The sequence below is a fragment of the Megalobrama amblycephala genome, linkage group LG6 (assembly GCF_018812025.1).
Source record: "Megalobrama amblycephala isolate DHTTF-2021 linkage group LG6, ASM1881202v1, whole genome shotgun sequence".
Classification (NCBI taxonomy): Eukaryota; Metazoa; Chordata; class Actinopteri; order Cypriniformes; family Xenocyprididae; genus Megalobrama; species Megalobrama amblycephala.
In genome coordinates this window covers 14,143,681-14,215,769 of record NC_063049.1, presented here as the reverse complement: position 1 = coordinate 14,215,769, position 72,089 = coordinate 14,143,681, and the positions used below count along the sequence as shown (strand labels likewise).

The 72,089-nt window shown below is 39.2% G+C and overlaps 2 protein-coding genes across 2 annotated transcripts; one reads left to right on the top strand and one right to left on the bottom strand.

Annotated features, from left to right (window-relative positions):
- Positions 1-33,107: 33,107 nt before the first annotated feature.
- LOC125269943 lies at positions 33,108-37,318 on the top strand. Its single transcript, XM_048193049.1, has 6 exons — positions 33,108-33,528; positions 33,624-33,724; positions 34,003-34,129; positions 34,977-35,113; positions 35,806-35,989; positions 36,868-37,318. Exons 1-6 carry the CDS (start codon positions 33,190-33,192, stop codon positions 37,126-37,128), a joined length of 1,149 nt encoding a protein of 382 aa, XP_048049006.1. The 5' UTR covers positions 33,108-33,189; the 3' UTR covers positions 37,129-37,318.
- Positions 37,313-39,757, bottom strand: LOC125269942. Its single transcript, XM_048193048.1, has 3 exons — positions 39,458-39,757; positions 39,043-39,333; positions 37,313-38,558 (listed from the first exon to the last, which is right to left on the bottom strand). The coding sequence occupies exons 1-3, from the start codon at positions 39,672-39,674 to the stop codon at positions 37,528-37,530; spliced, it is 1,539 nt and encodes a 512-aa protein (XP_048049005.1). The 5' UTR covers positions 39,675-39,757; the 3' UTR covers positions 37,313-37,527.
- Between the last annotated feature and the right edge of the window lie 32,332 nt (positions 39,758-72,089).

Genomic DNA, 72,089 nt, shown 5'->3' with positions numbered 1-72,089 from the left:
TGCTCAGACCACATATCCCATTTAAGCTTATTATCCAATACTTTACCAAGGTATTTGTAACTAATTATATTGGCTCCCTATTAATTAATGTGGGGTGAAATGTATTTCTCTCTCTAAAATCAATAACCATCTCTTTTGTTTTTGAAGTATTCAATAGGAGATTTGATTTTTCACACCAATTTAAAAAGTCCAAAACAGACCCAGGCCCTCCCTCTCTCCATGTAAAAGACTCACTAAAGTAGTATCGTCTGCATATTTAATAATATATCTAATCTTAAAGGAACTTAAACAAGAATTAGTATATAAAATAAAAAGTAAAGGAGATAAAACATGCTTGGGGTGATCCAATCAAGGTAACCATTTTATAAGAAACAGATCCTCCTAACTTAAAGGGGCACTCAGTGATATTTCAAATCCACTGTTTGGAAGATAGTTGGGCCAAGTCCAATAACAAATGTCTAACCAATCAGCATTAGGGGGCGTATGATGTTCGAGGAGAGAGAACGAGCAAGAGGGAGATTTGAAAATAAGAAGAAAACTGCAGAGCGAGAAATAAGACAATACAAAACAGCTCAAAAAATATCACTGGAATGAAGGTTTATGCCTGGGCAAGCGCTTTAGGACCCGTGTTTATATTAGAAAAGCTTTCCAGCGCTGGAGAGAGCTAAGAGGGAAGGCCTGAAAACTGCTTTGATTCCTTCTCATGTGAGTAACACTGGGTTTTGATTGTCTGTGGCTGCTGTGCTGTTTGCGACTAACAACGAACACTTTATATTTACTCGTGTGTACTGTATGTTTATTTTTTTGTGCTTCCTTATCATTCGTTCATCAACTGCGCTTTATTTTTCTTGAAGCATTTTGTTGTGCATCAGCTGTGATAAACAGACATCCACTCGCGTTGCATGAGTAACAGTGGCCAGATAGTGAGAGTTGTGCAGGTAAACTACTGCACACTGATGGCTGCTAGAGAATGAGGTGCTTAGCATCATTGGTAGTGCATTTGCCTTGCATGCCAGCAGCGATTGGGCTGGGGTTCGAGACTGACTTGGAGCAGGGTGGTTAGAATTGGAGTGTGAGGTTTGGAGGCGGAGCAATGAAGATAGGGGTGTGTTTTGATTTTGTGTGTTGCATCGCGCCACTCGCATCTGGTGTAAACATTGAAAACATAAACATCTTACCGACATTAGAGTGAAGGCTGAGCTTGTTTTTCATTTAGTTTAACCTTAGTTTTTATCATCTCTGGTATTCTGGCCACCAGTCCATTTAGTTTTTAGTTGTTTTTGCTCAAATTCAGTTGCTCCAAACCTGCTGTAACCATAGCCAATGATTAGCTCCCCTCTAGTGGATGACTACAAATTTGCTAGTAAAATCTCACTTTTACAGCTGTTTCACTCGATTGTATGCTTCTAAAGGCATGTATACACCAAACCGACGCTGATGAACTAGAGGCGACGAAAGCAGACTGAGGGGTTGGCTCACGTCGGAAGCGTCTGGGTCCAAAGTTGGCCTGACACACCAAACCGACGCTCGACAGCCGACGGCCAAGTAGCACGTTCTGCGCCTACATAAGATGAAATGCCTTTCCGAACCAGCAGGTGGCAGTAGCTGAACAGCCAATCAGAATGATCAGTTGGCCGATTGACCGACGAGCTCCGATGCTGATTTAACATGTCGAATCGGCCAGAAAAAAGCCGACGAGGACCAACTTCAGCCGACATTGTGGAACACACTGAGAAAACTTAGTCGGCCGACGAACAAAAACTGCCTGACGGCCAACCGACGGCTTGGTGTGTTCCTGCCAACAGGTGCTCATGCCCCTCTTAATGGGTGCAATCTGCTCATCCTGAATGATTGGCAGTTGAGACAACCACTCAGCACGTCACCTACACAAGTGAATGTAAGAGAGAGAGAACAGCAGAGGAAAATACATGGAAGAGAAAATACAAAAACACCCAAACCACAACTCAGCGTCACATAGGGAGCTTGTCATGTGACACATCACAGTCACAATGGCACTGTATGACTGATGAATCGATTTCGTTTCAGATTTTTCCTCTTATTCAAAATATTAATTTTTTGATGAGAAGATGAGAGAGAAGATCAGGGAACTTCCAGTAGTGCAGGTAGCATTCTCCCAAGCTGCTGGACAGAGAAGCAATTCAACTTTTTCTGTAAAGGTCACCCATGGCTAAAGAGCAGAAATGGCAAGCTTGGAAGTGTAGGAAGTCTTGGACTACACCATAATGTGCAGGGATCAAGTTGGCCAAAGAATGGTTGTACTTTAAAATATGCAGTAGAGGAGACACAAAGGAAGCACAACTGGCATCACTACAGAAGAAAATCTGGCAACATAAAGGAAGCCATTGGCATAAGACTGTGGATGAAATCATAAGAAAAGCAAAGGAGGGTTACTTAGAGTCCAGTGTTCAAAGACATAATGCACATTTGGAAGAGAACACAAACAAAACTTTGAGAACTGCATATATGATCTCCAAAAACCAGCAGTCCTTTAGCTTAATGGAGGACTTGGTTGATCTCCATGAAGCCAATTGGTATTACATTGGGAGGGGTGCTTCAGTCCTGAAAAAGCTGTGAAAAAGCTCCCGAAAATGAGCGAGAGCTACATCAGGATGCAGAAGAACTCTCGGTCAACTTTCTCACCATTGGAAGAGTTCTTGGGGTCAGATGGGTAGCCTCAAGTGAGTGCACTCTAAGAGCAGTGTGGCAGCTGTTTACAGCCTTGCATGAGCACTTTTACATAAACATGTACAAAGGATTCGCTGCTAGACTGCAACAGCCTTCGTCAGGAACCTTGGAGTAATGACATGCGGTCACTCATGTTGCAGAGTAACACAATCACTCTTCCTCTGGCCCACTCATTGGTCTGTCAGAAGGTGAAGGTGTTTGAACCATCTGCTAAGGGAAGACAGGGAAAGTTTATAAGAACTGCTTCAGAAGCTGCAGAAAAGACACAGTTCCAGGGTGTGCCATTTCATCCAGAGAGAATGGTAGATGTTGCAATAAATGCTCAAAAGTTTTATGACAGTCTGGCATCTTCTCTTAGGAAAAGACTAATGACAACTAATGTTTTTAAAGCTCTTAATGATCAATCACCATCTTATCTTAAAGGCAGGGTAGGTAAGAAATTTTGTTCCAAATTTGTTTAAACTTTCTATATATATATACATGCATAATTAAAATGTAAGAACTCTGATAAAAAGAGTATAAAAATCGAGTGACTCTAGACCGTTTAATCTGTATTAAACACAGCTCATTATTTCCATCCGGGACGAAACATAGGATTGGCTTAGGCGGCTGTCACTCTCTCGCAACCATGACAACCACCCTTTTGCCACACATGACCTGCCCACTGCGCGCGCACGTTTGATTTGGGGAATTCAAGAGGCATGGATCCTAGGAATACCAAAACAATGGCAGAGAAACAGCAAGCAAAATTCACAGTACCGGCCTATGCAGTTAGTGAAGGCAAACCAGGCAAAAAAGGAAGACAGTAACAGTACAAGAAAAGGCAATGAACAAAAAGTCTTTGGATAAACAAAGAAATAAAACGCGAGTTAATATCGGCGTGGCTTTCCAGCGATGGCGAGAACTGAGGGAACTCAAGGGGCTGAAAAGTGACTCCTTGATGGCTTTATTTCTGCTGGACAGGTAAATCTTTCTTTTTGTATTTTGATCATACATATTTTTTTGTTTATTTTTTCATGAAGCATGTGTCATTAGCACACGTAGCTGCGTAATATAGCTAACATAACATTACTTAGCGAGCCGTAGTAGAGATGATAAATAATCTATAGGCCTAGCACAAGATGATAGCTATAGTGTTGAATTGTGCATATTTTTGCTTTAGATAACTAAATACATGTTTAACAGATAGTAGGCCTAACGTTACTCCGCATCTAGGAACTTTTCTAAGAACTATATTTACCCTCTGTCTAACTCTTTTACCATGTTCACCTGTAAGTTTACCTGCACGTTTTTTTTCTCCTTTGTTTTGTTTTTATATTCTCTACCTATGTTTACTGATGTCTTTATCTTGTATCTGTGTGTGTCGTACACACTTTGTTGTATGTGTGTGTTATTATTTTGTGTCTGCAATGCAGTTGTGAGTTGATATTTGAGTGTATGTTACTCTGTTTATCTGTAGAACAACGTATATGTTATGAATCTTACACGAAATTCATCTTCATCACAGTGTAAATGATGGTAATGGAAAAACGTGTATCATGCAACCTGTTTTTAGCTTTGCCTTATAGATAACTAACTCGTTAGCGAATTAAATTATGTTTATCTTCATAATTCTAAAGTTATTTTTATTACATGTGATTCTGACATGATGTCACTACATGCACTGTGCTCCTTCCTCTCCGCTCGTCTCAGGTAAATAATGCGTCTTCCAGCTCAGTGGTCGGAGTCGCACGTTCATGCGTTTTGGGGGCGTGGCTTTGGAAGGAGCCCAGAAGGGAGGGGGTGGAGTGAATGGAAATAATGAGCTGTCTTTAAAACAGTCGTGAGAGGTCTACAGACACTCGATTTTTATACTTTCTTTTTCAGAGTACTTACATTTTAAATATGTATTGATATATAAATAAAGTTTAAACAAATTTTGAAAAAAAAGTTTTTTATACATTTTTTGCCTACCCTGCCTTTAAAGATCTTCTTATTCCAAATTCATCCAGCAGATCCTTAAGGTCTTCTGATTGATATCTCTTGTATGTCCCTCGATCACGTTTAAAAACCAAGGGTGACAGAACCTTTTCAGTTGCTGCCCCTCGCTTATGGAATCAGTTGCCACTGGACATCTGCCGTTAACCCTATTTCATTTTTAAGAAGAGGCTGAAAACGTATATTTTCTCCCAGACATTTTAATCTAATTTTAGTACTGATTTATTGTAGTATTGTTTTCTATGTTGTTTTATTCTGATTTTATTATTTGTTTCTATATACTCTTTTCAGCACTTCACTTTGGTCAGATTTGCTGTGTTTAAATGTGCTATATAAATAAAATGTACTTACTTACTTAACATCAGCCTCTAAAGTGCCACACTCATTTGTCTGAATATTGTCAGCCTGCAAGACTATCTACAAGATACTGGTCTGATGATTATGATATTCTGTATGGAAAAGCAGAGGTAGTTTCAGTGTGAAAGAGGTTGCACCTCCCTGAATATTATTTTTTTATCTAGCATTTCTTCTAATATTTCTTCTACCATAGTTATTGTTTATGGATATATTGGCTCTCCTAATGGACGATAATGTTCGTTCACTGATAACTGTCTTTGTCCTTCCCAAATGCAATTATCTGTGATCTGTGATCTGCTTTGGAAGACTAGATAGTGATAGTGTTTTTTTCTTTACCTTTCTAATTTAATACTGTGGTGGTATGTTTGCACATCCTTTAATAATTGTTTTTTTGTGTGTTCAGTCCTAGAGAAGTGGGGATAAAGGATAGGCCTGTATTGGGTTTTTATTAGGGATGGGCGATACCATTTTTTTCTTTCCGATCCGATACCAAGTACTTTCAAGACAAGTATCGTCGATACCGATACGCCAATGAAATATTTTCATGTGAGTGATTTTATATTGTTTTTTGATAGCCATCATTATTAATATTAAATAAACTGCAATGGACATTATTTTTTTTTATTTATTAAAAAATACTGAACATTATTAATTAAATGAACAACGATATCACTGTAGGCTAACAACAAAATATAACAAATACAAAAATGTAAATGTGTCTCACAAACCTTTTCTCAATAATTGTCACATAATGTTTCTACATTTCTTCCCTTTATATGCTTTTGAGATGAAACAAAGTGAATGTTGACATTCTCCCCTTCAGCCTGTTTTTCTTTGACTGATCAAAATCTCTTGCTTTTGAAAAAAGTGTGGCGTATTGTTTTTTGACAAACGTCACACGAAGCTTCGTCATTCTTAACTGGAGTGTAATAACTCTAGATTAAACTTCTTTTTCTTTCAGTCATGACTGCAGCCACGCACTCGACTCCCTTTAAAATCCTGCGCTGTGCGTGTGTGCTTGTCTTTGACAGAGTGAGCATGCGCGAATACTGTCTCGACAAGCGGAGATACAGCGGAAGAAGATGTAGTTCCCATTGCCATTCCTATTTCGTAGGTCTGTATGAACCTACAACTGTTTTTTTTTTGTTGCTCCATAATGTAGGAGGGAGGTCTGTATGGATCTGCTACCTGTCCTAATCATTGAGCACTGTGGAGCCCAGAAGCAGGGCGATGAGAACCATTCCAGAAATCATGTTGAGTAGCAGCATAATTTTTTCTGTTCAAATCTTGTGTATTTGAGTAATTTGTTCTGTAACTTACTCTTTGATCATACCCTGGTATTAGTGGTGTGAGGTGGACTTAAAATTAGGAGACAGATTCCTACCCATGCAATTTGATCACAATGAACATCTCTGCATTTTTATAATAAGTGTGTTCAACAAGAAACCAGTTTTATTTCAGTGTTTATGTGTGGAAATGCTGCTTTAGTGGAAAAAGTGCATCTCCAGCTTCATCTCCCTCTGGAACTCTTGGAATTCCCTGTAAAATCATCACATCATTACCATCAACTTCATCATTAGCAGTTCCTGAAATGTTCACACCATTTAAGCCATCAAAACCTTCACTCATCTTCAAAACACAAAGATATTTTTGATGAAGTCAGAGGTTTCTTTCTCTCCATAGAAATCCAACGCAACTACCGCTCCAAGGTCCAGGAAGTAGTAATGATGTCATTAAAGTACTCCATGTGACTCCACTGGCTTAAACTCAATTTTATGAAGCGATGCGACTGCTTTGTTTGTGTAAAAAAAAAAAATAATAATAATAATAATAATAATTATAAACCACTTTATTTATAAAATAAAGTGGTGTCTTTAATGATGTCTTTTTCCTACCTTTCTGAACTTTGGAGTGGTAGTTGTGTTGGATCTCTATGGAGAGACAGAAAACAAACTACAATAGAACAAAGACACAAATGAAATAGACCTACCTAAAATTTCAAGAACTAGAAATCCTACATGAAATGCATCAAATGTATAAAAAAAGCATAATCTTTACTCTGTAAATTAAATATACATTTATTATTACACTTTATTACATAAGAGATATTCAAGTTTAAAAAGTGATTCAGTAAAGAGCAGTTAGAGATTCTCATTTTTTGATGTTTGATTAGCATTAATAATAACAGCAGGTATAACGTTAAATTTGGATGCTGTCACTTTAAGACCAACTGCATGGATCCATCCATTATACTCATGCATGTTTTTTTTTTTTTCCTCAACTGTTTAAACCGTTTATGTTCACTTAAGACATAAATTACTTGCAAATACATGGTCACTTTGACACGTAGGTATGTGTATTTAAAGGAACACTCCACTTTTTTTGAAAATAGGCTCATTTTCCAACTCCCCTAGAGTTAAACAGTTGAGTTTTACCATTTTCGAATCCATTCAGCCGATCTCCGGGTCTGGCGGTACCACTTTTAGGATAGCTTAGCATAGTTCATTGAATCTGATTAGACCGTTAGCATCTCGCAAAAAAATGACCAAAGAGTTTTGATATTTTTCCAATTTAAAACTTGACTCTTCTGTAGTTACATCGTGTACTAAGACCGAAGGAAAATGAAAAAAAATTTGAATTTACCTTGGCATACTTAAATAACAAGAGTTCAGTATATGGAAAAGACATACAGTGAGTCTCAAACCCCATTGTTTCCTCCTCCTTATATAAATCTCATTTGTTTAAACGACCTCCGAAGAACAGGCGAATCTCAACATAACACCGACTGTTACGTAACAGTCGGGGTGTACACCCCAATATTTGCATAATGCCAGCCCATGTTCCCAACATTATGAAAGGGATTACACAAGGGCAGCCAGTAACGTCTGGAGCTGCACACAGCCGAATCATAAGTCTAGAACAACAGCGAAAAATGGCAGATGGAGCAATAATAACTGACATAATCCATGATAGCATGATATTTTTAGTGATATTTGTAAATTGTCTTTATAAATGTTTCGTTAGCATGTTGCTTATGTACTGTTAAATGTGGTTAAAGTTACCATCGTTTCTTACTGTATTCACGGAGACAAGAGCCGTCGCTATTTTCATTTTTTAAACACTTGCAGTCTGTATAATTCATAAACACAACTTCATTCTTTATAAATCTCTCCAACAGTGTAGCATTAGCCGTTAGCCACGGAGGACAGCCTCAAATTCACTCAGAATAAAACTTTAACATCCAAATAAATACTTTACTCACATAATTCGAAGCATGCATGCAGCATGCATGACGGACATCTTGTAAAGATCCATTTGAGGGTTATATTAGCTGTGTGAACTTTGTAAATGCGTTGTAATATAGTCGACGGCTCATGTGGCAGGGAGCACGCGATTTAAGGGGGCGCCGCCGAGTGTAAATCAGTGCATTGTTAATGATGCCCCAAAATAGGCAGTTAAAAAAATTATTGTGAATTAATGATTGTGGTCAGGCAGCTGGACCACAATCAGAGGGTCTACAACTACCGGCTCTCACGGGCACGCAGAGTAGTTGAAAATGCATTTGGCATTCTGGCCAATAGGTTTAGAGTGTTTCGCTCCACAATCCTCCTTCACCCAGACAGTGTCACCAAGATCATTTATTTAAAAAATTAATTTAAAAAAATCTATGGGGTATTTTGAGCTGAAACTTCACAGACACATTCAGGGGACACCTTAGACTTATATTACATCTTGTGAAAAAGCCTTCTTGGGCACCTTTAACATGGACTAAAGATTTGTTTGCAATTTCAAGGCTTTATTTACATACAACTAACCTGACAGTCGAGTCGTTTATGCAGGTTTTGTAATGAAAACTAGTCTACAATTAAGAAACCCTTAGAAAACAGTAAACATTGAGTTTACATGTGATTCATTTAAAATACTTAATTTATTATTCCATTATCCAAATATGATACTAAATCCCACAGAAAAAAAAGGGTTTCTATTTGTAACGTGCTGTGTTTGAATTATAAACAAGACAAACATTCGCTGAATAAAGGTTAGCCAATAAAAACATTTATAGAAAACAGTATGAATAGACAGGACCAATAAGAGCAAAACAAATCAAGTATTCAAGATTATCAAGTAGAAGTTAGTCATATAACGAGGGGTTGTGTTAACTAAAGCGTCCGTCATTTACCAAATCTTAAAAACACGGGTGGATAATTAAAAATGTTTTCTGACAAAAAAAATAACACAAGCAAGAGCAAATTTTAAACCAAGCACAGCAATTTTCATTTTACCTCTCTGTGCGCGCTCGCGTTTGTGTTTATGAGAGCTTGCGCAGCTTTGAGACAATTATTATTTTAATTAGGTAATTTTAAATGCATAAGTAACTAATGTGTTTTCATACAAAATAAGTAGGCTATGTAACATAATTAGGTACTTTAGTTAGTATTAACACAGTATCGCAACATGTAGGCTACGTTTCTCAACACTGAGAATAAATAAATAAACGCCTGTTTCTCCAGACTCGCGCTTGTCAGTCAGTCACACATTACAACATTTTCATAATCACTAAGCCATACAGTGATTTAAATTTTATTTAGATTTGTTGTTCAACATTACTTGAGCATTTTATACCCGTTTACCTTAAGGAGTCAGAAGTAACGTTACCGTGACCAGTGTTGCCAGATCTCGCGAGACAAATAAGCAACCAGGCCTGTGAAAACAAGCCCAAAACAAGCGACTTTTTCTACGGAGCCATTTTTACAATACGCGAGGACGGATTTTAAACTGTGGGTACAGATTGTCAATTTATATCCATGTACACAGATTTTACAAAAACTGCACACATGGTACAGTTTTATTTTTCTCCCCCCTGAGCAAAAAGATTAACCTCGGTGTAGTTAAACTTGAAAAAATGTGTATATTGACGTCTTTCCGCGTTTGAAACAACATTCAATTCTCATGTTCACTCATGTTTATTTGACGCTATAAATGGACTAGTAGGAAGAGATGATCGGTTTACAAGCCTCTTGAGCTGAGGCGCTAGCAATCCGTCACGACCATGGTCACGACACATTAAAGAGCCACAAAACGGATTTTATTGTTTGAATTTCTTTAATAACTACACAATTTGAAAGCTGGGACTTTGTTTAATATCGTAAGTAACCTGCTCTGTCTTGTCTGTCGACGTGTTGGCAGTATCCTCTTTGCTCCACAATGTATTTTTCACTGCGTGTGACGTGACAGCGCCACAACTTGTCGGACAAAGCAACAGTAACTAAGGGGGGCGGGTCTTTGCGAAGGGCCAATTAGAAGCAGGATGTGGGTGGGGAAAAACTCTCCTGTGTGTATGGGGAAAGGGGAGGACAGAGAGAACAGGCTAGACAAACTCCTACATTTAAATAACATATAGAAAATATCTGCTTGACAACTTATTATGGAGCTGGGATCAAGCCCAAAATAAACAACTACACTTTAGAAACAAGCCCAAAAAAACGCGACCCGCGACTACCAATATTTGTAAGTGACTTTACAGAAAAACAAGCCCAAAGTCGCTTATAATAAGCGGACTTGGCAACACTGACCGTGACTGCTGTGCTGTCCTCGCTTGAGATTTCAGTCACTGTCAGATGGCGGGAGCGGAAGGAGGGATCGAGCGGGATTTTGTGTAGCTGTCGATCTGCAGTCTCTTTTTATTGATAGGCCGTACGAATTTGTCAAACATCCCCTCTTGCTATTTGGGGAAATGAACCCAGCGCTATGATTGGTTGAACTCTTTCTTTTGCTGGATTTGAGTACTACGCGTGCACAGAGGAGTCACCGGGTTTTTGCATAGTATAGAGTGACAAATCGTACCAGCGTACTTTGAGGTCAAAATGCGTACCCGCTACGCAAAATGCGTACATGTTCCCAGGTCTGTTATTAGTATAAAAGTAGCAAATAATAAAGTATCACAACAGCAAAAATTCTGATATACATTATGTATAAATATGAAGATAAACAGCATAATTCATAATGACAAACAACACATTTCTTAAGTTAGTATGCTTGACTAGGAAGAATTGATTGAACAATTTAGTTACTGCTGAAATGTATGGGCTAATTAGGGTTATAAAAATGTGTGTGGAGGTGGGGGAGTGACTTGAATGAATATATTTAGAAATACAGTATAGGTTGGGAATCAGTAGTTACTCTAGGAAATAAGGTGAGGAGAAATCTCTCATGTTGACTGTTTTAAATAAATCTATTGTGATGCTTTTATATTTGCAGACACCAAAATCAGAGGAAGAATGGCGAGCAATTGCCAAGAACTTTGTGGTAAAAAGGCAGTTTCCACATTACCTGGGTGCCCTTGATGGTAAATATATCTACATCCAGCCCCCAGTCCACGGTGGGAGCATGTGGCACAACTATAAAAGCAGATTTTCTGTTCTCATGATGGCAGCTGTAGATGCAAATTGTAAATTAATTTATATTAGTGTTGGTACTCAGGGCAGGGTTTCGGATGCTGGGCTTTTTGCACATTCTGACCTGAAGAAAGCACTGGACCAGGGTCTCCTGAATGTTCCTCCTCCAGAAAATCTTCCCAGTTCTGATATTGTGCTACCCTACATGTTTGTTGGGGATGAGGCGTATCCTCTGAGAACAGACCTTATGAAACCCTACCCCTTCAGGCAGCTGGACCACAATCAGAGGGTCTACAACTACCGGCTCTCACGGGCACGCAGAGTAGTTGAAAATGCATTTGGCATTCTGGCCAATAGGTTTAGAGTGTTCCGCTCCACAATCCTCCTTCACCCAGACAGCGTCACCAAGATCACCCTTGCTTCAGCATGCCTCCACAATTTCCTCTGTGATTACTGTTCAGAGGCCTACATGACACCAGCACTGGCAGACTGGGAGGATGCAGACCACAATGAGGGAGCATGGAGTAGAGATGGTCTGGGGACCATGCAAATGTGTGCCTGCTGAAAGGTCACGGAAACCTACCCTCGCTGCAATGTGACTGAAAAAATCGGAAATTTTTGTGTTTACACGTGTGCAAGTCCGATCTGTGTAAGATGAGAGCAAAAGATCGGATTTTTTGTGCCAGGGTAAATGCAGCCAGTGTTGTATGTAAAAAGCCAAAAGTGCAAAAATCACCAAATAATTAGTAAAAGATAATTTATGATAATTTAAACGGAATGTGTTAATTATCAAACTGTCAAAGTGCAGTACTCTCCTCACAATTAACCCACCAACCAGACTGAGTAATGTACGTAGTTAGCAGATTACGTAATTTGTATTTTCTTTTGTTGATTGCGATCTAAAATACTGTACTATTTGATTGTGCTCTCCTGTATTTTGATGAGATTTTACATTCTATTACAGAATAAGTATTTGCAGAGAACTCTCCTCATGTTTGCATAATGATGCATTTAAAAGTTAATGACCAAATGCATTGTTATATAGATCCACGATGCTGTTGCAGATGAAATATAATGTGGATAACATTTAATAAATATCTTTTTGTCAAGTTAGATACTGATTATTAATCATTCAAGCCCCTTTATCTTAACCGCTCTGCTTAACCGTTGGTCTCGAACATTTGTCATGTTTGTAGTTTTTTTTTAACACTTTTTATTCGTATTTGTAGTTCTAATCGAATCCTCATCCACAGCGCAATGGGCAATGTTATCCATTAGAAGTGTTCACAGATCTGCACTTCGAATTCTAACCGGAAAAAGTAGACCATCCGGGTATCTTTGGAATACTCATTTCGATATACTACGATTTGGGACATACTAATTCTTATTTCGAATACTATTTAGGACAGATAGTATGCGAATTGGGACACAGCAAATGTTTACATTTGCTAGCCTAGTGCGCTAGCAACAACACTCACCTGGTACGTTTAAAACGGATGCGATTTCTCCCCAGCTCATCTCTTTATCTTGTGTGTTTCCCAAAGTGAACTATGGTCGCAAGTTCCATCGTTACCAATAGAGTTCAATGGGACTTACGACTATAGTTGGCTAACGATGTTTTCGGGAAACGCACCCCTGTACGGTTGTGGTACAGCTTTGAAAAAACATTGTAGAGGCAGTCATGCTATAGCCAACTTTCAACTAATTGCTCCTCCATCTCTGAAATCCAACGGATCCTTGCAGATTTTGCGGTCACCATTTCAGAATGCCCGTCACTTCCATCTCCTCGTACACTTGTTTCTTATTGGCTATTGTGACAGTACTGATGTAATCATAGTCATGATCATCCTGATTTAAAATCCAAAATATCAAACATGTTTGATAAAATTGGGGTGGCCCCGATTTTTGTGAGAGCAGATCAGGAGGTACAAGATTCAATCTGTGAACGCCTCACATTACCATATAATCTGCGCCGAACATCGGAGCCGATCGAGGTCCTTGACAAGATTTTTTTCTATTACCTCGGTTACCAAATTACAGTATATAGGATACCACCTCAGTTTTTTTCTTACCAGTGTGAAAGAGACTGTGGAATATCTTCTTTCATTTGTGTACAAACAACATGTTGTGCTTTTTGCAAAATAAAGAAAACTAACATGATGCGTGATCTCTCGTCTCCCTCTGAACAAAGTCCAATCTGATAGTTCTCAGAAAATGAACTGTAACTTAGTGAATACTAATCACAAAAAAATTTGACTTATGTCTAAAGAAACGTTGAAATGTTAGGTTTTAAATCTTGTAAGTCAAATCGAAAACAAAAATTCTGTTTATGTAATCTGTATGAAAATAGAGCCATGTCAGACGCCTGTGATTCAGCTCATTATCCGCTAATGTGGCCACACCCACGGATTGAGCGCTATTCAGACGCAAATTCTGAGGCAATACATGTATACATCGTTGCAATTGGGTATTTATTATCTTCAAAAGTGTTTATCTGCATTTTATAGCCATGATTATAGCAATCTCTGGAAGCCTCTGTTAGTTCCTGGAATGTCACATGGTATGCCTATTCTTCTCTGAGACATTTGTGGACTAAAGGTGCACAGAGCGCCCTCCGGCTGCAAGTATGAATTGAAAACAGTATCCAGTGATGACAATAAATATTGAATAAATATTACTCCTCTGTATAGAAAATTGACAAACATATGAGAATCCATCAATATTTCTCCAAATGTGCATGCTTTTAAGCATATTAAGAAATTATGGTCAATATAAGATTTTAATTGTAAAACAGAGGTCGAAATGTGAAGCTTGAGTCTTAGATCTTTTTAATGATGTATAGTTTGTCAACTGCACATTAACATTTAGGTTATATAATATAACAAATATAGTAGCCTATATGAAATGCCATAGAGGTAGGAATGTTCAGACGCTTTGCATCACAGAAATACATTATGTTTTAAAGTATAATAAAATAGAAAACCATTATTTGGTTAGAGACTTGAGACTTATTTTAAAAACATTAGTAATGAGTCCAATCTTTTGACTGGCACTGTAATTTAACATAGGCCTATACAAAATTTTCTTCACATGATGTGCAATATAGGTGCATGCATGAGATCACAAAAATCTTGTTTGTTTGTTTTTTTGTCAAGAGTGGACATTAATCCTGTTATCAGCATGATCGCAGAGGGTTTTTTCACATAGCCCACCTGACTGAAAAAAGAGCTCATTATGCAGCTCATTATGCGGATCTTTTGTCTTCTCGGGTGTGAGTCACATAATTATTCATGAAGATTCACCCCCACATGTCAGGGCATGTCAAAACTTCTCCAGGGCCCCCAAAAATCCTCAGACCCCAGAGGGTTAACAGACCTGTGTTACCTCATACTCATGACTGGAAAAGAGGAAGTGGCACCAACGACTGTGACATAATAAAAGCTCTACTGCTCATGGCGTGTTGTGCAATCGCTCCAGCGGCCTCGTTCAGCTCCCACAACACTCGGTCCTGCTCTGCTTCATACTACAATAACGTTAATAATCAACATTATTTCTTCCAGAATCCTATCCCAATTCTAAAAAAAAAAAAAAAAAAAAAAAAAAAAACCTCAGAGGGTGAAGCTGCAATTTCATGACAAAATTATTATTGCTCTTATGTTAACAATTATTAATAGAAAGTTTTCGTGGGGGAAAAAAATCAAGTTCTTGCCTGTTCCTGAAATCACATGTTCAGTAATGCTGATTGAAATTTCTTATATAAATATCTATATCACAGTACTAATACATTTTCTTTACCCCAGTAGAAACAACATTGGAAAGTCCCACCACTGACAGCCCACTAGAACCTTTATCTTTTCTCCAAGTAGTACGCAAGCTTCACAGACTGAGTCCTTCCTGTAGAAGGCCAACAGACCTTATTACAGAAAATATTTGTGATCTTCTGTCACTTTCTCTTTTCCTATAACTTCCTCTTTTGTGTCCTTTGGGAGGTCCATTTACCTTCTGGTGCTGGGATTCATCTGGTCTCACATGACTATGGGGTTTAAGATATAGACCTATATAGGGAACACAGAGGGGTCTGTGATGGGACCCTCCCTGATCCCAAACTGTTTTAAAGCGGTCAGTGGAACAGATGGACAGTACATAACCGTCTTCGGGTCCTCTGGACCTGTTGATTAGGATTATAGAAACCCTTGAGCAGTCAGTTCCTCCATCTCTGAACTTTGATTAATAGTTGGGATTGGGCTAATCTCATTGCAGGCCCACTATCCCTTTTTTCCATCTATAAATTAATATAATTTAATTTACTTTACAGTTATTGACCCCTCTTTTCCCCTTAGATTAGGGGGATAACTACTATTTGGTCCCATACACGCTAGTTAGGACACCTACCCACGTCTCTTCTTTACAAATAAAATTATTTTCAATTTTAAAACCCCTAAATACAGTGGTATTATAACAATTTGCATATGAAGAGTTTGGTTCCAAAACGCGATAAACGCCATTTTCAAAAAAATCGAGTTTCCGCCAAAATCAGTATTGTATATGGTAAGTATTGAAAAGTCATTTATTAATTTTGCGCAAAATGCAATATCCGTCGTGTTATTCTGTCATGTTCCCTCCCTTTCTTTCCAAAATGCGACAAACGCCAGTCTCCTTTTTCTCCAAAACGCGATATATCCGCTCTCAACCAATCACAGCGCACCATTCCACCCACTGTAAACATTGAAGGCTTTTTAAAAAGCCGATTTTAATAACAATGTACTTGGCAAATGTGTTTATTTAACAGTGCAGTGGCGCAAGATACTCTTTAATCGGTAATGACAAATAATTTATAACATTAACAAGATGACCCGTTGAATTCATTTTGGGAGCGACGGCTGAATGTATTTTTAGTAAAATGTCTGTACATAAGATAAATATTGGCAAAGTTTAGACTCTGTCATATATGTGTGAATCAACTTACTTTGTTGTGTATTTTCAGTTTGAAAAATAACTTTTATATTGATGGATTAATTGCATTTTGAAAAAAAAGTATCATGGATTTATTGCATTTTGGGGAAAAAAAATAACATGTTTTTATAATAAACTTTTTAAAATCAAAATGTAGATTTGAACTTTTAATGTTTTTATAACCAAAAGATGCTATGTGAAAGTTTGAAACAGAAAATAGTGGTTTTCATCTTGCCACTTTCTTGGTAAAGAAAACACCTTTTTACTCAAATTAATCAAAATGGAATTATTGCGTTTTGGAACCAAACTCTTCATATACAAATCCGATTATACGGGCTACATATATTGTAAAAACAGATCTTATAATGTAATAGTACATGCTATGTTAATACATGGTTTCAACATTTTTATAAAAAAAATAACTATATACAACTTTATTTTCTATATTACTTGGAGACTTTATTTTTGATTTTTTTTTTTCTTAAGCTTCTGTCATGTTGTTTTCATTTTTTATTCATTCAATGGACCCTGGATACATTTCAAAGCTGTTGACTTTATACAAACGCTTATATATTTCATTGAGCACATTTATACATTTCAAACGATGCCGCTCCATATAAGGATAGTATGACATCATCTGTGCGATGATCGCCTCAGGATGGAAAATACATAGTAATTTTGGAACATGATCATCTTCAACATCCCCTTCAACAGATCGACTCATCTCCTGATTTTTACAGTAAGTGGAAAAGTTTATTTTTACACCTATTTGCCACCTGATGTCACCTGTTGGAGTTTGGGTTCCTTGCCGCTGTCGCTGTCACCTTTGACTTGCTTAGTTGGGGACACTTGACATTTGACTTGACATTTGATATTCAACAGTGCTTTGATCTGCCTGCATTGACACTATTCTTTAAAAGGAAAATTATATACCAATTATCAATGTAAAGCTGCTTTGACACAATCTACATTGTAAAAAGCGCTATATAAATAAAGGTGACTTGACATCTTTATTCATGACCTGGGGCTCCGCCCCTAAAACCAGTTATATAAAGGGTAGTAATTTCCTCAGAGCTCACTGTCGATTTTATACAAACGCTTATATATTTCATTGAGCACATTTTTATTTCACATTTAACAGTTCGAGCCAGCCTGAAGAAGACACTGTGTGGAAACGTCGCATTTTTGCTTGAACATTTTTTTTTTTGAAAAATTATTTCTTTCATTTCTAATTTTATTTCTGTTTATATCCATTATTTTCAAGTTTTTACATTTTATTTTATATCCTATAGTCTACTCATCTCTATTTCTTAATTATTCATCATTTTCTGATTAGTTTTGGTCTATTTAATGATGCAAAGCCTTAGAGGACGAATGAGACAGCGTCCAGCACCATAATCTCGTCCTAATATTTCACACCTAACAACAGAACAGGAAGGAATAATAATTTGAAGACTTCAGATGCAAAAGCCTTTAAGTGCTGTCTGAAATTTTCTTCTAAAATAAGCATTTTTATCAAGCTCGTATGTTTAGGTCCAGTAATTTCACTTAAATGGCAATTAATAGGTCCTTTGCATTGCCATTAAAGTGAAATAACAGAATATAAACATACAAGCTTGATAAAAATGCTCATTTTAGAAGAAAATGAAAATGAAAAGAAAAAAGCACTTAAAGGCTTTTGCATCTGAAGTCTTCATTTTTCCTTTCGCCCTCAATATACATACCCTCAAAAAACAGGTACACACAGAGAATGAGGTACAGATCCAGTGATCCATACAAACACACACATGATCTGAAGAAAAAAAGTATAATATAAAAGTATAATATTCAACATCATGATTTTCAACAAGCAGCCCAGGTTGTAGGCCCACACAGGACACCCTCTCATGTTGATCCCCCACAAAAAAGTTCACTGGTCCATACAGACCTCCTGTAAGACACTTTAAAAGATGTCACAACCAGAGAAACAGAACCATTCAGACCAGAAATTAATTTGATTATAACATAGAAACAGAATACCATGATGAACAGGAATATGAGGTTTCGGCTGAGGATGATTTTCCTCTCCTGGGAAGGGAGTCTGCGGACACAGGCACCACAGGAGGACCTGGATGGGTCCCTCACTTCAGAGCACCGATCAATCTCAGAAGAAATGTTCTTTCTTTTACCAACCATGATGGTAGATTTAACAGAGTTGACATGTCCATAAACAGAGGTCCACAGAGACAGAAAAGGGATAGAAATATATGCCATTTTCCCAGAAAAAGAGCAGGGGGAAGATCATACACGTCGCACACAAAAAAATAATGATTTCATCCCTGCCCCTCCCAGACTGAAAAAAGCCATCAAATTAATGTACAAACTCATCAGGTTAACTCACCACGTGGGGAAAGTCACTACAAAAATTGATGGGAACCAGCCCATCACATTCAAGAGACTCACTAATCTCGTGATAAACACGGTTAAAACCGGCCTTTCCAAACGACCATGTCACCCTGATGCTGCAGGGCAATGCAAAAAATTGGTCACATACAACTCAAATGGTCCTCAAACAGCATTATGAAGCTCTAATTTAGAGTATGTAGAGTGAGGGAAATTAGAGAGCAAACAGAGCGAGTAGACAGGTCTTCAAGAGAGCCACCACTTGGTCAGAAAGGAACCATGGGGGCAAAGTACAGGCAGACACTGTCGAACAAGCTGAACCTCTCATCACTGCTGAACTGTGCGAAGGAGAAAAGATGACCCACCAGCAACATCCAGAGAGCGAAACTGGAATAACAACATCCAGCCTCCTCATATATACACTAGCAGCAGCGTCTCCGCCAACCCATTATCGTGGCCCTGCCTCTCTAATACCTCCACAAGTTTCTGTACGACCTAAAAATAACACACAGCACGTTGAGGTACAAACCTCACTAACATTACTGACGCTGGGGACCACTGTTAACCCTCCACAAAACTGAGGGGACTGGTTGTTTGATGATGATGAAGAAAATAATCCTTTGGACCCCAGTGAAATATTCAGGCCCATACAGGCCCCACTTTCTTCCACAAAAGCACAAAGAACAGCTCGACCTCATAAGGTCCAAATTGCTCTCCCTGATGAAATCCCCGTAAACCACGCACAAACACCACAGTGTGAGGAGAGTGATGACTCTTTACAATGATAGACCAAGAAGAGCCATTAGACTTCCCTGAGGAGGAAGTAAACAATGAGGGGAACTCACCTCAACATGTTGGACCTTTAAAGGGGTGGTTCAGTGTTTTTTTTTCTAGGCTTGATTGTGTTTTTGATGCACAGTTTAACATGTCTTAATGCTTTTTTTTTTTTTTTTTTGAAAACTGTATTTTTCATATATTTTACCTTTATTCTACACCTCTGTTTCCTCTGTCATATGAACGGCCCATTTGACTTCCTGGTTCTATGAAGCCACTCCCTCCGAAATACACAATGTGCTCAGATTGGTTAGTTGGCCCAGTGTATCATGATTCGCTGAAACGTCCGGAAACACCACGCCCCTTACCATTAGTTGCTCTGTCAAATTGAGCCGAATCAGACCCAGATGAAGAGGGTTAAGCAGAACCTATGCAATCGTGGCTTTTAAAGGACGTTTATGAATGGTATTTAATTTTCTGTATTTGTGTTAAAGTGTTTAGATATGCTGTCACTGCTTTTTGTTAGCTTTCAATGTACGGCTTTATCCTGATTAAAGTTTTATTGTAGCCGAATACATGACTGAGTATCAGCATTTTTGTAACGTTTATTGTTTAGCATGAACAACTGTTTGACTATGAATATATAAGTTTGTAGGTGTTTGTAGAATTTAGCTAACTGGCTAGCGAAGCAAAAAGGAGTTGCTCTTTGTTTACATCCTTGATGCAACCAAAAATAGCAACAGAACTATACGTTTAAAAGACATGTACAAACAATAAAACATACTTACAGTTTGAAGCAAATAAACAGCAGCTTCTGCTTTTAAAGTGGGAACTGCTCCATCTTTCAGTAAAAGCCTTTGTGAAAATCCATCATTGAACTCATGTAGATTCTGGAAGCTTCTTCAGCGCCTTATCCAGTGTAGAAAATATCACAGATTATAATGGATTCTATTATCTTTTGACGCGTCGCTCACGTCCGGTGTACACAACTCTTCCTCTTCCATTATGCTGCGCGACATGGCCTCGCCCACTTTGTTGCGTGTTCCCGGGGGTGTGTTTTGCAGGGTTTATGATGTCACCAACCCAGGAAGAAGCTTGTTGTAGTCCAAACCGGTCGTTTTTGTAGGCGTTAAACTGACATAACTTTAAAAGACAATATCTCCGTTTGCATTGAACTTTCAGCGCTGTAACTTTGCAGATACTGTTTATGCTATTATTTAACACAATCTGTGTTCAGAGTCTCAGATCATTCATTGCCCCTCAGCATATTGATTTTCTCTGAACACTCTGAAGAACCCATACAGGGACTCTCACCACTCTCTAATGAGCCTCCTCAAAGTTCACTTCCCCCTGGGGTAGAAACAGATGACGCAGAACAGTGCGTGGCTAGCACCTCATTTCAGGTCTCAAGGCCCATACAGGCCTTGTCAGAAAAAAATTACTTTGAGCCCACATATTATTGTAAAAAGATAGAGAAAATCCCCCTGAGAAAGCTCTATCATGATGGGAAAACACTAGCACTAATAGTATTGATAATGGAGAAAGAAGTGAAAAATCCCCAGTGATAGCATTGCACCCCTTAGCCCCACAGCCCCTTATCATGCAACCCGCAGCCTCAGCTCACATCAGCCCTGCAACTCGCCCTACTAGACACATAAATACAGGCAGTAAATAACAGACTGGAGTCTAACCCTGAAGAAGGAATTTGTAATAATAGGGGACTCCAATGTAGCTAGACTTCAGTTTATAATTGTCCAGAACTACAGATCGACAGCTTTCCAGGGGCAAAGCTACAACATGCAGCTAACTTGATTGAGAAGGCCACAATTGTAGTGGAGCCAAAGAAAATAATCCTGTCCTTTGGCTTGAACAAATGCCAACAGAGATCCATCACTGAACTGCAGAAGGCCTGCAGAGATGCTGCTAAGAGGCTGCCCAGAACGGAAGTGTTCTTCCCTTTCAATTTTGCTCAAACACTTCCATTATATGAGCAAGTTATGATCAAACACCTGAACAATCACAAGAAACCCCAGTTTCATTCCAGTGCTCCCCGCAGAGCAGTTTCTGGTTGAGAGCGATGGTATAGACTGGACATCTCTTACAGCCAAAGCAATGCTGCAACAGTGAAGGAGTACATTTAAACTGTTAATCTCTGTAAATCCCACACAAGAACAGGACAAATTAATTGTAAATCTTTCAAAGAAGTTTCAGTTATCCAAGGAGCAACATGCTGTTTCACTTAGGAGCCTATCTTTCATCCCCACACCCAAGTGAATTAAAACAAAAAAATTTAAATTGTTTTACAGGCCTATCACCGCCGTGTTAAGCTGGAAACTTTCTTTGAGGGCAAAAAGAATAAAAAACAAAAAGTCCATTTTACAAATGCCTCTGATTGGACCCCAGCTCTTTCCAGCCTTCCTAAACAAATCACAGAATTAGGGAGGATAATTCTGCACGTACACACACTTACATTGGGGTCTAAGAAAAAACAGAAAACCTCACTAGAGGAGAAAGAAAGGCATTATTATAAAGCCTGCTGATAAGGAGAACACCACCGTTATTATGGATAAAGGACAATACATTTGGGAGGGACAGAGACAGCTAGCAGTGAAGGAACACTATTGCACCCTAGAGGAACCAATATACCCACAAACTAGAATCATGGTGGAAGAGATATTAAATAAAATGGTGGATGAATAAATATTAGGAGATAGTCTCCTTAGGCCTAGAAGATTTTATTTGTTACCTAAAATTCACAAAGAACCAGAAAAGTGGAGCCAAGGAAGACCCATAGTCTCAGACTGTAACAGTGAGACATATCACACGGTCGAATATATAGAATACTTTTTGAACCCCATATCTATACGCCACCTTAGTTATTTGAAAGATACAGCTTGTTATGAGTGCCAAATTTGATTTTATATCTCAAATTTAAAAATACCTAATGCTTTTCTCTTCACCATAGACATAGATAGCTTATACAAATATAGAGACTGAGGTAGGCCTTGAAGCTGTTCAGAAATTGGAGATATTGGAGGTGGGTCATGGAGATATATCCAGACCCCAGAAGGCCAGACACAAACATACTCATAATTTTGGAGATTAATCTAACATGGAACAACCTAGAATTTGACTCTAAATTTTATTTACAAACCAAGGGGAGAGCAATGGGCAAAAAGGTTTGTCCCTTCTTAGGCAAATATATTCATGGCAGACCGGGAAGAAACTGCTTTGACCTCAGCTCCTAAAAAAAAAAAAAAAAACATGCGACTACTGTAGGTTCCTCGATGACATATGGGGCGTATGGACATATTCCAATATTCATAACTTTCACCGACCACCTAAACACACACCAAAAGTCCATTACAATTAAATACATGTTTGACCCCCACAGAGGTCAATTATTTGGACGCGGTCTCCTACAAAGGCCCTGAAGTTTTGAAAACTGGCTTCCTTGACTTTAAAGTGTATTTTAAAGAAACAGACACACACTCACTGTTACACAAAAAGAGCTTTCACCCAAAACACACATTTAAGGAGATCATAAAATCACAATTGCTCAGGTTCAACCACCTTCTTTCTATTCAGTTGTTAAAACTCTTTTCACGGCCCTTCAACACAGGGGATATTCTCTTCCTCAAGAAGATACTCAAAACCTTTGACAGGCCACGGGCCCCTCCTGAGGAAAATTAATGTCAGAGAAATAAGATCATACCTCTGGTAGCACACTTTTCGCTCCAGCAAACAGCTGAACCTTGAACTTAAAGCCCATTTTCACAAATAGCCCACCAAATATTTAACAAAACACAAACCAATAGCGGCCTAGAGGAGGAATATTAATTTATTAGATAAATTAGTACAGAGCAAAAGTTATAAAGCACCTCCTAAAGGCCGTGTAGGTCGATGTAAATACTACACTCCTGCTCAATTAATGGTCAGCAGGTTCTCTAAAAAAGCGTTCGAGCTCCCCAGATCACTGTCCCATGAAACCCGTAACTGTGCTTACCTGTTGTACTGCACCAAATGCCACAAACAATATGTCAGTCAGACGAAGAATGAATTCGTCCTAAGGCAGAAGCACAGTGGATAAAACACTTGGACACACGTTTTCCTATAGGAATGAATGAGGCCTGAGTCTCCATTTATGAATGGCATGGTCCAAGTTTCTACAACCCACACTCCTCACCACTATGACCTACCCACCGCTGTTAGTCTTGGGATTCTCTCAAGAATGACTCGGTTGGGATGTGTCATCAGATGAACATATTCAGTGCCACGCCCAAAGTGCTTAGTACATAGAGACACAAACCACAAGCTCATTAGATAACCTGAGTATTTCTCCTAACAATAAATGTAATATCCTCAATAGACTTGAATGTGTTTTAATGATGTTTCTATTAATCAAGAGTTTACAGTTCAAAAGCATTGTTTTTCTACAGGTACAATATAGTGATCTTTGCAGGAATTGATGGTTTTTTCGCACAAGGTGAGAAAACATTCACAGCCAAAGCTATTTCAAGCACACTTTTAGATCTAAAAGTACAGTACATACATACTGTACATACATGGATATAGATGCTTAAAGTGCTTCTGTCTTCTGTATAGATAATGTACCTGAGAGCTGCAGACAACAACCGATCCGACACAACCCTGTCTTTCTTCAGTCAGGCTGTTGAGGAATTTAAACTATTCTTCCTTTTTTTTTTTTTCCTTTTACAATCATTTTTAAAGGTCCTGTTCTTCGTGATCCCCATGTTTCAAACTTTAGTTAGTGTGTAATGTTGTTGTTAGAGTATGAATAAAATCTGTAAAATGTTAAAGCTCAAAGTTCAATGCCAAGCGAGATATTTTATTTAACAGAAGTCGCCTACATCGAACGGCCAGTTTGGACTACATCCCTCTACTTCCTTCTTTAATGACGTCACTAAAACAGTTTTTTGACTAACCTCCGCCCACAGGAATACACAAGAGTTGCGTTTGTAGAGTGTGTTTGTCGCCATGTCGTCGAAACGCTGTTATTTTCATCCCGCAGTCCCATCACAGGGTCTGATTCCGGCTCAAATTGATAGGGTAAAATTAAAGACATGTTTACAATAACACTGAGCGCGTGCATCTCCACGTTATGGTAAGAGGCGTGACCTTTCCGGGCAAGGTTCGCTAAACTGCTGTCGAATCACAACACAGGAACCGCTGGCACAATCAGAACTCGTTACGTATTTCTGAAGGAGGGACTTCATAGAACAAGGAAGTCATCAGCCCGTTTTTATGACAGTGGAAACAGCGGTATACAGATAAGTAAATTATGTGAAAAATACTGTGTTTTTTTTTTACACGCGAAACATGAACACATGTTATATTGCACACTATAAACACAATCAAAGCTTCAAAAAACCATGAAAAACCTAGAACACTTTTTTACAAGATGTAATATAAGTCTAAGGTGTGCCCTGAATGTGTCTGAAGTTTCAGCTCAAAATACCCCATAGATGTTTTTTTATTAAATTTTTTAACTGCCTATTTTGGGGCATAATTAAATATGCGCCGATTCAGCGCGTGTCCCCTTTAAATCCTTGTGCTCCCCGCCCCCGAGCTCGCAACTCTATAACACATTGCATAAAGTTCACACAGCTAATATAACCCTCAAAATGGATCTTTACAAAGTTTTCGTCGTGCAGCATATCAGATCATGTAAGTATTATATTAATTTGGATGTTTACATTTGATTCTGAATGAGTTTGAGGCTGTGCTCCATGGCTAAAGCTAACATTACACACTGTTGGAGAGATTTGTAAAGAATGAAGTTGTGTTTGTGCATTATACAGACTGCAAGTGTTTAATAATGAAAATGGCGACAGCTCTTGTCTCCTTGAATACAGTAATAAATGATGGTAACTTTAACCACATTTAACAGTACATTAGCAACATGCTAATGAAACATTTAGAAAGACAGTTTACAAATATCACTGAAAATATCATGATATCATGGATCATTTTATTGCTCCATCTGCCATTTTTCATTGTTGTCCTTGCTTTCTTACCTGCATAAAGTCTGTTGATTCGGCTGTGCTGCTCCAAACGTTAATACTGCCTTGTCTAATGCCTTGAACATGGGCTGGCATATGCAAAAGTTGGGGGCGTACATATTAATGATCCCGACTGTTGCGTCACAGTTGGTGTTATGTTGAGATTCGCCTTTTTCTTCAGAGGTCTTTTGCACAAATCAAATTTACATAAGGAGGGAGGAGGAAACAATGGTGTTTGAGACTCACTGTATGTCAATTCCATGTACAGAACTTTAATTATTTAACTATGCCGAGGTAAATTCGATTTTCAATTCTAGGGCACTTTTAAAAAAATTTTAACTTTCCACAGACTATAAGTTAAAACATTGTAAATTGAATACATTAAGTTTGACAATGTTAAATACATCTTATAAATATTAAGTTGATGAAATATTAACAAATATTTGCCTCTTCGTATAGGGGCAGTTTCCTGGACAGGGTTTAAATTAAGACAGGATAGGCCTTAATCTAGAATAGATTTAGTACCAAATTTTTTACCGAAAGACTTTGTCTAACATGTCTAATGATTTTGGACCTGATACCTCAGGACTTAATTTTGTTTTCTAATTTAATTTTGGTTGACACGATTAGACTTAATCGTACTCTCTCCAACTGATCTTTTGTACCTTACTTGATTCTTTTCGAATTTTAGCGTACTTAGACTCTTCGTTTAGGTTCCTTTTGTTACTTTCTTCTGACGTTACGTTACGTTTTTTTTTTGAAATAATTTCAATAAAATTCGTTCGTTTTATGTAGTCGAGTGAAAAAAAGGAAATGGCTGGAAATCTGTTTGTAATGAATTCTTTTTAAATAGATGAATTCCAATAATCCTATGATTATTAATGCTTTTGTTTTGTCCTTTAGCAACAAACTAAACACAACTATTTACATTATTTATGATAATTGGTGTTGGCAGTCTAGAAATGATACTAGTTTGATCCAAAGCACTATCATAGTGGTTACTTCATTATATAAGAAAAGGCAAATCTTATTAGCAGGTCCTCAACCCAAACACAAGCTCTACACTTCACCACAACGGTAATCTCCAAAAAACACTAACATAACAAAAACTTTTACATAATAGAGCAATAAACAGTAAGAAGTCTCTCCATATTCTCATCTTTCTTAAAAATATATAAAATAACACTTTTTCAACATTTACTCTCCCAATTCAGCCCAGTGCAAAGCATGATGGGAAGTGAAAATCCTGTTTGATTGGGTTACTTGACTGAAACATGTTATTTCAAAATGAAAACATCAAGTGAGTTTTAGTAACCATTTCAAATCAATTTAACATGAAGCAATCACATTTGAACCAGAAACATTTGAACCAGAAATCAAAATAAATAGTTTAAATAAAGTGAACAGCATCCCCCCCCCAAAAATAAATAAATAAATAAATAAATAAATATATATATATATATATTTATATTTTGTTAAACATCGTATAGATTTTAAAATCTTGCTAATTACTTAAAAAGCACTAAATGGTTTAGCTCCCCAGTACCTAAGTGAGCTCTTAATACATTATAGTCCTTCATGTCTATTGCGATCTCAGAATTCAGGCCAGCTGATAATACCTAGAATATCAAAATCAACCGCAGGTGGTAGATCCTTCTCCTATTTGGCACCTAAACTCTGGAACAATCTTCCTAGCATTGTTCGGGATGCAGACACACTCTGTCAGTTTAAATCTAGACTAAAAACGCATCTCTTTAACCTGGCATACACATAACACATTATATATTTATATTTTCAAATCTGTTAAAGGATTATTAGGCTGCATAAATTAGGTCAGCCAGAACCGGGAACACTTCCTATAACACCAGATGTACTCGTTACATCAGAAGAAGAATGGCATCTACGCTAACATTAGTCTTTCTGTTTATCCCGAGGTTTACCATAGTCAACCGGATCCAGGCCGTATCCAGCTGAGACCAAGGACCGGCGCCATGACACGACCACAACGCAGCCCTGAAGTATCAGCAGAGATCGAGTCGACTAGATCATCCACTGTGAAGGCCTCATCAACACGACAGCCAGTGCCACAGTTCCTCAACAGACCATCCATACCGGCGTGATGAATACGATCCTCAACTGGATGGAACTGAAATGATTGTTGCGATCCTATCAGACTTATGATAGCAACCTGAATCGTAACAAAGCACTGTTCGCCAGAGGAGAACTGGCCCCCGACTAAGCCTGGTTTCTCCCAAGGTTTTTTTTCTCCATTTTAACAACTATTTGCCACTTGTTTGCCACCTGATGTCACCTGATGGAGTTTGGGTTCCTTGCCGCTGTCGCCTTTGGCTTGCTTAGTTGGGGACACTTGACATTTGATAATCAACAGTATTCTTGACATTTATTCAACAGTGCTTTTGATCTGCCTGCATTGACACTATTCTTTAAGAGCTGCTGTGCAGCCAAAATAATGTACCAGTTATAAATGTAAAGCTGCTTTGACACATTCTGCATTGTAAAAAGTGCTATATTACAGCGCTTACATCGACTTCGGGGACAGTGGGTATATTGTGGATCCACACACCGTGGTGAATGTTCCACAGTTTGACAGTCCTCTAATTCCTGAAAAAGTCGAGCAGCTGAGAGAACATATTAATCCTTCTACAACCATCTGAATCCAATGGCATGGTCATTTTTTTGAGTACAGTTCAATATGTACAAAATTAGATATCTTGTTGCATGAACTTTTGCTGCTTTTTAGTTGATTTCCTAACCATTATACTTTTACTATACTTTTTTTTTAACCTGTTGATGTCATTTAATCAAAATAAATAACAGTGAGTTATTGGATAAGATTTTTATTGACCATATCACAGTGAACATCAGGTCCTCATATCAAACATTTACTGCACAAGGCCAGCCAAGGGTCATGCAATGCCAAAACATCTCTTCCGCTTTACTAGTTACAACACAAAATAAACATAAATGAACATCCGAAGGTATGTTGCCAAAACTTACCGAAAATCCGTATCATGCCACATGTAATCGATCAACCATTGTTTCAACCGCAGAAAGGCGTCAATAAAACAGCTTGTAAAAATGTCACAGAAAAAGCCGTTCAATGTCCAAAAACTAATGTCAGCTACAAAAATGAACTTCGAGAGGAGCATTTTGCTAAATATATGCACTATAGGCTATTGCATATTCATTGTATTTGTACTTAACATATGCTTCAATATTGAATGTATAAATCTGTTTCATGACAGCCACCATTTAAATTTTTAGGCCTAAAAAAAATAATTTAATTGTCATTAAAAATTTATATAAAACTTCCTTATATGTAATTTAGCCTATATGTAAGTAGCTTGCAAATCAATTTTAACCTAATATTATAATGTTTGTATAATGATTGTATAATCTTTATCCTTGTATAAATTACAGCATTAGTTGAGAGAGATTTTTTTTTCTTTGAGGAAATTTGCCATGTACTGTACCTGATAGGTCCCAAAATAATTAATACTGAATCAAAGGAAATCAAATCAAATCGCAAGCTTCTGAATCAAAATCAAATTCAGTTGTGAAATTTGTGTCAATGCTTAGCCCTACTGCCAATAATTTATTATTATTAATAATATTATTATTATTATTTACTTGAAGCAAATGTTTTTTCCATTTATGTTCTTGTCAGAGTGCACCAGAATACTTTGTTTACATGTTAAAATCACAAAAATCCCCCTACGACAACTAGGTTCCTACACACCTTTCACACAACTTTTGACTTTGCAGATGTTTACAAACTTATGAATTTCGAAAATATTATGGAAACTGATACTGCGCTTGTGTAGGCTACTCATACTCATACTCATAGGCTACTCTATAGAAATGTTTTGATACCAATAACAAATACCGACAACAGAGCAAACACAGAGCAGAATGGATGAATCAGAAAAGGATGTCGTTTGGAAGGAGGTCTGGAAATTTGAGTCTGGAAAAGTATGGAATTTTGAAATGGAAATTGTGTAGGAACCCTGGAACTACAAAATGTAAAACCAAAACGGCCCAAATTAGACATTTTGGAGTGAATAAGTGAAATAACAATCATAACACTGACATATTTGACAAATGAGCAATAGTAATCTATTTAAAACATTTAAAAAAATTCATGAACACTTACACAAGGCCAAAACCAATCTTTAACCTTAATTTTTGACGCAATGAGAATACTTTTTGTGTGCAAAAACAAAACAATTATAGGAAATGGTAACACTTTACAATAAGAGTCCTGTAGCATTAAATAAGGTTAATAAAAGTATTGTTCATTGTTAAGCTCAACATTAAAGGGGGGTATAATGCTATTTCATGTATTCTGACTTATTTACGCTGTTAAAGAGTTGGATTCTCATGCTAAACACGGCCAAAGTTTCAAAACATGAGTTGGACGTATGACGGAGTATTTCTGTTCCAAAAATTCTCTTCCAAATCATCACAGAGGTCAGATTTCTTTTTCAAGCGTGGTCCTGAGTGACGTCAACGAGGGCGGAATTTCCTTGTACGGGCACTTCTCCCGGAAGGGCGCGCGTTGACCAGCGCGTTCGGGTTTACGGAAGTCGTCGGTAGCGCTGCACAGGTCACAGGACTTTGTGCTCACGCATTACATTGATGTGCTCTCGATTATCTGTTATTAAAATAACCATAGAAAACGATAGTTGCAATCACATTTTTATTGGTTAAAATGAATGTAGAATATCTCGTGTTTTTCTGTGGCTGCTCGAGCCCTCAGGATCAGTGCTTATGATTTCATAAACAAGGCCCAGTTTACAGATCATTTGAAAGATGGAGCGGTCACAGCGATGATGATCCCGGTCATGAGTCGGAAGAGCAGGTGGTGAGTATAACTGCATCAAATGTCTGTTTTGTTGGCAATAGGCGCCTGAGTGCATATAATGTAATGTAAACAATACGAACGTAGTGAATTAAAGGTGCCCTAGAATCAAAAATTGAATTTACCATGGCATAGTTGAATAACAAGAGTTCAGTACATGGAAAAGACATACAGTGAGTCTCAAACACCACTGCTTCCTCCTTCTTATGTAAATCTCATTTGTTTAAAAGACCTCCAAAGAACAGGCGAATCTCAACATAACACCGACTGTTACATAACAGTCGGGATCATTAATATGTACGCCCCCAATATTTGCATATGCCAGCTCATGTTCAAGGCATTACACAAGCCAGTATTAACGTCTGAATCTGTGCAGAGCTGAATCATCAGACCAGGTAAGCAAGCAAGGACAACAGCGAAAAATGGCAGATGGAGTGATAATAACTGACATGATCCATGATTACATGATATTTTTAGTGATATTTGTGAATTGTCTTTTTGTGAATGTTTCGTTAGCACGTTGCTAATGTACTGTTAAATGTGGTTAATGTTACCATCGTTTCTTACTGTATTCACGGAGACAAGAGTCGTCGCTATTTTCATTTTTAAACACTTGCAGGGAGCGCGCGATTTAAAGGCAGGGTAGGTAAAAAAAATTTATAAAAAACTTTTTTTCAAAATTTGTTTAAACTTTATTTATATATCAATACATAATTAAAATGTAAGTACTCTGAAAAAGAAAGTATAAAAATCGAGTGTCTGTAGACCTCTCACGACTGTTTTAAAGACAGCTCATTATTTCCATTCACTCCACCCCCTCCCTTCTGGGCTCCTTCCAAAGCCACGCCCCCAAAACGCATGAACGTGCGACTCCGACCACTGAGCTGGAAGACGCATTATTTACCTGAGACGAGCGGAGAGGAAGGAGCACAGTGCATGTAGTGACATCATGTCAGAATCACATGTAATAAAAATAACTTTATAATTATGAAGATAAACAAACAAGATGTATTTTAGTACTCACTATCAAGCTAGCATATTGATATTGGTAAAGTTTAAAATATATATTTTTTGATTCGCTAACGAGCTAGTTATCTATAAGGCAAAGCTAAAAACAGGTTGCATGATACACGTTTTTCCATTACCATCATTTACACTGTGATGAAGATGAATTTCGTGTAAGATTCATAACATATACGTTGTTCTACAGATAAACAGAGTAACATACACTCAAATATCAACTCACAACTGCATTGCAGACACAAAAATAATAACACACACATACAACAAAGTGTGTACGACACACACAGATACAAGATAAAGACATCAGTAAACATAGGTAGAGAATATAAAACAAAACAAAGGCGAAAAAAAAACGTGCAGGTAAACTTACAGGTGAACATGGTAAAAGAGTTAGAGGGTAAATATAGTTCTAAGAAAAGTTCCTAGATGCGGAGTAACGTTAGGCCTACTATCTGTTAAACATGTATTTAGTTATCTAAAGCAAAATTATGCACAATTCAACACTATAGCTATCATCTTGAGCTAGGCCTATAGATTATTTATCGTCTCTACTACGGCTCGCTAAGTAATGTTATGTTAGCTATATTACGCAGCTACGTGTGCTAATGACACATGCATCATGAAAAAATATGTATGATCAAAATACAAAAAGAAAGATTTACCTGTCCAGCAGAAATAAAGCCATCAAGGAGTCACTTTTCAGCCCCTTGAGTTCCCTCAGTTCTCGCCATCGCTGGAAAGCCACGCCGATATTAACTCGCATTTTATTTCTTTGTTTATCCAAAGACTTTTTGTTCATTGCCTTTTCTTGTACTGTTACTGTCTTCCTTTTTTTGCCTAGTTTGCCTTCACTAACTGCATAGGCCGGTACTGTGAATTTTGCTTGCTGTTTCTCTGCCATTGTTTTGGTATTCCTAGGATCCATGCCTCTTGAATTCCCCAAATCAAATGTGCGCGCGCAAGTGGGCAGGTCATGTGTGGCAAAAGGGTGGTTGCCATGGTTGCGAGAGAGTGACAGTCGCCTAAGCCAATCCTATGTTTCGTCCCGGATGGAAATAATGAGCTGTGTTTAATACAGATTAAACGGTATAGAGTCACTCGATTTTTATACTCTTTTTATCAGAGTTCTTACATTTTAATTATGCATGGATATATATAGAAAGTTTAAACAAATTTGGAACAACATTTTTTACCTACCCTGCCTTTAAAGGGGCCGCAGCCTGAATCGGTACATAGTTAACTCCCTCGGGTCGGCGGTCACGCCGGCGTGATCACCGCGTTTTTTTTCTAACCAGTGTGAAAGAGACTCAAAATACTCTGTCAATGTTGCACATACAATTAAGAGTTATACACCATTTTAAAATTAGACTTATGTCTAAAAAAACGTTGAAATGTCAGGTTTTAAATTGTGTAAGTCAAATCGAAAACAAACCGAGTGCACTTGTGTGGCAGCGACCCGGGTTTGAATCCGTAGTGTTTCCTACATTTAGGAATGTATTAGTAGGATTTAGCACAAAATAAATGCATTTCAAATATTCATTTTTTTCACTAGGGTAATATGTTGTTAGAAATGTTTCTAATAACACATTATTTGCTTTTTTTTTTTTTTCCCCAGAAAGTACCAATGGGTGGATGAACACAATTGCAGGGTTTCAGTCACGTGATTATGATGACGCGCGAGGGCGGGAAGAAGGCAGATGGAGGGTAGGAAGTAAACATGGAGAATACGTCTATAGAGGAAACCGTTGCAGAAAGTCAGTATTGTACGGATTTAGATCCAGTTTCAAGACATAGATACAAGGAGTTAATTAACAGATATGTTGGACGTGACCCGTACCTCATGAAGATGAGTGAGTTTTCAGTAGAACTGAAAGATTTACCGACAGTTGAGGCTGTTGACATCACCAACTATCTGGTCCTTCAGACATCGTACTACAACAGACAGCAAATGAAGGCCTATAAAAGTCTGGAGGCATACAACTTTTTTGTCAACGGATGGGTCCACAACCTCGGTGTCAAACGGCTCCACGATGATCATCGTTTGGTCTTCGCCAGAGTGAGTGTTTGTTATATTTTTTTGTGCTAAGAGGCTAGCAGTAACGCAACACATCTTTACGACGACGTTAGTCTGACAGTCGTCTATGTTCCAAGGTAAACCACTCTCAGAGGTCAAGCGAAACACCTCTGAAGACCTGGATTATTACGAAGGAGGCTGGAGAAGTCATTGCAGCTCATTGCAATTGCATGGCAGGGTAAGTAATTTATGTTGGCTAGGGATGTTTACAACGAGATCACACACACACACACACACACACACACCTTACTGCTAGCATACTGTGTACTTCAGAACCAGCGGAGAGAGAGCTTTAAGGAATAAACATGTTGATTAATGTAAAGTGCTACTCCATCCATATTAGTATAAGTAGGCTATATTGCACATCATCAAAATGTGCTGATATATATGGCACTTTGCCACTTGTGCAGATTGCATTTGAGGTTTAAAAAATGTCATATTGTGTTCTGTTCACAGACTATCAGAATCGTGTTCTCATGTAGGGGCAGTTCTTTTTTCCATTGAAGTTGGGGTAAAGATGCGAGATTCAGCTTCCTGCACAACAGAGCAGTGCAAGTGGCTCATGCCATCACATGTAAAAAAGGTAAGGTGACACGTTCACAGCAAACCTAATGTGGGACAGAATGTTATTTTGGGACACTGTTTAACAGTAGGCTAAATTATGATGTTAATAAATTAAAAGGATAGTTCACCCAAAAATGAAAATTCTGTCATCACTCACTCTCATGTTGTTGCAAACCCACATAAATTTCTTTGTTCTGATGAACACAAAGGAAGACATTTTGAGAAATGTTTGTAACCAAACCGTTTGTGGACCCCATTTACTTACATAGTATTCCTTTATCCTGCTATGGAAGTAAATGGGGTCCACGAACGGTTTAATTACAAACATTTCTCTAAACATCTTCCTTAGTGTTCATCAGAACAAAGAAATTTATGTGGGTTTGTAACAACATGAGAGTGAGTAAATGATGACAGAATTTTCATTTTTGGGTGAACTATCCTTTTTTGATGTTTATATTGTGCCCCTTTGGTTATGTCTTTACTCTGGTTAATTCATCAGGACACAACATACAGTAGACAAGTAGATTGCTTGCCTTTCGTCTACATTTCCTCCTCTATGAGGGGATGTTCATTATATTTCATCTTACCTAATGTCGGTGATTATTAAAGTATTTCTATTCTATATTCTGCCTAAATCTGTGTAGCTTGTGACATTGTGGTCAGTCACAATTTCCCTGTTGGGCAAAGAGGAGTTAAGACAACAAAGACCCACATAAATACAGTTTGGCATCTCAATCCTGTGATGATAGCCTTACCTGTTTTCCTCACAGCCATCGGATAAACGGCAGATTTAAACTGCATATAGATATGTTATGGACCCCAGAAATGTGGAGTTAATGATCTTCTTTGTGTTAACTTATTTTCAGATTCCTGCTGCTCCAGTAGCTCTGATTGACTTCTCCTCAGCAAAAGCAAAAAAAATAAAGCTTGACCGTTCCATTGATGGCAGGACAACTGACAACAAGGTTGGGAAATCACTTCCATGCCCAAGAGTGAAGAGAGGGTCAGAAACATATGCTAGGTTTTTTGAGACATTAAGCAAAAACTGTCCAAGGAGTGCAGCACTGATGGCTAGGGAGCCTTACCACAAAGAATTCATCCCCAAATCTTGCATGCTTCCTAAAACTGTTCTTGAATACAGAACACCAGAGACTCTGCAGCTTCCCCCCAAAGAGCTTGGAGAGCTATGCCAGGATTTCCAGCTAGAAGAGCTCACCCTGTCTCAAGTTCAGGCTGTAGAGAGGGCAACTCGAAGTCAGAGTGCAAGCAGGGTTTGGTTTAGGCAAAGAGCAGGACGTGTAACGGCCTCAAAGCTGAAACAAGTTCTTAAGACCAACCCCCAGCAGCCATCCAAGAGCTTGATCAAGGGCATATGCTACCCAGAAGCATATAGGTTCACCACAGCCGCTACAAGGTATTTAGGGTTTGAATTAGGGAAAGGCAAAGGTAAGATTTGGGGTATGAGGCATGAACAAATGGGATATGAACAAATGTTTACTGTTTTCATAGTTGATTCATGGTATGGACAGCCCTGAAAGATAAACATTAGTTATAGGGTTATAAGACTAGGGTTATGCAGGATTAGAACTAAGTATAGGGGTTAGGTTAATGGCATTTAAATCACTGAACTTGCTCTACATGTGCAATACAAAGTAATAATTTCCGTTTCATGTGTTGCATGTGTACTGTGTACAGTTATGGATGCAAACATGAAGCACAAGCCAGAGGAGCATATGAGAAGCTGATGGTTCGGGAGCATGCAGGCTTCTCCTGTATGGACAGTGGTCTCTGGCTGAACCCCAAGTGGCCATACATGGGGTCCTCCCCTGATGGGATTGTCGCTTGTGACTGTCACGGAACTGGCATCTGCGAGATTAAGGTAACATTACAGTCTCTGTTGTAGTAAATTCCCTATATCTCTAGTACGAGTCAAGTCTCAAGTCCTAAACTGAGCAAAAAGGCAGAAATTATCTTTGTTAAAGGAAAACGAATCTTAACTTAGACAAATGAATACATACCTGTCTTTTTTCAATGTGTGCACTTCATCTTTGCCCAGTGCGTTGTGAATGTGTTAGCATTAAGCCTAGCCCCATTCATTTCTTAGGATCCAAACAGGGATGAATTTAGAAGCCACTAAACACTTCCATGTTTTACTTATTAAAAGACGGTTACATGAGTAGTTACACGAGTAAGTATGGTGGCACAAAATAAAACGTGGCGATTTTCTAAGCGGATAAAAAAATAACTATATCATATGGCGGAAGAGCACTTAGTTTGCAGCACTTCGACCTCAGCGCTCAGTAACATCACTCCTGACTTCAGAAGTTTGAGTGGGGGAGGGTGGGTTTTTAGGAGATGATGTTACTGCGTGCTGAGGTTGAAGTGCTGCAAACTAAGTGCTCTTCCGCCATACAATATAGTTCTCATTTTTTATCCACTTAAAAAATCGCCACGTTTTATTTTGTGCCACCATACTTACTCGTGTAACTACTCATGTAACCGTCTTTTAATAAGGAAAACATGGAAGTGTTTAGTGGCTTCTAAATTCATCCCTGCTTGGATCCTAAGGAATTAATTGGGTTAGGCTAAATGCTAACACATTCATGATGCGCTGTGCAAAGATGAAGTGCACACATTGAAAAAAGATAGGTATGTATTAATTTCTCTAAATTGAGGTAAGAACATAGTAAAATATTGAAAAACGATGGTGTTTTCCTTTAATCTATTGTTCATATGTCCTTCTCACTGTTATTTTAGTGCCCACACTCTCACCAGGATGAAGCCAATCTGCGCATGTGTGCAGGGGAAAAGAGTTTCTGCCTCATCAATGATGGAGATAATGTTAAACTGGACCGAAGTCATGACTACTACTACCAAGTTCAGGCACAGCTTCACATTGTAGGTGCTGAGTACTGTGACTTTGTTGTGTGGAACTGTAATGACATTTTTGTGGAAAGGATTTTGCCTGATTTTGAACTTTGGGATGATGTGATTCCTAAAGTTGAGTGCTTTTTTTAGAAACTGTTTACTTCCAGAAATACTGGGACAGCAAGTTACAAACTTACATGTGTAAAATATGATGAAACGTTATGTACTTAGTTCCAGGCACTCTTGAAAGTGGGCTGTGTGATACATTGCCGTTATATCAATACTGTTGTATGAGACATGACATTTTGAATATTGTTATGATTAAATGCTATTGAGAATACAGAATAATACATGGTGGTTTATTTACAAGATTAGATTTTTCAACAATTGTTATAATAACTACAAGAACATGGTGTGCAATAATAAATTGGAATCTATTTCATTACATATAATACATATCGCCAGTACAATTGGATTATTGGATAAAAATATTACATTTAAAACATATTAACAAAATGATGTCCCTCCCTCTTCTCCTTCCCTTTCTCCTTACTCTAATGGGACAACAGACTCACAAAGATTAGACAAGACACAGCAAATAACCCCAATCTTGTCAATCATTGCTAGTGCCTCACCTGGTTTTGTTGCCATGTGCTCTATGGGCATAGCCCTGCTTTGCAGAATCTGATATTTTCTTCTGACTAAACCGATGACTCTCTCAACATGAATACGCAAATTCGCTATTTTTCTAGTTTCTGCCACCTCATACGCTGACAGCTGTTTTCTCCCCTTGGTAAATGCAGGTATCTGTAGTGAAGCACAGTAAAATCCCACACTATCACCAATATTGAACCCACGGTCTGCTAGAACAGTATCTCCAGGTAACAGGTTTTTTAGGAGGCCACTCTCTATTGTGATCTGTTTATCGCTGACTCTCCCTCCCCAGGCACAAGATATGTAAGTGACATAGCCTTGGGGTGCAACACCAAGCAGAAATTTTACAGTATGGTGATGCTTGTAATTTGACCACGTTTGAGCTTGGGCTAGTAAATTAGAGGGCTTCTCAATAAAAACTTCAAAACAATCAACTATCACAGCAACTTTACATCCAAATGCCTGTCTGAATGCCATTGGCATTGTAGCTTGAAGTACATGCCGCTCTGGCCACTCAATTTGAAATTCTAACCTGTCATGAAGTATGTCAATTACTTTATGCCAAACTCTAGAAGCAGTGGGCAGAGAGATCTTGAACCTAAAAGCTAAATCTTTCAGTGGGAGATTTAGTCTCAGCTTCATCAAAACTAAGATGAACTGTTGAAATTTAGACAGCACAGACATAGGACCACATGTGATGTAGGGTTCACACAGCTCAAAAATCTGCATTAAAACCAAGAAGTTGGGAAGCCCTGTGTAGAACTTTGTCTTGTCTTCATTTTTTTCAAAGGACTCCTGGTTGAACTGTGCGTCCAGTGCTTTGGTCCGAAGATCTCCCAGCTCTGTTGTGTTCTGTCTCAGAACATCCTCCATCTTCTCAATGTCATCCATCGTTAGTTCAGTCTGGCATCCGGCATCTACATAGTCTGCAATATAGCAGTCGGGAGCATAATTAGTGAAACTCACAGGTGAAACATAACAGGTGAAACTCAAAATTAGAGTATTGTGCAAAAGTTAATTTATTTCAATAATTCAACTTAAAAGGCAAAACATTTTTCACAATATTCTAATTTTGAATTTGGGGTTTCATAAGCTGTAAGCCATAATCATTTCAATTATAACAGATATCGGCATGAAATATCTCACTTTGCATGACTATATAATATATTAGTTTCACCTTTTAAGTTGAATTACTGAAATAAATGAACTTTTGCACAATATCCTAATTTCTCGAGTTTCACCTGAAATTCATGAATATGAATTATGTGCGTTTATGTGAAGTTATCTTTTTGACAACCTTTTTACAAACATGCAAGTTCTCTGGTCCAATTACACAGGGTGATTTTCTGACAATCACATTTGTAACATTTAATAATAATGCTAGTTACACATCTTAGCACAATAATTTACCTTGATCATTTAATGTCCCATTCCCACTGATGTCCTTTGACTGTGAGTTGTCAGCTGACTGATTCGGTTCGGAGCTCTCGGCTGTCTGCGTTAGATCCGGGCTCTCAGCTGTCTGTTGGAGATTCAACATAGCCTCTGCACATTCCGACCGTCTTTGTTTGTCTTCCTTGAGCTTCATCCTCTGCTCTCGTTGCAGAGATGCCTCTGATTTGGGCTTAGTTTTTTGGTAACCGAGGTTGACTGTCGGAGCCCAGTCTACCGACTCAACGTCAACCGAAGCGCTAGGGCAGCCTAAACAGTCACAATGAAGTCCATATTAGACTACCGGTAACTTAATAATCATTACTAAGTAAATTTGCATTTAACGACAAAGATATATAAACACAGCCACAAAAAAGTTAGCTAGCTAACATACCTCCGACAAAGTGGTCACTGCAGACACGGGCATTAGCAGACTCTGCTCCTCCCGACCGCAGACGTACGTTTAAAATCCACTTTTTACGTCGTTGTTCTGTGAGCTTTTTACATTTCTCACCTTTATGAACGACAATCTTTGGAACTCTGAAAAAACCCTTTCCTTTTTCACGGTTAGAACGATTGGAGCAGCCGTAAACTGCACAAAACATTGGCATTTTTACAGACTGCAGATCCTCGCTAATTCACTCCCTGCCCTCCATCTGAATTTCGCGCGTTTGCGAAGCAGCAATGTGACGTCACGTGAAACCAACCTATTGGCACATTCTTTAAAAGGCTTTTCTGGAGGAATCCAGCTGTTCCAGAGCCAGTGTGTGTTGCAGATGCAAGCACTCCTGAGCCAAAATCTGAATTGGATCTGGTCGATACCAGACCATCAACTGTCCCAGGTCCAAGTGTGATGCCCCAATTGTTGGTTCGTCACAATTGATGTATTTAATTCTCTGTATGTGAAAATACATTGAAGGAATGGTGGTTCTGCCAGACCAGTAGAGGGCGCTATGTGAGTGCAGTGTGTTGTTACGGGTCTGCTGCGTTGATCGTCATAACCCAGCAAGACCGGAGCTGATCACACGCACATTTTTGTCCTGTCTTTATTCCACCATTCCACAGGTTAGTCGATTGTTTTATATGTCAATCTGAATGGATGATGAAAGAATACATGTTAGTATTAAGCGTTGGAAATTGATTCCTTTTGATACAGTTTTGCATGATTAATCATTAAATGTAATCGCGATGTTCACCCGCGATTGGATGCTATGTATGTCCTGCTGCAGTGTTGATTGAAGGTGAATATGTTTAAATATGTCTTTATATCAAGTAATTATAACGTTTAATCCACTTTAAAATGCTTGTGAAAGGTCTTAAATGGGTAAAACCTACAGAAACTCAATGTTTGAATACATGTGTGATATTGTTTAGTTGATTTGGATTGTGAGAAAGCACATAAAGTCATGTAACACTGAACAGCATTTTGAATATGCAAATGAGTTACACAGTGATTGGCTGATGGACAGATCTTCATGAAAACGCTGTGTAATTGCAAGAAAGAGACTGAAGTGAAGATTTGCATAAAAAACGATTTATTGTGACATAATGTATATTTTTGACATTTCTGTTTGTTCTAATGTGAATGTTTTGGGAAAATAGATAACCCAGCAAGACCGGAGCTGATCACACCCACATTTTTGTCCTGTCTTTATTCCACCATTCCACAGATTGCTGGGAACACTTGACTGTCAGCTGATATGGAGATCCTGTACCTGCTACACAAGAAGCTTCAGGAATTCACCATCAACATCTGACTCACTTACTGAACCACATGTTTACGTTCTTTCAATGATGCTCGTTTCAAAACGAGTAACTTACAGAAGGTTCAAGAAACTTTACTTAACTCATTTCTGACTGCTTGTGTTGAACTGAAACACTGCTACGCCCCGCTGTCAAGTTTACATGTGCCTACCTGAATGCTGTTTTCATCAAAGCATCCTAAGCTACAGTTCTGCTCATATTTACACCCCTTGCAAACATGTAAAATGAATAAGCTATTTCACATAACAGATGTTTACATACACTCCACAAGACAACAAGTTTCCTGGATGATCCACGACTGTTTTCATGTTTTGTGATAGTTTGTGAGTCTCTTGTTTTCCCTGAACAGTTAAACTGCTCATTGTTCTTCAGAAAAATCCTCCAGGTCCTGCACATTCTCAGGTTTTCCAGCATCTTCGCCATATTTGACACCTTTCCAACAATGACTGTATGTTTTTGAGGTCCATCTTTTCTCACTGAGGACAATTGAGTGACTCAAACGCAACTATTACAAAAGGTGAAAACATTTACTGATGCTTAAGAAGGAAATGACGCATTAAGAGCCGGGGGTGTAAACTTTGAACAGGATGATGATGATGATGATGATGATGATGTGTACAGTTTGTTTAATATTTTGTTTAAAGATCATATTTTTTTATTTAGTGCTGCCCTTCAGAAGCTAATACTTCCATGTGTCTTCCTCTTGTATAATGTCCATCATCACAGCTCATCAAAGCTCTCTGTCAGATACTGTATATTACTGGACTAATGTAGTTAACAGTCAATGAGAGTATGGGATGATTTCGGGTTCACAGAAAAAACAGCAGCTGGTACCATTAAAACCAGAACACTACAACCAATGAAATTATTTTCTTACTTTTTCTCTTTATTTTCCTTTATCATGATTTTTAACAATATATTTATATTGTAAAATTTATTTTGATGATATATGGGCCAGAATTAGTGCAAACTGCTGTCCCACAACCAAAAAAACACATTTAAAAAGCATTTAAGTATTCAAATTTTAGATGTTTACTACAATCCTTCTATTATCTATTGAAAATATCAGTACGCTTAATGTAAATAAATCATTTATTGGGTACTTTTAACCTAACCCCTAAATTTCAACTTGTGATTCAACAATTTTTTCAGTGTTGTTTTTAAAAATATATTTTTGATTTTTTTTTTTTTTCTTGTTTAAAGTGAAGTTAAAAAATATATTTATTTTATATTTTACTGTTTAAACCATGAAACTTTTTGTAAAAAAAAAAAAAATGCCCCTCAGTTTCATGTCATTCAACTGAAACAGTGTATGTTTTAGTCCATTGACTAACACTGATTTTAACCACACCCCTACATTTATAATCAGGAAATATTCCTGTGTCCCTCCCTCTCATAGCCTCTCTTTAATAGTAGATGTACCATCATTTTGAGTTAACCCTCAGGGGTCTGAGGATTTTTGGGGCCCTGGAGAAGTTTTGACATGCCCTGACATTTGTGCTTTTTTCAGTTGTTCAAAAACATATTCATGGAAAAAGTGTCATTACACTGTATTCAGCACAAACTATGCTACAATAATATGTGAGGAACATGTATGTACATGTTTGTGTTTTTGAAGGAATAATGTTTATGCATGGTTATTGAAAAAACAAAAAACTTAAGTCACTGAAATAAAGCCAAAAAATATATATTAAATCTTTGTTCACAAGACTTCTGGGTATTTGAGGTTGTAGACTAGAGTTTTTGCTTCAAAATGAGGTAAAAATTATGCTGCCTGCTTGTTCATATAAAACAATAGAGAGATTTAAATTTTCTAAAACATCTTTGGTCAAGAAACACAGTATGCGTGGAGGCGTGAATCATCATGTATAATGGGTGATTCTCACCTGAGAAGACAAAAGAATCGCATAAAGAGCTGCATAAATAATGAGCTCTTTCAGTCAGGTAGGCTGTGAAAAAACCCTCTGTTGATCATGTCTCAAATCTCATCATAATGTAAATCAAACATACAGAAAAAACAGCAATACTGTGAAATATTACAATTTAAAATAATGGTATTCTATTATATTCTTTAAAATATAATGTATTTCTGTGATGCAAAGTGTCTGAACAATTATGTTACCTCTATGGCATTTCATATAGGCTTTTAGCTTAAAAGCATGCACATTTGGAGAAATATTGATGGATTCTCATATGTTTGTCAATTTTCTATACAGAGGAATAATATTTATTCAGGATTTATTGTCATTACTATGAGCGCTGGATACTGTGTTTTCAATTCATACTTGCAGCCGGAGGGCGCTCTGCCCCTTTTGTCCACAAATGCCTGCTAAAGAAGAATAGGCAATCCAGGAACTAACCGAACTAACAGAGGCCAGAGATCGCTAACTATTCAAAACACTTTTCAAGACAATAAATACACGATTGAGACGATGTATGCATGTATTGACTGAATTTGCGTCTGAATAGCGCTCCCTCCGTGGGCGTGGCCGCATTAGCGGATAATGAGCTGAATCACGGACTTTGACATGGCTCTCTTTTCATACAGATTACATAAACACAGAATATTTGTTTTCGATTTGACTTACACGATTTAAAATCTGACATTTCAATGTTTTTTAGACATAAGTCTAATTTTTTTGTGATTAGTATTCACTAAGTTAGTTAATTTTCTGAGAACTATCAGATTGGACTTCGTTCAGAGGGAGACAAGAGATCACGCATCATGTTAGTTTTCTTTATTTTGCAAAAAGCACAACATTTTGTTTTTACTCTGAGTGTACACAAATAAAAGAAGATATTCCACAGATTAAAATGGTGTATAACTCTTAATTGTATGTGCAACATTGACAGAGTATTTTGAGTCTCTTTCACACTGGTTAGGAAAAAAACCGCGGTGATCACGCCGGCGTGACCACCGACCCAAGGGAGTTAAATGTGTTCAAAAGTCTGAAAAGCTGTGTGTAATTTTAAGGAACGTCACTACCATACACTTTTTTTTCTGCAATTAAGCAAACTTTTTTTGGTGCTTTTCAAATTTTGTTAGTTTAGATAGGTAATCATGTGCTGTTTATCATCTTTAAACTTAGCTGAAAAGTATCTAAAATTGTCACTACCGAAACAGTCATGACTGAAACACGTCATCATTGTTTTGGTAGTGACAAAAGTAAACACAATCATTTATTTGAGGAAATAAACCAAATTTTAGTGGTTATGCAAATCATTAGTATTTTAATATGTTTTAGTATGCGAGTTAAAATTCTGTAAAGTGATGTGGTCACTACCAGCAGTCACAACCAAAACATAGGATGTTTTGTAAAAAATAAAGTATGTTTAATTATCATCTGTGATGTTATGATAGTGTTTGGTTCGATGTACATGTGCTGTGCATTTGTTGTTACTTGTGCACAAGTTCCTCATTGAGGATTGCCAGCTGCCTCAAGAAGTCAATGTCGGGCTTGATGTATTTCACCTTTACCAGATAATCAATGGCATCCTCCACAGTCATGTTTTGGTGGATCATGAGGTATGCCAGAAAAAGTGTAGGAGCGTAGTTGACACCATCTGTGCAGTGAATGAGCACCTTATCTGTGAAAATAAAAACAGAAAGACAGTCAAATAAAATCCCAAACAGTTTGTCACTGCGGAAAACTTGATAATCTTACTTTCTGAGTTTTAGCCTTGTGGATGAATTTGGCAGCTGGCAAGAGGTATTTGCTGATGCTGGAAGTCTTTGTTGTAGGCAAGCCACAATAACGGATCTTCATGCCTCTGTAATAACTGGCCCCGGTGTCAACCGTGTCTTTCACGTCTTTCTCCCATATCATTCCCAACAAGATCCTCAGTTTCATTTTCATAGCTGCAGCATTCAGGATGTGAGTAATGCCCAGCTCTTTCATTCTCATTTGGTCCCTCGTTGTCTCTCTGATCAGTCTTTCGCTAATGAGGATTTACAATGTAGAAATATAATTGTGTTTGATTCCTGTTCATGCTCCTGCATTACATCATTAATCACATGGTTTATACTAGTCAAATGTGGGTTGTAGACTTACTCATTTCCAATGAAGATGTTGTTCCAGACCTGAGTGACAGGTTTGTAACTCATTCTACAGGCCTTCACATGCTCTTCCAATTGGAAACATGGATGCTGCTTGGAAGTGCTTGCTTTAGGTCTTGGCACAGCACTGCTTGGACCTAGGACACACGATTCATCTGAATCAAACAGATACAGATTATGTTCCAGCTCAAGAACCATTGGAACCAGGTCACATGATGACATTTACATTTCATTTCATCTCATTAGCATACCAGACAGCTTAGAAGACCTCGATGTTGCAACAGAAACTATTGCCTCTGTCTTTTCCAGCACATTAGACTGTTGCTCCTTTGCATTTAAAAAAGATTAAGGAAATTAATCCAATGCCATGGTACAATGAGCACACTCGGGCCATAAAAGTAGCAGGCAGAAAAATGGAGCGCAGCTGGAAGAAAACAAAACTAGAAGTATTTCGCATTTCGTGGAGAGAGAGAATGATTGAGTACAGAAAGGCCTTAAAAACTGCTAGATCTGCCTATTTTTCAAAACTTTTAGAAGAAAATAAACACAACCCAAGGTATTTATTTGATACAGTGGCTAAATCAACAAGAAATAAAGCTTCAACTTCTGATGTTTCCAAAGAGCACAGTAGTAATGACTTTATGAACTTCTTTACTTGCAAGATTGATAATATTAGAGAAAAAAGATGGCATCGGCTTTTGTTCAAGAATCTGGACACGTCAAAACATGAGTGCATGTGTGTGAGTGTTTGAGTGTGTGTGGGTGTGTAATCATGTTTGTTTCACATTGCTTTTGTGCTCTAGTACCAGGCCTTCATTTATGTGTGAAAATTTTCAGATTTATGCAGGAATTATTACTATATTTTTTTTTTTTTCAATTTCTATATAATGCTTTCTATTGCAGTCACACCCCTTTGTGTGTGTGTGTGTGTGTGTGTGTGTGCGTGCGTGCGTGCGTGCGTGCGTGTGTGTGTGTGTGGTGTTCAGCTGTTAAATAAAAGACAGTGTGCTGAAATGTTTCTATTCTATGGTGACTGGGAGGGGACATGTTCAGTTCACTTAGTTTTGTCATGGCCACAAGATATTAATTTGTGGTAACATGATATTAACATGTGGAAACATTTTTATCCATCCAATCTCACAACCTTTTAAATCCATTAAACCACTGATTGTGTCTTTATTAGGGGCCAAGCACCGAAGATGTGTAGGTACCTATTGTATCCATTAGTTTTCTTCTTATCATTATTATTCTGCTGTTTCTTCCGCTCTGGGAGTCTATGGCAGCCAGGCACGTGCACACATAGACATAAAAGGGGGCTTGAGCACCTGCCCTTTTTCTTCCTTGAGAGAAAGTGCCCTTTTTTCTGGGGTGCTTTTTTTAAAAATAAATGAATATATATTCCTTTTTGCACACAGCTTCCCTGTCGAACAAATATATTTACTGAATAAAAAATACTATATATCAGGTCGGCTTTGTCAAGTTCAGATGCCCTCCCTCCGCGACACGCCAATCCCGCACACACGTGTGCCCCGCCCCACCTCGTCTTTGTTGTTGGCTGACAACTTGTGACAACTGTACCCGGGAAAAGACAACAGCTGTCTGGCAATAAGAAGCGAAAAAGAAAAAAAGCCCTAGATGAATCCCGTGCATCTCTTTCAGGTAGCCTATGTATGTTCTCAAACATGTGAAAGTTTTGGCTATTTAAAGCTGAGATTATTTATTTATTTAACGACGTGTTAATAATTTGATCATTATAATCATAATCATATTATAATCATATTATAATTTCAATTATTTTAATGTGCTATGCATTTGTTACAGGCCCCGTGCAGAAGGCCGTGTTTGCAGATTAGATACCTGTAAAAACAGGAAAGAATGAGGAGACCAGAGCCACCGTGTGTGTGTCGCCAAAATCCCCAGCAATTGTTTATTCAATGTTTTCACATTGTAAAACCAATAAAGCATTCTCAATAAAATGTATTTTTCCTTATTGATACACAAATGTCTCTTTCCTTTTCTTGTCTTTTTACTCTGTCAAACAATGCACATTTCAGATTTACATTTCTCCTTTTTTTTTCTGCACACATCCATTTGAGCTTTTCTCTTTGTTTCTTAACTCAAAAACTCAAAAGTTGTCTTATGCATATAATGCAATATAAAACCACCACATGAATGAACATGAAAGAAGATGTATATAAACATTACACATTTAACGAGCTACTGATTCTATAATCAGATCACTTCAGCATAAATCTCCCCTCTGTATTAGCAGGATGTATATACATTAACATTACATACACATTAACAATACATCCATTTGCATTGAGATGTCTGTTTACAGAAACTCAGCCGGAGAAGTGCATTGTAATTTGACACACATAAACTCTAGATAATCGAACAAATATAATAAGAATAAACAGATAATGAAAGTAATGAACCTAGTAACTGGAGCCTGAATAGGTCACATAAAATGCATTTTGCGAGCATCACAGCATCCACAAAATGGCGGATCACCTACGCATTTTCACTATCTTTAATCAACTGCAACATTTGTATACAATTTCTATAAAATAAACATACACATAGTTAACACAAATGACTCGTGTGCATATTGCTTGGATGTTGTAAAAGCATTACCTGTAAAAACAGGAAAGAATGAGGAGACCAGAGCCACCGTGTGTGTGTCGCCAAAATCCCCAGCAATTGTGAGGGCGCCGGCGCACAATGCTCCTCTTCACGAGTCCACAGTATCAAAATAAGAGTCCCGCTCTCAACCAACAAAAGATAACTTATACATCACCATTTTCAACTTATCACATTTTACATGTACTTAAACCGAAATGAATATATATATATATAAACGTTTTTCCTCCAAAATTACAATATACAACATGTGTACATACATTAGTGTGTCACATCCTCCCTGACAAAATGAAATAGGCTCCAGTTACAAAACACAACCACAATATTTTTACTTTTTACCCCTTTTTTTTTTCAAAAACATCTCATGTCTGTTGCTCAACACACTGGCATTATAGATGTGAAAGGCCTAAATGTGCTGGTGTCAGTGTAAGGTGTAATCTGAAAAGTATGTGGTACAGGGTAAGGTGTTGTCCACACAGGTAAGTATGGTAGTGTATAAGCTGCTACACTATTGAGTGTGGTCTGGGGTTGTATTGAGGGTTGACCCAGTGTCTCATATGTGAACATTCTCTTTGGTTTTCTTTCTCGTGCAGATCGTCTTAGTATGACCGGATCTTCTTCCACTGGGTAGTCCCTTGCATCACTCATCCGAAGACTCTCAATTTCACAGTCTTCTTCACTCCTTGGTGAAGATATGGGGCAGTGAACAGGTTCATACACTGACTGACTACTGCTTTGAGTATCTCTCCCTTGTAGTGACATGTGTATTTGATCTTGCTCTCCACTTGCAAGCGCTGGTGGTGCCACCTCTACCAGAGTATTCTCCTGACTTGGTTCTGGACTTGGCAGGTAAGTGTTCTCTCTTCTAGGTTCAGTCCAACTTGAAGGAATCCTCAGCCAATACTCTCCGGTGTCATCCTCATCCGAATCAGTCTCTTCTCCTCCATGGTAAGTAAGCTCCTTGCTCTGTGTCTCTCTGTCCTTCAGTCTGTTTCGCTTCTGTTTTCCAGGTTTCCCAGGATCTGATGGAGTTTCCACAGGTAAGTCATTTACCAACAACAGCAGGTTTCGATGGAGAGTGCGTGTTCCCTTCTTACTTCCATTCTCAGGGCTCACCTTATACACTGGGTTGTCAGCCACTTGCTCTTCGACCCATAGATGCTTTTTCCCAGTATGGTCTGAGTTTCCCTGGACCTCCACGCTCATGAGATTTCTGACTAATACCCTGTCTCCGGGTCTTAGCACCACACCTCTGACCTTAAGGTCATACTGGGCTTTACCTCTTGCACTTGCCTGCTTGCTGTTCTCACTTGCTATTTGGTATGCCTCACCCATTCTTCTTGCCCACTGTTCAGCAAATCCTTTGGGCGTTTGCCCCTTGTCTTATTCAACCAGCCCAAATATCAAGTCAATAGGAAGGCGAGGATGTCTCCCATAAAGTAGGTAGAATGGGGAATACCCAGTTGACTCATGACGGGTGCAATTGTAGGCGTGTACAATCTGGGGCAGATGATCTTTCCACTTAGTTTTTTCTTTCTCAGCCATTGTTCGGAGCATCTGCAGGAGAGTCAAGTTAACCCTCTGGAGTCTGAGGCTGATTTGGGGCTTGGAGAAGTTTTGACATGCCCTGACATTTGTGCTTTTTTCAGTTGTTAACATATAAATAAATATATAAATACAAAAGTGTCATTACACTGTATTCAGCACAAACTAGGCTACAATAATATGTGAGGAACATGTATGTACATGTTTGTATTTTTGAAGGAATAATGTTTATGTGTGGTTATTGAAAAAACAAAAACCTTGTCACTGAAATAAGGCCAAAAAAAGTATATTAAATCTGTGTTCACAAGACTTCTGGGTATTGGAGGTTGTAGAAGTTTTTGCTTCAGAATTATGTAAAAATTATGCTGCCTACTCCTTCATATAAAACAATATATTGATTTAGTTTTTGTAAGACACTTTTTGTCAAGAAACACAGTATGCATGGAGGCGTGAATCTGCATGAATAATGGGCCATTTACACCTGAGAAGACAAAAGAATCACATAATAATGACCTGAAATGACTTGCATATTAATGTTCAGAAAAAAACCCTCAAATCCTTTGGGCAATTTAAAATAATGGTATTCTATTATATTCTTTAAAATTAATGTATTTCTGTGATGTCCAAAGTGTCTGAACAATTATGTTACCTCTATGGCATTTCATATAGGCTTTTAGTTTAAAAGCATGCACATTTGGAGAAATATTGATGGATTCTTATATATTTATGTCAATTTTCTATACTGAGAAGTAATATTTATTGTCATCACTATGAGTGCTGGATACTGTGTTTTCAATTCATACTTGCAGCCGGAGGGCGCTCTGTTCACCTTTAGGCCACAAATTCATATAAAGAAGAAAAGGAACTAGGAACTAACGGCATGTCTTCTAGAGATCGCTAACCATGGCTTTAACATCCAAATAAACACTTTTCAAGACAATAAATACACGATTGGATGTATACATGTATTGCCTCTGAATTTGCCTCTGAATAGCGCTGGCTCCGTGGGCGTGGCCGCATTAGTGGGTAATGACGAATCTTGGACTTCTGCAAGGCTCTCTTTTCATACAGATTACATAAACACAGAAGTTTGTTTTCGATTTGACCTGCACAATTTAAAACATGACATTTCAACGTTTCTTTAGACATAAGGTCATTTTTTTGTCATTGATTCATAAGTTACAGTTCATTTTCAGAGAACTATCAGATTGGACTTTGTTCAGGGAGAGGAGAGTTCACGCATCACGTTAGTTTTCTTTCTCAGCCATTGTGTTTTTATCGTTCGGAGCATCTGCAGGAGAGTCCGGTTAAATCTCTCAGCTGGGTTCCCCTGGGGGTGATATGGGGATGTTCTTGAGTGACGCACTCCAGCCAGTTGTCGGAGGTTTCGGAAAAGCTCATTCTCGAACTCTCTGCCTTGGTCGTGATGTAGCTTCCCTGGGTAGCCAAAGCGAGGTATGTAGTCGTTGAACAACCGCTCAGCCGCTGTCCGTCCAGACTTATTTTTCGTAGGGTAAGCTTGAGCGAATCGAGTGAAATGGTCAACGACAACTAATATATACTCATATCCTCCCTGACTCTGCTCCAAGTGCAGATAATCGATGCAGACAAGTTCCAATGGTGAGCTGGAAGTTATACTCCCCATGGGTGCTCGGACATGAGTCACTGGTTTTTTTGCTTTGATGCATGGGCACCTTTTGGTGATGTACTCCTCTACTTCTCTCTTCATATGCGGCCAGTAGAACCTCTCCCTCATTAAGTGGATTACTCTTTCTTGGCCCACATGTCCCATCCTATCATGCAGTTGCTCCAGAGCAAGTTGTCTATACTTGGTTGGCAGAACAAGCTGTTTCCTCCCAGCTACGCGCCTGAAGAGACATTCATCTTCCAAAGACAGCTTGCTCCACTCTCTTAAGAGTTTCCTGGCTGGGCCTGTCACCCTTCTCCTACTGTCTTCATCTGGCACCTCATCTGTCTCTTTCATCTCCATTATCCTACAGATCACTGGATCATCCCTTTGAGCTTTGGCGAGTTCAACCTTACTTAGAGGTGGCAACAAGGGAGCAGAGGAGGACTGGTCTATGTCTGCATGGGCCATACTAAGTGCTGCAATCCAAGCCACATCCTTCTTCCTGGCAGCATGACTCCCATCCCAGACTGCTCGTATCACCTCTAGTGACAGGTCTTCCGTACACTCTGCAACATATTTCTCCATATCAAGAGGAAGGCGTGATAGTGTGTCAGCATCGATGTTCGCTTTACCAGGTCGATGTTTGATATCAAAGCGAAAATCGGACAGTTCTCCCACCCAACGATGGCCCTACTGCATTCAGTTTTGCAGTGCTCATAACATAGGTCAAGGGATTATTATCGGTGTAAATGGTAAAGTGGGGGGCGTAAAACAAATAATCCCTAAACTTCTCGCATACCGCCCACTTTAATGCAAGAAACTCCAGCTTCCCACTATGCAGTCGGTAGTTCTTTTCAGCTGGAGAAAGGGTCCTGGAGCCGTATGCGATGACCCGCAACCCTCCATCCTGGTGCTGATAAAGGATAGCCCCGAGGCCCTTTTCTGATGCATCAGTGTGTAGCACGAATGGGAGGTTGAAATCCGGGTAAGCCAAGACCGGTGGATTTACCAGCATGTCAATCAGCAGGTCTGAGTGTTTTCTGGTGCTCAATGGTCCATTCCACTGGTGTTCGGGAGGGCATCTGGGGACCCTTTCTCTTCCTTTGACTGTACTGATGCATTGCTGCCCCTGGCTGAGTCTGGAGTAATTCGTAGATTGGTTTGGCCACACGTGAAAAATCTTGTATGAATGGGCGATAATATCCAAGGAATCCAAGGAGTCTGTCGCACCTCTCCCACTGTCTGAGGTCTGTGACTCTTGAGTGCTATCACTGCGTCAAGATCGTGAGGGTCTATTCTCACTCCTTTTGCCGACACTAAGCGACCCACATACCGGACTTCCTGGCGGAAGAGTTCACACTTCTCGGGCCTAAGTTTTACTCCGTGGCGCCTAAGAGTCTGAAGAACTTTTCGGATCACTCCTACATGTTCCTCAAATGACCGGGCATAACACAACGCATCATCAAGATACGGGGCACAGCACTCAATCCCTGAGATCATCCAGGCATCTTCCTCCATGCTGCGCTGGAATGCCACAGGTGCATTGGACAGGAATGGAGCCGAACGGAATTCTCACCCACTCATATAGCCCCCACGGAGTGATAAAGGCGGTCATGTGTCTTGAACCCTCGGCTATGAAGCCCTGGTGGTAAGCTTTTCCCTGGTCAAGGATGCTAAACCAAGAATACCCTCCCAGGGTGTCAATCAGGTCTTGAATTCTCGGCAAAGGGTGTCTGTCTGGTACGGTCTTCCTATTGAGGAGCCGATAGTCCACACATAAACGCATTGAGCCATCCTTTTTTCGAACACAGACTACAGGGGCGGAGTAAGGGGACTTATATTTTACAATCCACCCTTTTGCCAGAAGGTCTTGGATATAGTCCTTTACTTCTTTGAACAAGGGCTTTGGAATTGAGGAATAAGCACGTTGTACTGGTATGTCGTCTTTAAGATTGATGGACATCTGGAGACTCGGGATGCAGCCCACATCATTTCCATCCCGGGCAAAGGATGCAGACTCCTCGTGCAGCATTTGCCTAACCACTGCTTGCTGGTCCTCATTCAGATGGCTGAGACTGACAGGTGGGTGCCACAAGGTTGAGCTTTCCTCCATCACTGCCACAGATGCACCTATGAACCTTCCAACTGGCCGTTGTTTCCTTAGAACTGTCCGCTTCCAACGCCGTCTCGACAGGGTGGACGTACCCTAGGATTGTGTTGCGAGGACAGGGTAATGTCGCATGTAGAGTGGTTGCCGATAGGGACTGCAACGTATGAGCTTTGGAATTCCAGAAGCCCTTCGCCTATATCCAGCTGCTCCAACTGCACATTGTCCTCATCTGGCTCAAACAGAGCTACTGTGCAAGACTGATCAATCTTGGGTGGTACTCTGTACTTTACCCATGCTACCTGACCTGCTGGTATCAAAACGCTTGTCTCGGTTTACTCTCAACCTGCCCCCGCTGTCCGCTGTGCTCGGGAGCCTGCACAAAACTAACCAGGGTCTGGGCTTCCTCACTTGATAGTGCTATTGCGCTGGAGAGCAATGAAACTAAGGTAGGAACTAAACGCTCTGGTTGGCCCTGAATTAGCTCTTTCCACCACATTAAAGCCAAGCAATGGCCTCTCAATTGGGATGTGGCTTACCAGAAAAGGTACATTAATTGAGAGGTCGGGGTTGTCGTTTCCTTGTAAGTTGACGGTAATGACAGCCCTACCCGTCAAAGGGAATCAGATCTCCATTGATGGCATAAACTTCTAACTTTTCTGTCATTCCCATTAACTCCACAAGAGGCCTTATTTCTACAGTGGGTAAGTATTTGTATTTCCAGATTCGATCGATCATGCTGACTTGAGCCCCGGTATCAAGCAAAGCTGTCACCGCAAGGCCATTGAGATTACACTGGGCCAATGCTTTCTTCCCTATCAATTTGACAATGGTTTCTTTTTTAAGTTCCGGGCGGCGATGGACTGTCAACTCCTCTGATACATTCCTTTGTCACTGAGGGTTTGGGTTTTACAGCAGGGAGATGCTTGTGCGGGTTTACGTTTACTGAGTTAGATTTGATTGCCAAAATGGAGTCCTCAGGGCTTTGGGACATAGGAGACTCAGTCACTGGTCGTCCCTTGGCAGTGCCCGTCATTTCCCGTTTCCCTGTGGTTTTTGCTTTCGGAGACATCCTCAAGCCCGGTGCCCCTCTTCGCCACAGAGAAAACAATGAGTGCAGTTCTGTTGTCCGGCTTCAACACACCTGGGGCAACCCTGGAGTTTTGCTCTTCGCTATGGGGAGATGACCTCTTACAAAACATTGACAGGTGTGTTCAGGTTATGGCCTCAGTGTTGACTGGCCGCATGGCAATCTATCATACTGTAAAGTGCGTCAATGTGAGCATTAAGTTGTGTTATTGGATCGTTTTTAATTTTCTGAGCAGGCGCCTCCTTTACCCCTCTGTCAGGTTCACTCTCAAGTTGGGCAGAGCTTGCATTACTTTGCTTTGGACGAGTTATTGGACCCAACTTCGTGCTCGCTCATTTTCATCATTAGTGATTTTCATTACATTTCTCACAATAGCTTCATCTGTGATACTATGGTCAGCCATTCAGGTCAGGTCAAAGTTTGAACTAATTGTTATATACTATTGAACTAGCATATTGCATATAAAAATTAGTTCAAAACTTTGACCTGTGGAGGGCAGTAATACGCTTAGCATTGTCTACACTGCTGGAATTCAAAGAAGAAGAAGAGAGCTAGTTCAAGATGAGCATTTCTGGTTAAAATGTATAATTTTTTTTTTTTTTTAAAGAAAATGAGTGATTGTTTCTCTAAATAAGACCCTTATTTCTCATCTGGGATTGTAAAGAACAATTTGAAGCTGCAGTGAAACTAATTTTGACCTTCAACTGTTTGGTGCCCATTGAAGTCCTGGAATGTTTTCTTCAAAAACTTTAATTTCTTTTCGACTGAAGAAAGAAAGACATGGACATCTTGGATGACATGGGGGTAAGTAAATTATCAGGAAAAGTTTATTTAAAAGTGGACTAATCCTTTAAGCTCACTCCTGACGTCTTTATACTTGTGCCCCAGGCCCTGATATACAGTATGAAGGAACACATCTTGGATTGTGGCTGGGCTGTACCTCACATCCGTGTTAGACTGTTTGATAGAGAAGAGTATTTTCTGCTTAAGGCCTATTACCCTGTACAGGAACTGTTGAGGGGTTTCGGCCTCCATCTGTTTTGCACACATTAGTTCCTGAAATAACTCTGTGCTGCTTTTGTCCCCTAGGTGTGACTGCAGGAACCTCTTAAGCTCTTCTACTGTCATATCTTCCTTATTCATAATCATTTCTTTGAAGTTACCGGGTTTAATTGCACGTAATATTCCCCTGACCAGTTCAGCTTCACTGAAATTCTCTTTGACTCCGTCATCAATCTGTCGGCACACATTTGCGTATGTGATGTCAGATGTATAGTCACCAATTTGTCCCCCTTGTATCTTAAATTCACGACGTTGCAGACAGGAGAGGTCTCGTAATGAGACTACTCTTTCAGTGCTCCCCTGTGAGGTACGTTCAACATTATTACTATTCACAGGTGTGTCACTGTGTATCACATGTGGGCTAGGGGTGGAGTGCTGTATGTGTGGTGTAAGATACTGAATGAGTTTTCTGCTCAACTCTTCAAAATCTGAATGTCCGACAGTAGGGTTGGTGCTAGGGTTTGTATCTAACCCTCTAACTCTCCCTAGATCAGATGCAGTTTCAGACAATTTTACATGCACAGTGTCTGTAGTGATCATGTGACCTGTAGAGGTGTGTGTATGTGAAGTGGGTGCAGGACATACATCATCATCAGCGTCAACATTACTCTCAACCTCACCATGACGATGACAAGGCGCTGCAGCACCACACTCTTGAACAACAGCCTCCACAGTCCCTTGTAAAATCAAAAGTTCAGTCATACCTCTGTCCTCTGATTCTAGCAGGTGAGTGCTGTACATAAAGGCATTGACGTATTCAAGGCAGCCCTCTTGATCTTCAGCGTCAAGTTCAGAGAAGTCCCTTTCTGGCACTGGACCAATGCTTTTGGCGACTTGGAACAGTTCAACGGCGGACAGGTTGAGTAGCCTTTTCCTGATGTCCCAAACCAGGCCCTTGCGTACTCGATCAGCCATGATGACCTCTTTTCCACAGTCCCTCGAGCCACTCAAGCAGTCACCAGCTTTCTGGACCCCTCTTCTCACTGACGTCCTCGCCTAATGGATCAATGCATCAGCGTCCGCACTCCGTTGGTCTTCAGGATCAGGTTTAATGGATCGACTTCCGTGGGCATCAGGAGCCGATCCCGGACGAGCCCCCACAAATCTGTTACAGGCCCCGTGCAGAAGGCCGTGTTTGCAGATTAGATACCTGTAAAAACAGGAAAGAATGAGGAGACCAGAGCCACCGTGTGTGTGTCGCCAAAATCCCCAGCAATTGTTTATTCAATGTTTTCACATTGTAAAACCAATAAAGCATTCTCAATAAAATATATTTTTCCTTATTGATACACAAATGTCTCTTTCCTTTTCTTGTCTTTTTACTCTGTCAAACAATGCACATTTCAGATTTACATTTCTCCTTTTTTTTTCTGCACACATCCATTTGAGCTTTTCTCTTTGTTTCTTAACTCAAAAACTCAAAAGTTGTCTTATGCATATAATGCAATATAAAACCACCACATGAATGAACATGAAAGAAGATGTATATAAACATTACACATTTAACGAGCTACTGATTCTATAATCAGATCACTTCAGCATAAATCTCCCTCTGTATTAGCAGGATGTATATACATTAACATTACATACACATTAACAATACATCCATTTGCATTGAGATGTCTGTTTACAGAAACTCAGCCGGAGAAGTGCATTGTAATTTGACACACATAAACTCTAGATAATCGAACAAATATAATAAGAATAAACAGATAATGAAAGTAATGAACCTAGTAACTGGAGCCTGAATAGGTCACATAAAATGCATTTTGCGAGCATCACAGCATCCACAAAATGGCGGATCACCTACGCATTTTCACTATCTTTAATCAACTGCAACATTTGTATACAATTTCTATAAAATAAACATACACATAGTTAACACAAATGACTCGTGTGCATATTGCTTGGATGTTGTAAAAGCATTACCTGTAAAAACAGGAAAGAATGAGGAGACCAGAGCCACCGTGTGTGTGTCGCCAAAATCCCCAGCAATTGTGAGGGCGCCGGCGCACAATGCTCCTCTTCACGAGTCCACAGTATCAAAATAAGAGTCCCGCTCTCAACCAACAAAAGATAACTTATACATCACCATTTTCAACTTATCACATTTTACATGTACTTAAACCGAAATGAATATATATATATATAAACGTTTTTCCTCCAAAATTACAATATACAACATGTGTACATACATTAGTGTGTCACACATTGCGTTTTAAACCATGGTAAAGGTAACTGTAGTGCCAGTGCCGCTGCTAGCCATTTTGGTGCCCTAAGCATAATTCCTTTATGATGCCCCCCACCCCGACCCCGAGAAAAAGAAAAAAAAAACGATTGTTTTTGCCAGTTTAACTTTTTATTACCAAACATAACTCAATACCAAAAACACACAATAGCAGCATCACAGTATAAAACTTAAGAACACTAAAAGAGAAAGTAAAATCTTCACAGCTTTGCTGACTTTGTAAACAGTAAACAGAATAGCAAAATAAAAAAAATTATCAAAATAATCCAGACTTTTTTTTTTTTTTGCAAATTCAATGTCACTTTGAATAAATTAAATTAAATAATCATCAATAAGTACAAACAAGAATAGTCAGTCTTCTTAAATAAAACAAAGATTTAGAGGACTAAAAGTCATAACTTTACTTACTTTGTAAACACAGTAGGCTAGTTTAACTGCTTCTATTGTTCTCATTTCTAAGTCGCTTTAGATAAAAGCATCTGCTAAATGAATAAATAAATGTAAATCTAAATCTAATCTAATATAAAGCATAATAGAATGAGGTGCAATAATGCACACAAATCAACAGTAATGTTTGCTTTATATCATTCATAATGACATTTTATATTTTATATATATATATATATATATATATATATATAATTTAACAGGAATTGTTAGCCTACCAGGTGCACTGCACTGACTGCTAACTGTTAACGTTACTGAGAAAGTATTAACCACTGTCACGTCAAAATAAACCATGAACTACTGCTCAATATCTAAAGAAAGATAGTAAAAAAAAAAAAAAAAAAAAGTAACAGCTAGCTGGCGTCAGGTCAGTTATTTTTAAAATAGGTAATGTTTAACAGTAAAATCTCAATTTAGCTTGCACCGAAGTTGTAAGTTATAATAACATAGTTTGCTAATGCTAACATTAACGTCAGCAAGTTCGAGGCGCATTACGATTAGCAGCAGCACGCACATGCAGCACATTTCCCGTATTTATGAATGATTAAACATGGACTTAGCTGGGGTGCGTTTCCCGAAAGCATCGTTGGTGAACTATGGTCGCAAGTCCCATTGAACTCTATTGGTAACGACGGAACTTACGACCATAGTTCGCTTTGGGAAACGCACCCCTGAAAGTGATGCACGGTCATCATCTCGCAGTTTCTTCTTCTTTCGTTTCTCAGCACCCGACTCCTGCTGTCTTTTCGGAGCCATGCTCAAATCTGTCAAACTGCGTCAGGCAGGCGCCCGCGCGAACAACCGGAATGGACCATCCGGCACGGGGGGGCACTAGACTAGACTAGAGCAATTATTAAATATCTTTCTTGTTCCCCTTTTTTTGTTACATATACATGGCTAAAATGTGCCTAATATTTCTATAGGCTAATGAAATAATACCGGCATTTAAAAAAAAAATTTCATTAGGCTATTTTTGGTGCCCCCTCAGCACTTGGTGCCCTACGCAGAGTGCGTGATGCGCGTGGTGGGAGCGGCGGCGCTGTGTAGTGCTGTCAATACCAGAAGTGAAGCATTCCACGGACACAAGTCCATGAACCGCATTAGACAGGTTTTCTAAGGATGCACGATTTATTAAAACCATTAGAAACTCATAATAGAGCATTTAATAATGCTATAATTCTTAGATGCTTACACAGGAGAATACATTAATAAAAGTTTAAACCCTCACTCTGAGCATGCATGTTTGATGTCCACATGTTCTTGTGGACATCAATTTAAATTGGAAATTACTTCAACTATTATTACAGTGGTTGTAGCATTTTTATCATAAGGAAGTGGCTGAATATCATTATTATTTAACTAATTTTATGCTGGTTGGCCAAAAACAAGGATTTGATCGTGCTGTGTAACAACAACAATTACCATGCTTTTGGCGCCCTCTGCAGGCATTTGTTATAATACATACTATGCAATTATAACATTTCAGAGGGAAAAAAACTCTTGATGTGTTTAAATATGCAGATTAGCCTGTTTTGGTTAATTTAGAAGGAATCTACTGATGCAAACAGACGGAGGGTAGTATAGACTTAAAACAAACACCATTTTAAAACAACACTGTTTTCTTGTAAGCAAAAATAGACCAAAATCTTAAAATTGTCCACTATGTTAAAGAACTAGAAGAATTACAATAACACCAAAAGAATTAAAACGATTTATTAATTTGTGCAAAATAAACAAATTATTTGTGAAATATGTCTCTCTCCTTGGTGCAGTCATTTATATATAGCTACTTGAAAATAGTAGTGTAGAAAACATGCACATTTAGGCATAGTTTCCTTTGCTCTTGTGATAAACCTAGTGAATACTAAAGTTTCAAGTTTAATTCATTTCTAAAGCACATTTAAAAACAACAGTAGTTGATCAAAGTGCTGTACAAATAAAAGGGTCATAAAACAAACAACAATAAAAAGGGCAATATACAAAACATTACGAATTAGGAAACAAACAAAAAACCTCACAGCTCTCAGACTGTATTAAATGCCAAAGAATAAAAATATGTTTTAAGACTAGTTTTAAAAGCAGTTAAATTAGGGGCCATCCTCACAGACAAAGGTAGTGAGTTCCAGAGTTTAGGGGCAGCAACTGCAAATGCACGATCACCCCTGTGCTTTAGTCTTACTCTAGGAACTGTCAGCAGCATATGATCAGCAGACCTCAGAGACCTTGATGGGATGTGCAATTGTATAAGGTCAGAAAGGTAAGTTGGTGCTAGGCCATTTGAAGATTTATAAGCAAGCATTAAAACATTAAAATTAATCCTAAAACGAACCGGAAGCCAATGTAGCAAAAACAATATGGGCGAAATATGTTTACGTGTTTGTTAAGAAAAGAAACTAAGAAACAGGCGCCTCAACCCCTGTGATGTGTGGCAGCAGCAGCGCGAGATCTCGGGAGAATGACCAAGCAGACACAGATCAAGTGTGGTACAAAGCATTCTCAGATTTATTCAGGAAGAAGGGTCATATTTATAGACATAGGTTAAACAACAATCTCCAGGATGGCTTGAGCATCCAATCATACGACTTACCATGTAAACCTTACCATGTATGGCATTTCACAAAATATAATAACAAATAAGAAATGTATGTGCGTAAATGTGTGTGTCTTCAACTTCTGGTTACGTGTGAGAGTGTCAGTGTGTCCAAGGACTACTACTTGTTGTTTTGTCTAGGTAGGCACATGAGCTGCACAATGGAAAAATCCCAAGACACAGAGAAAGTCAGAAAGTGAAGCCCAAGAAATAAAAAAATATTTAACAGTGTTCTTGTTAAAAGTCAAGCTGCTGCATTTTGCACTAACTGCAAGCGTGAGAGAGAGGCCTGGGGTGAGTTTCCCGAAAGCATCGTTAGTGAACCATGGTCGTTAGTCCCATTGAACTCTATTGGTAACGACGGAACTTGCGACCATAGTTCGCTTTGGGAAACGCACCCCTGGTTGACACCAACATAGAGAGCATTACAATAGTCTAAACGTGATGAAATAAAAACATGTATAAGCCTTTCAAAATCATTAAATGACAAAAAAGGCTTAACTTTAGATAAAAGTCTTAACTGACAAAAACTTGACCTGACTACCGAGTTTATCTGTTTGTCAAGTTTAAAATCTGTATCCATTATTACCCCCAGATTTTTAACAAGTGGATTTAACATAAGGAAGCAAGGGGCCCAAATCAATGTTAGAGGTCTTATTAGTACAGTTTGAACCAAATATAATGATTTCAGTCTTGCTCTCATTAAAATGTAAAAAATTTAAGGCCATCCGATCCTTAATGTCTTTGAGACAGTCAAAAGAAGTTTTAAAGGACTGGCATTTTTCTGTTTTAGTGGCAGATAAATTTGTGTGTCATCTGCATAACAGTGAAACGAAATGTCATATTTCCTGAGAATTGACCCTAATGGAAGCATATACAAGGAGAACAGCATTGGGTCGAGAATAGAGCCTTGAGGGACTCCAAATGGAAGGGGTGCTGATGGGGAAACATGGTCACCAAGATGGACAGAAAAAGTCCTGATAAGTATGACCTAAACCACTTCAGAGCAGTACCATTAATACCAACAAAATGTTCCAACCGGGAAAGTAAGATATTATGATCAATGGTGTCAAAAGCAGATGTGAGATCTAAAAGCATAAGAATTGCTGAGTCTCCTGAGTCAGTAACCAATAAAAGGTCATTAAAAACCTTTAAAAGTGCCGTTTCTGTGCTATGAAGAGCTTTAAAACCAGACTGATATACTTCTAAAATTGAATGTCTATATAAGAAAGATTGCAATTGTGTACAGACTATTTTCCCTTATATTTTAGAAAGGAAGGGGAGTTTAGAGATTGGTCTATAATTAGACAGAACCGTCGTGTCCAGATTGGATTTTTTTTTTATCAGAGGTTGGACCACAGCATGTTTAAAATCTAGTGGAACAACACCTAAGGTCAAACTGCTATTTATAATTTCTTGAACTACAGGCCCAATGGAATCAAAACTACAAAAACTGGAACTACATCTGTAGGACAGGTTTCAGCTGATGAATAATATCTTTCAAAAGAGAAAGAGACACAGGCTCAAACTGGTTAAAAACAACTGAGCAAGTGATCAGGACAGAGGGGTCCACAGAAGGAGGTATAATGTGCGTTCTGATAACTGATACCTTATCCACAAAAAAATGGTAAAAACCTCTTGCAAGTGTCAGAGGACACATCAGAAAAAGTAGGTTGAGAGGCGTTTAGTACAGAATTAATTGTGCTAAAAAGAGCTTTAGGTTTAGGAGAATTTTTAAGAATAACATTAGACAAATACTTAGTTTTTTCAGCTTAAACAGTTTTTTGGTATTTGTACCAAGTCTCCTTTAAGATGTCAAAAGACACCTGCAGCTTGGCTTTTTTTCACTGACGTTCAGCTCTCTTACACTCATGTCTGACAGTGTGAGTAATATCATTCAACCATGGCTCTGTTCTTGGCTTAGGACGAGTAATTTTAAAAGGAGCAACAATATCCAAAACACTTTGACAGGTGGAATTAAACAGTGAGATTAGCTCACTGTTTAATTCCACCAATAATTAAAATCCTGTCATAATTCGCCATAATTCCAGACAAAAAGTCAGAAAAGTCATTGATGAAATCCTTATTGTACTTTGGTGGTTGATGTATCACATCGCAGAGCACTGGCTGGAAATGACCCAGTTCAAAGATATTCAACTCAAAACTGGAATAATTGTCTAATGACAGTTGGCGACAGTTAAAACTGTTCTTTAAAAATAGTCGCTATTCTTCCCCCTCATCCAGAAGACCTCGGAGAGTTAAAATATGTGCAGCTGATAGGTAAAACCTCTGAGAATGCGCTTAAATCACTTCCATTAATCCAAGTTTCAGTCACACACAAAACATCCAGAGCATGTGAGGTGAAGAAGTCATTTAAAATAAAAGATTTGTTCACAAGAGATCTCGCGTTTACCAGGGCTATCCTGATAGGGACTGGGCCTTTAGCCCTCAGGGGTTCCCGGTCCAGCGTCCGAAGGCTTAGTCTAAAGGAGACTATGGTCTCTGTGTGAACTAATTATTTTGTAGAAATCTGTGGAGTATGAAACAATTGCGCGAGTGTGAGGAAATTAAAATAAATTGGTAAGGAAATCAGAGTTGTGTTAATGTATTTAATGTTTTGTTTATAATTTTTTAAATAAATAATTATGAGAAGTGCCCTTTTTTCCACTTGACCCCCTGCCCCCCAAAATGGCTGTGCACGTCCCTGATGGCAGCCCATGGAACCATTTGCGGGAAAGTTGTGAAATTTGGTACACTGATAGAGGGCATTCCGAACTGTGTCCATAGCAAATTTGGAGTCTCTAACTTAATCCCTCTAGCGCCACCAAAGTTTCAGTCATGTTTATGCTAATAACTCTTGAACCAAAAGGGTTAGAAACCCTCTGATTCCTTGGCTCAAGATGATTAGATGGCATCCTATGGCATCCGTCATGAAAATTTTCCCGCTTTTTTGAATTTTGTGAAAAACATACTTTTTCTAACTCCTCCTAGGCTGTTACTCTGATTTTCACGAAAAAGGCACAAATGAATTTTACATAGCGTTTACGAAAATAGACATAAGGCTGTATCTCTGCAACGCTTTATCGTATTCAGACCAAACTTGGTAGGTCATCACAAGCATAACCTGGAGCAACATGCAGCATGTCTGCATAGCGCCACCTACTGGTCTGGAGATACAAAAAATGGCTATTTTTGCTTTTAACTTCTGATGGATTTGTCCAAAAATCATAAATGTGGTCTCGTTAAATTTGGGGCATCATGCAGAGTCTATTGATATCCAATTTCGACCATTTTGAATTTTGTGCTAAAATGCTGTATTTTATGAACGCATTAGTGTATTGTTACGAAACTTGGTATGGGTCATCAGCACAATGCCCTGAAGAGAATTTGTACTCCTCTCTCTCTCTCTCTCTCTCTCTCTCTCTCTCTATATATATATATATATATATATGCTTATAACTTTTGATGTGGTTGATTTTCACGGGAGTCATATCCTGAATCCTTGCCGAGTCCAACAATACCAAACATGCTAGGTTTTGCCTTATGGTTTGTGCGTTGTGGTGATTTAGCGCTTAAAAAACAATTGCGAATATCTTCGAAAACGAAACCAGCGTAGGAAACACAGACCTTTAGTTGGTTAACTATATGTTAAAGCCCAAATTTCAAAATTTTGATAGGAAGTGGCAAAAAAAAAAATCAAAACAAACTCATCTATGGGTCATTTTTTATGATCTCATACATATAAATGTCTATAACTCCAAAACTAAATGTTTTCACCAAATTTGACACACACATGTATGGGCTCACTCTGAGGACACATAAATTTATAATTTGAAATTAGTTATTTTTGCATTTTTCAGAGCGATTTCGGTCTTCCGGTTTGAAAAGAAAAGTCGGAGCAACGTCACAAAATCTGACGTCATCGTGTACCACCGGCAAGATCCGGAGTGCTGGTTGGCTCCAAGTATGGACTGGTCGAACATGCTGACGTCAACAGTTTCTACATTTATTTATGAGAAAAAGCTCATTTAATCCAATCACTGCGCTGTAGTATGCATAAGATTATAATTGCAGTATTAATAATGAGGAAGTATCACTTCTCTCGCCTCTGTCTCTTGTCATTCAGAGACATATCATTGGTGCTCGTGCACCTCAGTGCTACAACACAAAAATGCGTTTTCCTGCGACGTGACCAGAGCAGAAGTTTTGGTGCATTTGGATTGTTTTGCTGTGATCTACCAGCACAAATGGAAAATATGTTTGCATAAGATTGCATTTCAGCGGATAATTCAAATGTCAGAAAAGTGCTGTTCATTCACCTCTGCGTTAGGACCATAGACACGCGAGCCGTATGTATGTTTCCCCCAGCACAGCAAGCACATGAGTGTTGTTTGTATTTTGCCAGCGATGCACAATATATACAAATAAAATAGTAAAATAATACAGAAAAAATACAATTTTGATTTCTAAGAGCAACACACTCTCCCGCATGGTATAATGCAATTATGACACTATTTATTGACATTTAACTTTTGTCTTGCATCTTGTCTTTCAGAAAGTCTCTACGATTCCTGAGAAAAGAGAACAACTATTTCTGAGATTGGTCTCAGAAAGAATTTAGTGGTTCCTTGGTCAACAATTTTCAGTTCTACTTTACGAACCATTTTGTCTGCACTTAGGGTGACCAGACATCCCGAAAAATTCAGGACAGTCCCGAAATCTAAACTGTTGTCCCGAATCCCGAATCTGGCCCTAATTGTCCCGAAAATTATACTAAAGCAAAATCTTGAGTAGTTATTGTCCGATAAAAATTAAAAACTGTCTGCGGAGGTTGAGTAGTCCTGCAACCAGCCCCCTCCGGCTGCTCATTGGCTGCAGCATCTTTTTTCTAAGTTCTAAAAAAATACCATAGGTGGCTAGGCCTATATACCATGGATTGCCACAGCCTTAAGCGATGAAAGTAAAGCGTTCTGCAAAGTGTGTAGGAAAGAGTTTGGTGTTTCTCACGGAGGGGAGGCAGATGTTAGGCTGCATGCTAGCAGCAAACTACACTGTACCAACACTGCGATACAACAGACCAACATGTTAACCTTTAAGAAGGTCCTTTAAGAAGCAGGATGATTCCATGTATAATAAAATAGCTGCTGCTGAGCTGACCTCCATGTTCCACTGTGTGGCCCACCAACAATCATACAGATCGCTTGAACAGAGTTCTTGATTTCTTTGAACAGGCAGCCGAGAGCGCAGATGCTGTCACTGACACCTTACTGAATAAATTAAAGGAACACAAACTCAGCATCCATAACATCTCGGCATACTCGGCTGACAATGCGGCAGTGAATTACGGCAGAAAACACTCCATTTACCAAAATCTAAAAAAAAATCAACAGCAAGATCCTGCCCGCAAACTGCCCAGCTCACATTATACACAATGCCGTTAACCCTCTGGAGTCTGAGGCTGATTTGGGGCCTGGAGAAGTTTTGACATGCCCTGACATTTGTGCTTTTTTCAGTTGTTCATAAACATATTAATGGAAAAAGTGTCATTACACTGTATTCAGCACAAACTAGGCTACCATAATATGTGAGGAACATGTATGTACATGTTTGTGTTTTTGAAGGAATAACATTTATGCGTGGTTATTGAAAAAACAAAAAACTTAAGTCACTGAAATAAGGCCAAAAAAAGTATAGTAAATCTGTGTTTACAAGACTTTTGGGTATTGGAGGTTGTAAACTAGAGTTTTTGCTTCAAAATTATGTAAAAATTATGCTGCCTACTCCTTCATATAAAAAAATATATTGATTTAGTTTTTGTAAGACACTTTTTGCCAAGAAACACAGTATGCGAGGAGGCGTGAATCACCACTGAATAATGGCCATTCTCACCTGGGAAGACAAAAGAATTGGATAGTAATGAGCTGAAATGACTTGCATATTAATGAGGCATTTCAGTCAGGTAGGCTGTGAAAAAAACCTTCTGTGATGTCTCAAGCTCATCATGATATATGAAACATACAGAAAAATAATATTACAATATAAAGTAATGGTTTATATTATACTTTAAAATATAATGTATTTCTGTGATGCAAAGAGTCTGAATATAGGCTTTTAGTTTAAAAGCATACACATTTGGAGAAATATTGGATTCTCATATGCTTATGTCAATTTTCTATACAGAGGAGTTATTATTTATTTAACATTCATTGTCATTACTATGAGCGCTGGTGTTTTCAATTCATCCTTGAAGTCGGAGGGCGCTCTCTGTGCATTTTTAGTCCACAAATTCATCTAAAAGAAGAAGAGGCTATTCCATGAATGGAGTTTCCAATTCATACTGCAGCCGGAGGGCGCTAAAGAAACAAAAACTCATCTAAAATTCAACTATAGAAGAAAAGAAAACAGGAACTAACTGCATGTCTTCTAGAGCTCGCTAACCATGATTTTTACATCCAGATAAGCACTTTTCAAGACAATAAATACACGATTGAGACAATGAATGCATGTATTGCCTCTGAATTTGCGTCTGAATAGCGCTGGCTCCGTGGGCGTGGCCGCATTAGCAGATAATGAGCTGAATCACGGACTTCTGACATGGCTCTCTTTTCATACAGATTACATAAACACAGAAGGTTTGTTTTCGATTTGACTTACATGATTTAAAACCTGACATCTTAACGTTTTTTTAGACATAAGTTTAATTTTTCTGTGATTAGTATTCACTAAGTTACAGTTCATTTTCTGCGAACTATCAGATTGGACTTCGTTCAGAGGGAGAGGAGAAATCACGCATCATGTTAGTTTTCTTTATTTTACAAAAAGCACAACATTGTATTTTTACTCTGAGTGTATACAAATAAAAGAAGATATTCTATAGTTTCAATTGATATATTACTTATGCCTCTACGACAAAAAATGACGGAGTATTTTAAGTCTGTTTTGCTGCAATGTGAAAAAAAACCTGCAAAACGCGCCGGCGCGTTTTCAGACCTCAGAGTGTTAAACGTGCCAGCAATGCACTGCGCCACGTCCCGACACGATGGTTGAGCCTGCTCCCTGCAATTGACAGACTTATCAACACCTGGCCAGCTGTGCGGAGCTACTTCTTGTCGCTGGGAGAGGAGGAGTGCCCCCGTGTCCTCTGGGATGCGCTCCGGGGTAAGGAGCATGGAGAGGAAAATGAATGCAGCGAGTTGGACGTCACTCTCTTCTTCTTGCAAAATACTTTAAAGATGTTCACTGGTGCTGTGCTGAGTCTTGAGAGTGACAGTCTCACTTCAGTTGAAGTGTATGCGCTGATGAACGGCCTCCGAACCAAACTGCAGCAGCACAAAAAAGATGTTTTTTTCGGAGCAAAAGTTGACCGTGTCCTCTCCTCCGTTAATCTTAGGGTTGACAGGCTCAAGAGAGAATTCACGAGTTTCTATGATACCGTGGAGCAATACCTTGAGAAATGGTTCGATTTCTCCAAAACTGGGCACCTGTTCAACATCCAGTGTTTCAATCTAAAGGAAAAGCAAGAAATCAGCTACCAGAAATTAACCGCAGCTGTATCTGCCCTTCAGATGGAGGATGAGCTTGACCTGGACGAGCTCTACAACGAGAGCTGTGTTCTGAAAGAGATATTGCTTCATCTGGAGATACACAGTCACCCTGTAGGTGAGCTTTGGGCCCAAGCACTCAGGAGCAGGTCTGCGTTCCCACAGTATGCCAAGCTACTGTCTTTCATTTTGAGCATCCCCGTGAGCAATGCATACTCAGAACGGGTGTTTTCAATTATGAAAGGTGTCTGGACCGTTGTGAGAAACAGGTGCTCATTTAACCTGGTCCGCAGCGAAATCAAAGTAAAAATGAATTTGGTGATGAATTGCATAAATACATCCTGGGAAAGACAGGAGTGCTGGAAACAGTGAAAACCTCCACGAAATATGCTGACGTCGGGCCTCCACAACCTAGGTAGGCTATGTGTGAATTTAAAGTTTTATTGTTTCTATTAATTTATCTAATTACAGATTCTGCAAGGGGTTCACATACTTTTTCATGCCACTGTACATGGACTTTCATCCTGTACTCAGTTATCCTTTTGTCTAGGTTGTTGTCTTCATACCACAAAAACCGTAAATAGTCTCTGTGGTCTTCGCTCAAACAATGAAACATCTGCTGTACATCCACTGTCACTGCAATGCTCTCTTTGCGGAACCTCATAAGAACCCCAAGGAGTGTGTTGTTTAAATCAGGCCCACTGAGTAATACCTTGTTAAGTGACATGCCTTCAAATTCTGCACTTGAGTCAAACACAACCCTGATTTGATCAGGTTTTTGTGGGTGGTACACACCAAATATGGGAAGGTAACAGCTCTCTTTTTCTTTATCTATAGGAGGAGCATTCTCTGCGTGGTCATTGTCGAAAAGTTTTTGCATGAACTCAATGAACTGACCTTTCATCCCAGGTTTTTTATCTAGAGTCCTGCGCAGTGATATGAGGCGTTTCATAGCCTGATCTCTGTTATTTTGGCAATCGAGACCTTCGAGAGCGAAAAGGTAATGGTGCGACCCAGCTATTTGCAGAATCCTGGAAGACATCACGGTCCATGATTTCTAGAAAAGTTTTGTCTTTCACAGAAAGACCAGGTTTGTCATAGTCTTGCGTTGTTTGGAACACTGCACAGCCTAAGTTATCAGTAGTTTTCCTTACACTTGATTTCCCATTGTTATCTGGTAACATGTAGTGTTGCTTTGGTGTTCCATCTACACATTCCTTCACTTGAATCTGTTTTGGACAAGGAGTGAGATATGATGTGCGACCGTTACTGAGCACATGTGTTCGGTAGACATTCACACTCAAAGGACGATGCGCTGTTCCCAAGCATACTACTTTATGCAGCCTCAGAATGTCTCGTCCTAAAAGTAAGAGAATAGGAGCATTGGGATCAACCGCAGGGATTTGGTTTGCAACTGGCCTTAAGTGCAGATAATGCTGAGCAACATCTGGAGAGGGAATCTCTGTTCTATCATCTGGCAGCATATCACACTCTATCAAGGTTGGCAGTGAGAGTTTTGTTCGTCCGTCTATAGATTATATCATAAAGTTGATGGCTCTCCGTCCAGAAGTCTGATTTACCCCAGCACAGGTCTTAATAGTGTATGGGGAAAAGCTGGCTTTGATCTCGAAAAGATTGAAAAACTCTGTCTTGGCTAAAGATCTGTTACTTTGTTCATCCAAGACAGCATAAACTCGGATTGCTTTCTCTCTTTTGCCAGCAGGATACACTGTCACCAGACAAAGTTTAGAACATGATCTTGCATGACTGGACTCACCACATATCTCTGTGCATTTTGAAGTAACTGAGGTGAGTGAGCTATCAGTCTGCTCCCTGCATTGTTCTTTCTCATTGACAGGCTTTTCTGAAATCAAGACTGTTGAATCTGGGCGCAAATTTTTCGCAATGTGTTTGGTAGAATCACAGCATCTGAAGCAGATATGATTTTCTTTTAGAAAGGATTTGCACTCCTCTATTGATTTCTCTCTAAAGCCTCTACACTTTTTGAGAGGGTGAGGTTTGCGGTGAATAGGACATAGTCGATCAGGGCTTTCAATTCGTTTCTGAGGCTGTTTATACTGCTGGTCTATCGTCTGAGATAGCACCTCTGTTCGATGTACAGATATAGCACTCTTTCCACTGAATTTGTTAGGTTCGGATGTGCTTGATGCTAGTTGAGTACTAGAGGTAGAGAATGAGAAACTGGGATCATTCCTTATTTTAGCTTGATTTCTCACAAATTGTGAGAAAAAGACAAAGGGTGGGAATGCTACCTGATGGTCCTCCTTATATTTGGACCCCTGAACTATCCACTTGTATTGGAGGCTTGTGGGAAATTTCTCCACTATTGGATTAACCCCACGTGGAGTATCGAGATCCCACAGAGCTTTGTGTTCAAGATTGTTGAAACAGATTCTGGCTCCTCTCCCCACTGCATTGTCACCCAGCACAACCAGTGGAAGATGTCACCGTCATCAGAGTCAACCAAGTGGAACGTAAATATCACTTAACCAAACCTCTTTCCAGAGACCTTGGCATTGTTGTATTTTATCCGTATATAATTTATAAGCTTCCCCACCCCCACATCTGGGTGTCCTCTAAGCAGATTGAGCATGTAGCTTTACATGTTGGCCTTTAGCAAGGCTGCTGTGATGTATTCTTCACATTGTAGAATTTGCGTCATGTTGCAGGCCCCTTCCTGGGCCTCATGATTTTGTGCATACAGTACAGTATCTGTTAGGTTGAGCTCTCTACTCCCCTCGTTGAGAGTTGTCCTGCATTGTACTTAGCTCCCTAAGCTGGTCAGTGGTTGAAGGCCTCCCTGAGGCCTCCCTATTGAGGATCAGCCCCCAGGCTGGTAAATGTACTCCCCTTTCTGGGTTCCTTTAGAGTGCACAGCCTCCTCAGTGCAAATAATCAGGCGCTAGGATCCTAGGATTGAGCAGAGTGTTACTCCCCTCATTGGTAAGAGCGCTAAGCTGAGTCCTGCTCTCCAGGATGCCCGTCTCTACGCTCTGGTCTGAGTTGGTTACTGCCTCTTTGCAGTCACTCTTACTAGATATCTTCACTGAAGATTGTGATTTGAGACTCTGTGATCAGACAGGTTGTTGGCCAAGACTAAGTTGCTTTGATTAGACCAGGTCTGTCACGACCGTCAGTGAGAGTGCCCGAATTAGCCACTTGAGGGCACTCCATCCTGGACTGTTTTCACCCCATTGACTACACTACCCATAACGCACTGCCGGACTCATTATCCATTATCACATCATTACACCCAGCTGTCATGTATTTTGTAATCAGTGTCTGTCTATTTAATCTCAGTTGTTTCTGTCCTCAGTTGTGGTTTGTTGTATTTGTTACGTGCACCGTTTGTTTCTCTGGCCTTTTGTTTTGTGGACTGTTTCTGTGATTTTGACCCTTGCCTGTTCCTTGGATTACGTGTTTGGAGTTCCCTTTAATAAACATCACTGCACTTGGATCTTACCATCTTGTTCTTGTGTGCACCGTGACAGAACAAACCACCAGACAACAGATCCAGCAGCATGAGCTTCCGGATTCCTCCGCCAGCCACCACGAGGGAGCGGATGGCTCAAGTTCGGGCTTTGACGGCCCAACGTCAGGACGGCTGGGAGGTAGGATGCTTCGCCAAGGTCTTTTGGACGATGGCGGTGGGGCTGGGGTACAATGATGCAGCTTTAAAGGATTTCTTTAATTGCTGCCTTGACGATCCTCTGCCTCAATGTGAGATGGAAGGGCTACGGATTTTAGACTTCTGGAGATTTGCCGTATATCTCCGCCATCGGAGAGAATGGACCTCACCGAGTCAACCAGGCAGTCTGCATGCTCCAGCCCAGGAATCCGTTTCAGAAGGCACAGGGGAGGTGGGCGCTGAGCCTCAGCTTCACTCCGGTAAAGGGAGGAGGAGGAGAAGGAAGAAGGCTTCTTCCATCCTTCAAGGCCCGGAGGCCGCTCCAGCCAGTGAGTCAGCTCCAGCCAGTGAGTCAGCTCCAGCCAGTGAGTCAGCTCCAGTCAGTGAGTCAGCTCCAGTCAGTGAGTCAGCTCCAGCCAGTGAGTCCGCTCCAGCCAGTGAGTCCGCTCCAGCCAGTGAGTCCGCTCCAGCCAGTGAGTCCGCTCCAGAGCCCGCTCCAGCCAGTGAGTCCGCTCCAGAGCCCGCTCCAGCCAGTGAGTCCGCTCCAGAGCCCGCTCCAGCCAGTGAGTCCGCTCCAGCCAGTGAGTCCGCTCCAGCCAGTGAGTCCACTCCAGAGCCCGCTCCAGCCAGTGAGTCCGCTCCAGCCAGTGAGT

Excerpts from the sequence above, each read along its gene's own strand:
- LOC125269943 (XM_048193049.1), top strand. The coding sequence starts at position 33,190 with ATGGAGAATACGTCTATAGAGGAAACCGTTGCAGAAAGTCAGTATTGT. Across the intron at positions 33,725-34,002 it reads CATTGCAATTGCATGGCAGG|ACTATCAGAATCGTGTTCTC; the intron begins GTAAGTAATTTA and ends TTCTGTTCACAG. Across the intron at positions 34,130-34,976 it reads TGCCATCACATGTAAAAAAG|ATTCCTGCTGCTCCAGTAGC; the intron begins GTAAGGTGACAC and ends ACTTATTTTCAG.
- LOC125269942 (XM_048193048.1), bottom strand. The coding sequence starts at position 39,674 with ATGCCAATGTTTTGTGCAGTTTACGGCTGCTCCAATCGTTCTAACCGT. Across the intron at positions 39,334-39,457 it reads CAGTGACCACTTTGTCGGAG|GCTGCCCTAGCGCTTCGGTT; the intron begins GTATGTTAGCTA and ends GTGACTGTTTAG. Across the intron at positions 38,559-39,042 it reads TGGGACATTAAATGATCAAG|ACTATGTAGATGCCGGATGC; the intron begins GTAAATTATTGT and ends GCTATATTGCAG.